General features: G+C 31.1%; 4 protein-coding genes across 5 annotated transcripts; 1 reads left to right on the top strand and 3 right to left on the bottom strand.

The window, feature by feature from the left end:
• Nucleotides 1-23,036: 23,036 nt before the first annotated feature.
• On the bottom strand, nt 23,037-35,510 carry LOC121127717 (uncharacterized). Of its 2 annotated transcripts, none has more exons than XM_071892960.1 (5): nt 34,706-35,510; nt 33,985-34,620; nt 25,413-25,735; nt 24,666-25,331; nt 23,037-24,287 (listed from the first exon to the last, which is right to left on the bottom strand). In XM_071892960.1, exons 3-5 carry the CDS (start codon nt 25,653-25,655, stop codon nt 23,082-23,084), a joined length of 2,115 nt encoding a protein of 704 aa, XP_071749061.1. In that variant the 5' UTR covers nt 25,656-25,735; nt 33,985-34,620; nt 34,706-35,510; the 3' UTR covers nt 23,037-23,081. The 2 variants fall into 2 exon arrangements, with proteins under 2 accessions (XP_071749061.1, XP_040579135.1); XM_040723201.2 differs by lacking the exons at nt 33,985-34,620; nt 34,706-35,510 and adding exons at nt 27,865-28,204; nt 28,284-28,391.
• A 4,112-nt stretch (nt 35,511-39,622) lies between these two features.
• On the bottom strand, nt 39,623-40,758 carry RpLP0 (ribosomal protein LP0). Its single transcript, XM_040723048.2, has one exon. The coding sequence runs from the start codon at nt 40,614-40,616 to the stop codon at nt 39,672-39,674; it is 945 nt and encodes a 314-aa protein (XP_040578982.1). The 5' UTR covers nt 40,617-40,758; the 3' UTR covers nt 39,623-39,671.
• Nucleotides 40,759-44,469: 3,711 nt separating this feature from the next.
• Nucleotides 44,470-46,191, bottom strand: RpLP2 (ribosomal protein LP2). Its single transcript, XM_071893196.1, is given in 3 exon segments — nt 44,470-44,657; nt 44,659-44,868; nt 46,051-46,191. Coding segments are annotated over 2 exon segments (333 nt in total). The 5' UTR covers nt 46,051-46,191; the 3' UTR covers nt 44,470-44,534.
• Nucleotides 46,192-49,135: 2,944 nt separating this feature from the next.
• Nucleotides 49,136-50,194, top strand: MED21 (mediator complex subunit 21). The gene is made up of 2 exons (XM_040723761.2): nt 49,136-49,291; nt 49,360-50,194. Exons 1-2 carry the CDS (start codon nt 49,250-49,252, stop codon nt 49,732-49,734), a joined length of 417 nt encoding a protein of 138 aa, XP_040579695.1. The 5' UTR covers nt 49,136-49,249; the 3' UTR covers nt 49,735-50,194.
• The last annotated feature ends 21,895 nt before the right edge of the window (nt 50,195-72,089 follow it).

Here is a 72,089-nt window from a genome sequence, read left to right as displayed (position 1 = left end):
TGATAATGAAAAAACACAAGTGTATCAAGGACTCCTGTAAGTCCTTGCCTTTTTATATAGTCACCTTCGAATGTCGTTATTCCTTTATTTCTCCTTCCCCCTGTTTCGCGCTTAGGTTTAATTTATTAATATACAAACAATAAACATACTCATAATAAATTAACAAAGTTGGAACATGATTATCTTTTGTGGGTTCTCTCGGAGTCTTCTTTTCTTGTGGGATTCGATATGATTTGACGATGTTTCATCTCTATTTGTGATTTTTAGGAACTTCCTATTCCTTACATAAATACAACCATTTTCTAGACGTATTTGGTAAGTGTGAGGATTTAGGCCTCTCAATAACCAAGGATAATGAAATTAATGGACTGTATTACGTACTCTATAATAAAACACTAGATCTGGGGCAGGTAACGCAGGGGCCACGGGTTGCACTTGCCCCTTTGCCTTTGAGATGTTTAATATTTTTATAATTTTTTATAACTTCCTTTAATTCATCTTTTTTTTCTCAATTCATGATAATGAGTATCAGCAACATCACTCTTTGATATCTCTTCTAAATTGTATGGAACTGGTTCTAAAGACATAGTAACTGTTTCCCCAGGAATGACTTTATCCTCTTTGACTTCCTCCTTGTGGCCGGGTTGATCCCCAATAGGAGATTAGTACTCCTGAGTTGATTGTTCACCCAAATCAGGTACTATCAACGTCTGTTCTAGATTTCCAGCACGTCTATATTGATTGTGATATCAAAAAAGGCTCCAATAGAGCAATTTGTCTTATTGAGTGTGAAAAAAAATTCTGCAAATTCTTAAGCTTAGTATTACTGAAGTGACAACATTGTCCAGGTTTTTATGGACTTCAGTAATCTTTGCTAACTTCCATGAATTTTTCTCTAATGATTCAGGTTTTAGGATTACTGTATCACCCTTTTTGATTGAGTTGGTGTAAATACTTAAACATTTAAATATTCTTGTCTCCATCTTGTCCAAAAACCTTCCATGATTTTTTTTCCTTGATAACCACATATTACCGTAGGTTAACGTCGACAAGATTGATTCATTTGGAGTGTTTATTACACCCTTTTGACGACCATGAATAAGAATGTTTGGAGTAATAGCTGAAGGTGATAGGGGATCCTGATCGGAAACTCCCAAATATTGTTTATGATCCTTTTTATTTCTATAATTAAAGTTTCTAAAAGAATTCTTAACATATCCATATCTGATTCCTATTTTATTTATTTATCTTTAATTTTTATTCGTATGGATCTAAATATATTTGTTATATCTATTGTATCAAGAAACTTGTGCACTTTTTTAATTTAAAATTAATTGAACGACTTGTGACAATATAGGTTGGGTGATAAGTTTTTTCTTGTAATTGCGTTGAAATTATTTCTACAATTTTGATTTTAATAGTCATTATAAGTATAATACACTAATGATTTAAAATTAGTCATAACATTTTTCCACATAGCTCTGTCATAATTATTACTCCTTTGATGACCTTTAGCATTAAAATCTCTCTATCGCTTTAAGTTATTTATCATCAGGTGTATCTCCACGTTTCCTTCTGACCAAAATTTGTTAAAGTCCAATTTCAACTAATCATTATTGATGGATGTTATTTCATAAGTTATAAGATCAACTTCTTAAGAAAATTTTATTATTACTTTTGTTATATTGTCATTTCCTATTCCACCTCTCAAAACCCAAGCTAAATTTCAAAGTTTGGCAAAGGGGTTAATATTTCTGAAGTCTTTGCTCTTCTTTCGTGAGTTCAGCATAATATGTTTTAGCAATCAGAAATTTGAAATAGTATTTTAACTTCAATACGATAAATTTCTCTAAAAGTAATATCTTTTAAATAATTATTATACTTAGGATTAATAAGTATTGGTTGAAGTGGTTCTCCAACTTCATTAATTGTAGTAGCAGGCATAAGTTCAGTTACATATTTATTGTCTAAACTCATTAAATGAAGGATAGCATACATTTCTGTAGTTGTAATAGTTAAATCATTTATCTGCAACGGTAATTCACAAAACGTTGGGAGGATCATTAAGACCTAACCTCTTAGTAGTCTCTTGTTTTATAAGAGAGGTATTAGAAACAGTCAAGTAGTATTCTTACCTTGACAACTTTTTTTGTCAAATAGGTTCACTAAATAACACATAATAGTGTTTGAAATACTTATATATTTAATAATATTGGTGTGATTAGGAATAAAAATAATTCTTTTTAAAATTAATTAAATTGTGAATTAGATTGAGCTATTTTTACATTCTTTATGGAGTTATTTTTTAACATTAAATATTTATTTTCGTTATACTGATTATACATAGAAGTATTCTTATTTAAATCATATTAATCTTTAACGTTTTTAGTAGTATGGTTTCTAGAACACATTAAAAATAGAATGATCTCTCGTGCCATGATGGCAATGACAAAGATCACAATTCCTTTTACAGTAATGCCCAATTCCGTATGTAATGAGACATTTAAAATAAATCCCTTTTTTACAACGAACATACTTAAATTGTTTTGTAGTTATGTATTTTAAGGTCTTTGGATATTTCATTCTTATGTGGAGATTTTGCGTTCTACAAATCACACAACTTTTTTTATAAATATTTAAATTAAATTTTGATCTCTTTATATATAGTTGCTTCTTCCTACTGAGTTGTATTTTTGGAAGTAGATTCTTAGAATAATTTCCAAGACTCGGAATCCTCAACCGATATCGGGGTAGAATGTTTATTTATTTCATTTTGGGGATTTGATGGTATTTGATATAAATCCAGACTTTTATATCTATATTCTCCCCATCCATTTGAGAATTATCTTTTTCTATCTCCTATGTCCATAATGGACGGAGAGTTTTAATCTCTTTTTCTACGGATGCTTCTTCTTCCAAAGTTAAATTGGTTATGTTATGTCCTTGAAATATATTTTATGGTTTAGAACTGTCAAGAGATCTCAGGATTGAATTATTTTCTTCAAACATTTTTGATTTCTAATATTTTTCAATAATATATAAAGAAAAATATAAGTTTGAATAATTATTTCAGCTTTTAAACAAAATGATTATAATAATTAATATTTATTATGCAATTGACGGTATTTGAATTGAATAGATAGATTAGTATCAAAATGTCGTTCAATAAATTATATTAATTCGTTTGTGTTTAACACAACACTCAATATAATAATTAAAAATATATATTGGTGTATTTAAGCTTCAAGGTCCCCACGTATGGTTTTATATTAAGCACTATAATCTTCAAATACCACACTACAGTCCCTTCTTCTTATAGACTCAAATCAGTCTGATCGATTGGGTGAGTTGTTACAATGAGGCACTTGTGTAGGCTTATTTTGTTATACTCAACAATATACTCAATATAACAATTATACTCAATATACTCAACAAATTCCAAATGGATGTGAGTGGTGTTACAATGAGTCCTTCAAGTTTGAAATACCACCGCGTCTAGTTTTATAATGAGCGCTTTAAGTTTCAAATACCACTGTTATGGTTTTTTAAGGATTCTTTCAAGCCTCAAGTTCCACATTTTTCAATCAAACCCGGAAAATATATCGAAATTGTATAATATCAAATGAATCTACTCAATACAAATAAAAGGAGGGCCGATTGAATGTTTGTGGTGTTACAATGAGTTTTTCAAGTTTCAAATACCAACACGTCTGGTTTTATAATGAGCCCTTTAAGCTTCAAATACCACCGGTATGGTTTTATAATGATCATTTCAAGCATCAACTCCACGTTTTTCAATCAATCCTCCGAAAATATATCGAAATCGTAAAATATCAAATGAATCCCTGAATATTTCGAGAAAACCCGATCCAACTTAGGTCCTAATTTGGCCAAAGAACCCTGTGAATATTTAAGCCTCTCTCAATAACCGAGGATAATGAAATTAATGGACTGTACTACTTAGTCTATAATAAAATACTATACAATAATTACAGGGGAATGGCAAGGTTAATAGAAATACAAGGTTATACCATAACCCATGTACGACTGATATTTGACTACCACCACGCTTTTAATAATGACGTCATAGTAGATGAGTGGTTGCGTGTTTTGTCAAAATCTGTTGTCTTGCCCAGTAATTGGTACAATCCATCAAATTGAAAATTCTTGCAAGCCCGATTACATGATGGTCTAACCTTGTATTTCTAATAACCTTGGGTGAATCGGTATAGAGTTATATATTTGGAATAGAAAATGGAAGAATAAAAAAAAGCCTTCCTTTCTGGAGGGCGAAAACAGTTGAATATAATCAGGGTTGCCAATAAGTGATTATATGGGTAGATATGCATAAGACTCAGATTTCACCAATAAGTTCGATTTTGTATTTTAACAATCCTTCCAACTTTATCCCATAATTTTGTTGCAGGAATCTGTATTCGAACTCTACAACAATATCCAATGTACATAAATCCTAGGTAATGATGTTGCAATAGAATTTGGAATGTCATAAACTGATTTCTTCAGTGCACTACTTTGTGTTGGAATTTTTTATCTTAGGTCTGTCCATGAACTACTTGATTGGGAGAGTATCCGCACTCGTGGTGTATATTTATATACTCTAATAGCCCATCTCTAAACTCTTCCGAATCAATTGTTTTTGTTCCACATTTATTAAGGAGGTTCTTCACATTTTTTACATATTGAAAATGTCTCAATAATTTTCTCCGTATTTGGGTCTTTTTTATATTCTTCAGCCACTGTGTATCCTGATAATATATCCACGCATACCAGGTAAGATTTTCCGTTTTACATAAACAAATCTGTAGAAATGGATTCAAATATTAGTTGTGGTATGTCACCAGGTTTAAAACTCTCTTGGCATTGTGAAGGTACTTATGTCAATTTTATTGTTCATTCCAGTCCAGAATATTGACTCTCTCGCTCTTATTTGGGTTTCGTCATTCCTTGATGCGACAAATGTAGTTTAGAAAGGATTTCTTTTTTGCACGCTTTAGGGACGACAATTCATGTTCCTTTCAATACTAAACCGTCCTGAATAGCTAAGTCTTAGATCATGTTCTTAAATAATCTTACGTAATGATTTTCGGTTCTTCCTTTTTTTTTTTTACCACATTCCACGAATTGTACGAGAGCTCGATAATCTTCCTTCGCTTTTGCTATATTTCGTATCTCTTCAATGGTTGGATCGACGAAACCAATATTTCGGATTTTAATCTGTATTATAGATATTCTAATTATTACTAATCTATAACACTTACTTCATAAAATGCCCAATTTCCTTAATGGAATTTTAGTTAGAAGAAAATAAAAGTTGATGTGATTATAATTACCCAAAAGAGTAAGTACATAGGTGCCCACAGACAAACTTTAATTTAGTTAAATAAATTAGATTAGAAAAAATGGGATTTTGACTCTTTCGGAGCTTTTGAGGGCGTTATAAAGTAGATGGAAGGTCTTTGTAGCGGCTGCTACACGAAATCCGCTTTTTCTGGAGAAATACCTCATACTATACCCCTTAATTCATCTTCATCCTTATTCTTCTTTGAAATATTGGTAACTAAACTTTAGATTTAAAAGTAGAAGGGATATGATATGACTTAGGTCCAGATAGAATATAACCAAAAACTGTCTCTAAAGCTAGAGGCGAAAAAATAATATCTGGATGTTTTATAATCTTCCCAGTGACAAAAAAAAAGATAATTATCTATTCCAATTAGAATGTCAGCCCCCAAATGGAAATTGTCTTCCTGAACAGGGGTATTTGTAGAATAAACATTAGGCGAAATCGGACTAGATAATTATAATGAAGAAATCGAAGTTTCAAAAGTTTCACAAACAGTAAGTTTTGAACGAAAGACTTCTAAATATCATATGTTTAATAGAATCCCATTGAAAATGGGGATTATATATTTATAAATTATGGATTCGGTGTTAATAATCTTTCAAACTGACGAATTAGATTGCCTTGGACATGGAAAGACTCTATACAATGTCTTGGCTAGGATTAGAATCTGCTGAATAGAACTAACCACAAATGATGAATCAGATATAGAAGTAATCTATGGGACTGATGGCACCACAAGAAAACGATGACTTTTTATTCATTCACGAGACGAGTCAGAGCACTGATGGGAATCTGTCAATGGGTTTTCTGGGGTCCCTCTGGGCTTGAGCCTTGAGGGATCTGTATCTTTTTATCTTCATTCTTTTAAAGTATTCCCGAAGATTGAAAATAATGATGCTATCATAATTTATAAAAGATATAGATAAGAGTTTTAATTTTTAACATAATCATATGTGATCTCTGGGCTTATCACTCAGTTCACTATGTCCTATTGATAGATTTTTCCAGAGCGTAAGAGTACTGTTTTATAAGTTACGAAATGTTACTATTTTTTTATGGGTTATGTCATTTTTTTTATCATGTGAACAGAGAAAAGGTTTATGCAAAATAGTATATTGATATCCCTAATTTTACATTAGATATTTTCTGTAATAATAAAAAATTATATGATAAAATTAATTTTGAATTAACGAACAATAAAACTCTATTTTTATTTTTTTTTTTGTTAAAAAAATATGTATAATATGTTATACAAGAATTAAAATATAACCTTTAATTTTACTAATTTAAAAACATTTACCCTTTCCCTCAAACTGGCAATAATTGGGTGACATCTCCTTTTATGAAAATTAAAATATGGACACCCCAGTTTTATCATAATTATAAAATCTCAAAAAGTGAGGTGGCCAAAGTTAGAAACCAAGAATTACTGATAGACGTCAAATATGGTTTCAACTTGAGTGGGTCCTTGATGCCTTAACATTAAAAAAATTTCATTACCTATTTTAACACAGTCTCTTTAGACACCTTGTAACCCTTTGCAGTCCGTCTAGCTGATACTTTTCTCATGGATTGGTATATTTTCCCAAGACTCACTGAGATGACTTGTTTTGCAATTGAGGGAGATTGAAGGGGGACGACCTGGAATTGGCTTGTCTTCTTGAATGTCTCCTCGCATGTGAGCTACCCACCATCTCTGAACAGACCTTAAACTGACCTCAAGTTCAGAATCAACAGCTTGCTGGATAGAACCATCAAGTAGCTTAGTTACAGCAATCACTCTGACCTCCGAACGTGGAGACTTGTATATAGAAGAAGGAAAATATGGGAGGAAATTATCACTTTTTTCAGCAGTAAGTAACAACAACTGACACAACTTTTTCAAATAATTTGTTGACGAGACTATAGTGTAAACAGAACTGCAACAACAATTTATTTTATTCTTTTTGGATTAACAAGAACAGATCAAGCATTAAATGAAAAAGATTGGGAAATTGGAACCTGGCAACCTTTAACTGTGACCCTTTTTGTGATGGATATTACCTCAAAAAATATCTTCCTTCGATGAGTTTTAATAAGAAGTACATCCTCCATACTGATTAATAAAAGCGATTTGCGATTAGAAGTTAGATCTGAAGGGATAGAAGGAAATCCTGTATATAAAAAATTAGCTCTTCTTAGACATAATTTATGTGAATCATACTTGATAATTGCTTTTGAAGCACTTCTTCAAGTTTCAACTACGAAAATGAAATTTTCTGACAGAATGATTTACCAGACGATCCACAACTCCATGATTGATTACTTAGATCACAAAAGAGGGGGTTTGCAATGGATGATGGGACAAATCTCTGACATCGTTGTAAACGGATTTTTTTTTTTTTTTTTTTTTTTTTTTTTTTGACGTTGGGTTAGGAGTGAACTCTCGATTCTTCTAAGAGACCTTTATCCTTAAGGATCACCTTTCCCACAGTAGACCGACGCTTGAGTTGACCCTTAAAGACATCCATGACGTCTCCCGGCTTCGCTTTGATGGGGTATCAACTCTTGGGTTTGTCTTTAAGGTTGTCCCCATCAACCAAACGATTTCTGACAGGACAGACTATTGCCTAACTGACGTTTAAGGCCTTCATGATATCGGAGGTTGTCCTCCTGGCGCTGATTACATTGCCTATTATGGATTTTCTTGCCTCAATCACGATATATACATAATTTTTGCTGGCAACATGTACATTAATCAAAGGCTTAGAATCTAAGTTATTCAAAATAATAGGAACTTTAAGATTTAATCAACAACATCTTTAAATTAATTTTTCTACGCCCGGTAGTTTTAACATATGGTTTGATTCAAGAAATTAATCAAGGATTTGATCATAAATAGATTGAAAGGTCTAATTATTTTTCTTAAAACGGAAATTTTTTACGACGGCTATACTAATACAATGAAATTGTTTAAGCTTAATTATTGCGGGAAATACTATATTTTCAATTATTTTGGTCAACTATCTTTTTTCGCCCCTCTGCTCTTGCGACATCATTGAATTTCCCTTGCTTTTGCTTTGTATCATCGCTCTATGTAATTTATCTCTATGACTTTAAACGTGCGCGCAAAACAGCCATCGGGAAAGGGGAAGGGAGAATAAATCGCTTTGAGCCTTAAAATATGGTTGAATACTCTCCGCCCTTGGATTGGCCAGTGTCCCGGGGTTAGTGTGGGTATGTTAAAAACTAACACCAATTCATCCAATATATGTAAAGAACCCCTTCAAAACCACAAACTAGTTCAAAGCCCTTAGGGTTGTCCGTGTCCCATGGGTTAATCGAGATAGTCAAAAAAACACCACCAAAGCATCACATACATCCAAGGAACCCCTCCAATACAAAAAAATTGTTTCAAGCCCTCGGTTGGTTGTGGAACTCTTGGTAGTGTTAAAAACCAAGTGTCATGGGCCGAATCAACAAAGTGCATGTCCCAAGTTCGCTAAAATAATTTTGAAATTTTATAGGCTAGGTTAGTCCAATGTACAATTACGTAATATTACTTCCCACACTAACCCCGGCCTCATCCAAGGGTGGGGGTTATTCAACCATATCTTAAGATGCCCTAAGCTATATATGCCCCCTCTCCCTTCTTACCAATCTTCTCGATCCATTTCTAATCAAATTGGATTGAATTTAAAATTTTGCAAGGAAATTGTATAGAAATAATATTACTCACACTTATTATTAGTCATATTGAAGCAGGTCTCTCAATGAAGATGTACACTGCGATTTTATCAGACAACGATATTACCCCAAAAAAAAAATCCGCGGCATTTTTACCACAATCATCTTACAGTGAGCCTTCTAATTGTATTATTGTGTTTTTAAATAAAATACTTTGAACTATTTGGATTGATGATGTGTGAAAAATATACTCTGAGAAATGAGATGGAAATAAGTGAGTTTCACGCCAATAGCGTGAGACTTGAGAGCCTATTTTGTATTGCTTGTATTTGTAAATAAAACAATTATTTAACATCTACATATGTATTGTATCTGTAGGGGTGTGTATAGGAACAGGAATATGAAAACTACCCTATCTCACATTTTCAAAAAAAAAAAAAACCTTTTTTTGTCATAAGTGATATTTAAAGAATGGATATTTTCATGTTGGAGAGATTTTTTTTTTTTTTTGATTTTACAAATATAATTATAATGTAAAGATATATCTTTATAATTAGAATATTATATTGTTAATTGCAACACACAAATAATAATAGGAAAAATGAATTATCTGCCTGAGAGGGTATTTAACCAGGACTAACCTCTAATTGATTGAAATAAAGTACTAATCACATGTTCTTTTCTTATGTATTGTTAGGGAATTGTGTACTATCTTGTGATTGGTTAACCTTTGGAAAGTTCACTTGTATTACATTTAGAAAGGAGAACAAGCCTACCAAAAAAATTAAGAATTATTAACGATTAATTGGGTACTATCCTGTAATTTATCTTACTTAATTTTGTATGCCAACAATGGATAGTTGTGCTTAATTAGAGAATATAAAAGAAAATATGGATAGAATTGAGCAGTCTTGTGTAAGTAAGTGTACCATTAAATGAAGTACATATAATATGTTGGGAAAAAGTAATTTCATATTTCCGTGACCATTTTTTAACTAAGTATTTCTATTTCATTATTGGTCACATCGGTTCATACGGAAAAAGGTTGTAAAGGTGTGATGGTATACTACAAACTCTTTTAGGATGGTATTGTACTTGGTCAATTCAGTCGTGAATTATCGAGCGTCGAGTATGGAGGTCTCAAAGGAAGAAATTCGCCAAATTTTAAGTTTTTACTATCTGAAAGGGAAAAACGCGTGGAAGGCTAACATGAAAATTTGTGATGTATGCCAGGCCGATACTCTTTCGGTTCGTGTTGCCCAAGAGTGGCTCGAGAGATATCGTTTTAGTTTAGTGGAGTTGAATGGTGCAACATGCACTGAAGCGCCTGTTCTCGAAAATATCTATAAAATCATGTAAAATATATAGATAAACCGTCATGTTAGCAGTCATAGCATCAATATCGATCATAAAACCATTTTGAATCATTTGCAAAAGGCTGGATACAAAAAGAAACTCGAATATGAGAGGAATCGAGTTTTTTCAAGACAACACACACATTTTTGATGACACGCCAGAAGCTCCGGGAGCTCGGATGGGAAGCTATTATGAATCCACTCTACAGTCAGGACCTGGCACCAAGTGACTACCACCTGTTCCTTTCTATGGCCAACGTGTTTGGGGGTACAAATTGGGCCTCAATATAGCTCTTTCAAAATTTATTGTCCCTGTTTCTTACCAATAGGGACAAGGTTGATATCCATTATCATAAAATTTTCATCTAAGATTATAAAAAACTTACCAACAGATATCTATGCTAAAATTAGAAGGATTGCAGTTGTAATTTGCGTTTACCTCAATGTTTCAGCTTTCCTAAAGCTTCAAATAGGGCAGTATTCTAATTTAGAGCAGTATAGCTGTAGGAAATTGCCTTTCTATGTGTTTGAATTATGAAACTATTGATAAAGTAACGTTTTTAATTCCAGCTACTAAAATTTAACTCCTATAAGTGAAATTCAATTTCCACAAAAAAATTCCACCTATTCTCCCAAATATTGTCAACCAGTTCTCCAAAAAGGTTAGACTAATAATAATTAGGGTAATTCTTTTGCCTTTTTCAAAATAATTTTCGGTATGGTTGCAGTTTTTGGCCGTTCTTCACATGGGTAATCTTCGAAAGATAAGGGACTACGTTTAGATTCAGCTGCCTACTTTTAACAGTTGACATGGAGGGGTCAGAGTCTCTGTAAAATTTTGTCAACCTCGGATAATTTTCCATTTGGGTATAATCCATCCAAAACAAAGATATTCAATTTTATCTATTTTGTCAAACACAACGAAATATGTTCAATGAAACAGTTGGTGTAAACTTGAGCAAAATAATGGTAAATAGACATAAAAAGTTGGATCCTTTCACCCAGCAGGAAACTTGACGGTGATCCTTGTATCACTTCCATTTAAACACATGAATTTTGGTGCAGCAAATTCAAAAGTTTCTGGAACAAGTCAAAATAGTCTCGCTCAAGCCTTAACTCCCTTGACTACTATTGTTAAGGTGTAATCTAAAGTAGCTTCAATACCTTAAGAAACCCAAATTCAAATTCCTTAAAACCACCCACTCCTAAGGATTGATCCAGCTTTCCAAAAGCATTAAATTCTCCTGGTTTGATACAGTTTCGACATCGTATTTAGGTCGTTATAAAGGTCAATGAAAATGATATAAATGAATAACTATGAATATACTCCTTAAATAATTTAAGTGTGGATTTACAATTTGTGCATTTTTTCACAAGGGTTTAAATGTGCTTTTGATAACATACACATATATAGATGTATTTATATAGTATACTCTGTTATACTATATATAATATTTACTTAAATGTAATTGTAAATTCCTTCAATACACGCAAAAATTTGTTGCAAAAAATAGAAATAAATAATAGATACGGTTATACAAAGATTATATATTTATTTTTTTTATAATTGAGTTATAATGAACTTTGAGTCTAATTTAATTTAAATTTACAATTATAATTTTTTTAAACAAATTGGTGTGTTCATCTGCGTGATTTATGTGGTTTCCGTTCCCTATCTTCGCCCTTAATAGGTACTAGGGTAAAGTGAAAAGTGACATAGAGATAGTGCTGAAATCGCAAAGAAATACATAGTTCCCATTGGTGGAATTGGCTCAAATCCAGGGTAAAACAACATCATTAAATACCCATATGCACTCCATGGCTCCAATTTTAGCTTCCAACTTAAAGAAGTATGGGAGCATCACTTTTCCATCAGACACTATTACTTCAAGGACCATTATTTTTGCAGTTGTTTGCTTGTAGTAACCATGTTAAAATATAGAAGGTGACAACCCTGATCGGAAGAAGGATCAGAGGGAGTGAAGTACTTAATAAAGGAAGATACATATTAACTAAGTATGCTTACTTTAATTTCCTATACTAAGTCTCGTAAAGGCCAGAGCACCACGAAGGTGATCAGAGCCTTTTTTTGTAACTCAAGTTGGGGCTGTATTCTGAAATTACAGAGAAATATCGAGTTTTGGACTTTTGTTCTCAATGCATCAACTATCGGCTTGGGATCTGTCTGTACGTCAACCTTGCTACCTTCAAACATGTGAATGTACTTTTTTTATTATTTGATAAATCAACAGTAGCTCACGATCAAAAGTTGATTTTTTTAGCTTTGTTTAATTTCCTGCTATAAAAGGTCTTGGTAAGAATATCATCATCAATTTCTATTTCCAGAACTCAATATAGTGCATCAGTTGATTCACTACAATGAAGTTGAAGTAAATTTTGGTGACAAGGCAGTATTGGTCAAACCGACTCAAACTCGCTGGAACAGTCTGTTAGATTCTGTGTTAATCAGCTAAGGGGGCAAGACCAATTTGGTGTTGCCAGCCAATTCTTTGATTTGTCGACCAATCCATTAATACTACAGTACTAGTTCTTCCTGGAAGAACTGGATTTTAACTCCAAACTCCTGTTCCAGGATCTAGGAACAAAAATCTAACGTTTTCATGTGACAACTTATTCTTACTATATCGTCCCTTCTCTATCATTTAACAAGAATCAGGGAACAGCAGACCAAATGCAGGTCATTAGCGAATTAGACTCATAATTTGAGCCCTGGGAGATGTCGGTAGAAACAAGTTATCTACCTAAATTCAAAATATGTATGTTCAACTCTAATCAGAAATATCTAGCAATGAAAGAAGCAACTTCATTGGAGGATAATTTGGAGAACCAAAAAATGAAAGCATACGCTTAAAGTGGATTCTTCTGTCTTTAATCAGATATGAAAGTTCAGCAAGACGATGAAGTAAATTGTTTTTTAGCTGACAAGTCCAGGAACTTGGTTTCCATCTTGGATTAAGGAAGAATCATGACGATTTTATTTAAAATAAACCATAACCCCAACCTCAGCGCCGGTGGAACGCCTCTTCAGCCAAGGAAAATTAATCCTTGGAGATTATATTATGATGATATCTAATCAACATTTTGAGGAGCAACTTTTAATATGTTTCAATAATAATATTACATTACAATTATTTCATCGGATACTTACTCTGTTTAAAAGTTTAATGGGACACTCATGTCCCTCTGGGTATGAACGGTAATTTTTTATTATGAATAAACAAAATACTAAAGTTACGATATGGATTTGAATTCTTTATTTTTATTAATTCTTTTTATTTCTAATTCAAACAAGTAATGATTTTAACTTGGACAATTGATTAATATTATTATAATAAATGCTTTACATGTGAAACATACCGAAGCAATTTCTTTCTTTTGCCAGGCATTAGGCGAGATTACAAGCGATACAAATGATCATCAAAGTTCGATTTTCTATATTTTTGCTTGCACATTAGCACATTTTTACTCTTTTATTCAAACTCTGGTAAAGGTCGCCTGTGATTGTCCATTATAAGAGATAAATATGTATTTTTTTTTAATTTTTGTTTCTCTAGACGATTGGATTGCCCTTTAACGCCCCTCTTGACAATTACAAATTTGTAGTCAAGAAGTAATAATTTCTTTGTATATTTAAAATTAAAACGATATAACTATTTACACAAGCAATAGCTTCCTTGATCCATGAGATCGACTCCCCCCCATGTCTTATGGAAGAGCTATACAATTGTTGGACAATAATTTTGTGAGCCTTTTGTTCTGATATACTATCAGTGGTTTTATTTAATATACTCTGTCAATCGTCAATCTTATCATCATCTTTGAGATTATCCCCCAAGTGAAGATTTCAATGTTAATTTATAAAGATGTGAATGTTGGCTTCAGGGATCGATGAAACATTTTATGGATTCGTTTCTGTGGTATCCTCTTCATCACCTCTATAGTATATCATGGGTATTTAATAAAGTATCAACGTCCTCTTCATCGACACTGTCTACTTCACGTAAAATGCTATAAATTTGGTCACTAATAGTGCTGCTAAAAAGGTTAAAGTACCTTTTTCTTTTTTGTTGTTGTTTTCATTACGTTTATGAACAACTCTAAATTCAATAAAAAAAGATTCATAAAAACTATATATGACGTATGATCATGTTTACTTGCTTATCTGTCCAATAACAATGTGCACTTTAATATAAATACTCTAAATTCTAAAAAAAAAAAAAAACAAAAGATACGTTTCTAACCCTGAACAAATTTTTAAATCTGATTAAGAAATAGAGAAACCCCCATAGGGACACCAGTATCCCAACGATTTTAAATTTACATAACTTTTACATTTCTTATAAAAACAAAGCGAAATTTACAACAATTATTAAGTATAGTATACAAATATTATCTATACATGAAAAGCATATGATGGGTGTTATGTCTACTACAATTTTGCATACTATAGAAAGGCAACTGTTTGTTCCTATGCACTAAAGAAAAAAAATCAGTTGTGCTTAAGTCATCTATGCATATGACTAGAGAAGTTGAGACAACAATATCAAGCAAGCCAGAAATTATCATGTATGTATTATAAAAAAACCAAAGGTGGTGTCTACACGATTGACAAAATGTTTGGCGAGTACACCGTAAAACGACAAACGATGAGCAGGCCTTTGTCATTTTTCTATAATATGATCGACGTCACTGCCTTAGAGTCGTTTATCCTCTACAGGACTAAGAAAAAAAGTCCAAAGGAGAAAGTTTCTAAAAGATCTTGTATAACAGCTATGCATGCCTGCAATGGAGTCTCGTTCTAGTAACCGGATGGTTATGTAAAAACGTGATCTTGAAGTTGCAGTGGAAGTGGTCTTAGGGTAGCACACTATCATACCGCCAGAAGGTGGACCAGCCAAGGCAAAAGTACTCCATGGAAGTTGTGGAGTTACTTTAAATGTTGGCAGATGTTATATTTGCTGAGATCAGAAATATAATCGCCTTAAGATCAGGAAAAGCTGCTTACCTTGTGTTCAGGCTGCTTTGAAAAACAATCAGAAACAAAATTTATGTGTATGAATTGTAAGACTGTCATAAATCGCCTTAAAAGATATTAAAAAATATTGGTACATTCAGACACTATTTTACTAAAAAAAATACAAGGTTACAATTGGTGCAAAAAAAAACTTGAACCCATGTCTTTGTAACTTACGAATATTTCCGCCCGAAAATTAGTGTGCATAAGTATATGAAAAGATATCAGAAAAATTACATCACCATAAACGATATAATGTTTACCTTTACTCTCGAACCGGTCAGCAGATGCAATTGCTAACGGTCTTATTGGATTCGGATCACACAAAAGATGGTAACCTTTCTATACATTTCTTAGATGACTGTACATTGTACAATTTCTTAAATTCCCATTTTCTCATACTCAGCCAGTATATTGTTCGTCTGGCTCTTCTCTTTGGCCGTTCTATTCTTTAATGTGAATAATTAAGTTTTTCCAAAATTTATTTCCCTTTACTTCTTAGAATTATCAATCAATTTATATATAAAACAAGGCCTCCCCAGTGTTCAATTCAGGCAAAATTTTCCTGTGAGTTTTTACTTAATCTCCGATTACATTATTTTCAATTGCATTTACTATGTAGATTTACTCTTGATCTCTAAAAGACTCCATAATAATGGTTCAATGATTTTCTCTTCTTCTTCCAATTGACTCATTCTAATCACTGCAATCCGTTTTACTTCATCTCTATGGTAGCCAACTTCTTCCTCAAGTTTTCCATTTCATCTCAAGTACTTTGCTTTCTTTTCCACCCACTCCTTAGAAAAAGTATAGTCATGTTGAACAGAATAAAAAAAAGCTATGGCTTACAATACCCAGAATTAAAATTTCAGTAATGAAGTTAAAGTTACGATATAAATTGAGTAGGTTTTCAGATATGCATCAATATAATACATTACTAATTACATATCTTATTTCAAACTTTTAAAGTTCTTAATGAACATAAATGGCTAAATTAACAGTGTTTTTAACGTATCTTACTTTTTTCCATATACTCATTATAGTTAATATAAATATAATTTAATTCAAATTAATACCACTTAAAATTAAATTAAGCAAAATAAATTATGTAGAAAACTTTGTATAGTAGTTTTAGAATTCTACAAAATATTTGATTTCAAACTAATATCTAGAAACGAAACTAAATTCATTGTTTAATTATTTACTTGACTGAGAAAAAAATGGCTGAGTAAAAAAAGGCAAGGGAAAAATTGTCAAGGAAAAAATGGGAGTGGAAAATATGACGAGAAAAAAAGGAAAAGTGATTAAGTAGAAAAATGGCAAGATTCTTTTAAACTGATATAATTAATAACTAAATAATTTAAGGGAGAGAGCGGACAGACAAAAATATTACAACAATAACGAAAATATAAGGGAATGAAATAAGTAGCTATTGCAACGAATAATATATAGTTGTTATTCTCTCATGAACATGATTTAAAACGATATTATTTTATAAAAAGTGGTTAATATTTATTTTATTAAAAATTTCAATAAAAAAAAATTTAAATAAATATAAAGTTAAAAAAGAAACAAATTTACTTTTTAAATATTAACTACTTAAGAGAATTTTACACGATAAACTTATATAATATTATAAGGAAACAATACATTTAAATAACTAATTACAATTAAATTTGGCCAATATTCAAGACATGTGGTGTACTGTTTATTGCAGTCTTGCACTTTTACTAGCCAGAACATTGTTCTTCGTTCCTCCTTTTTTTGTTCGTCTCTTTCGAGAAAGTTTTGCGTGCATCTTAATACGAACTTGGCAATATTTTCGAATAATTTTTATCTTAATATTATGACAATTGGTTATATATTTGTTGTTTCTTTTTCAATTAGATCTTGCAGGATATCGGCTATATTTCTGTGAAATCGCTTCTCGGCCGTAATAAATTTATTTTTGAAGACTTCCTTGGTACAGCGACATAAAGATTGATCGGTATGATCTTCTAGATAAAGGAGCTTAAAATATGGGACAATATCACTAGTGTCCAAAATAACAAAAATAAGACAGTCTTATTTTTTTCTTCCTTATTTAAAATCATCTAAGAAAGCAATTGAATATTCGCCATCATCATATTTATAATTTGAAGATCCCTTTTCTTTCATAACTGACCTTCATTATCTTAAAAATAGTTCTTACGACAGTTGATAATTTTAAGCCAATCAAAAAAGAGAAGGAAAAAACATGATCTTATTCTACTTAGTGTCAACTATTGATGGGAATTTTGGTATTTTTAGATCTTTCCACTTAGATTTTTTTGTCTTCTTAAAAAAAAATTCAAACCCGCCTATTTTTACTTCTAATTTCATCCTGACAAAAAAAAATTATAATCAAAAGGCAAGAAATCCATCATTTCAGTGAGCTGGTTCACGTGATTCACTTCAAAGAGCCGGCTCATAGAGCCATTACGTTCGCAATTGACACATCACCAGTGTCCTCTCTTTCCCTTGAGTCCTTTAATAATACATGTCAGAAATCTAATATGTATTAAAATGAAAGAAAAATAAACAAATACGACAGCGCTTCCAATAGAAGAAGTGATAATCACTTAATTCTTGGTTATCATTTTTCTAGCAAAGGGTTACGAAGCGTTGCTCAGGCCAAGGCGGCAGCGGGAAATCACATTGACAATGGTCAATGAAATTTCTTCTTAAAGCTAAGACCTTCAGTACGGACGAGCCTAATAATGGAGCACCTGTATATTATATATATTCATGAAATCTATTGTTATGAATTTAAAACAAAATTGTGTTATATACTTCAAAGAACATTTTTCACGATTTTCAAAATTTGTCTTGATGAAAACTCCTCTTTTTTTTGCACCTGAAAAAAAGAACTATAATTTCTTCGATTTCTTTTTTTAGCCATCACTTTTTTTATTTTGATTAAATTTATATAACATCTTTTTTTTTAAGACCCCATTGAATTTTTGATTTAAAACTCAACCCCTTATCTAGCCTCCTTCAGCTTCAAACCCCCCCCCCATACACCCATTGTGTTTTAGGTTATAAAATTAATATCCTTATATACCCCCCCCATACAAAAAAGGCACCCACGCTAAATTCCAGCCTCCTAGGTTCAACAGTATGGGTAACAATAAAGGGCACACATACAAACTTTATTTTCTCATAAATTGACGAACAAGCATTAGTATAATATGTGTCAAAAGAAGAGGCGGTTGGCTGCAACGAGATAAACCAGAGAATATTTGGGGAGTCAGTTATAGGTCGGGTCGTTGGAGAGCGCAAAGGAAACTGAAAAGCTCAGTAGAGTTGGAGCAAACTGAAATTATAATTGAACGAAGGGCTTCGTCTCTCTATAAACCTTCTTACTTGTCCAAAGAGAAAGAAAAAGGCTTGAGTAGTTACTCCAATTATTCGAATCCTCGAAGTTGTATATGTTAATGGATATGTAACTTATGTACAACTGGGAGAATAATCTTTCTTAGTGCCCAATCCTGTAAGCCTTACCAGATCTAGCAATCAGCATTCCTATGTTATAGGAAGTACGCAAACCGTTATTAGATTTTTGTGAAGTGATAAAAACCATATATCTAATAGTTTTTAAAATTGGTTTAAATAGTTAAAAAAATAAAAGATTTAATACAGTTTTATATTTACTGAACGTCCTTTTTAAGTACTTATTTAAAGTTTTAGGTTACAGAATTTTGATTTTTAGTAGGTCAATTTGTTTGTTATATAATCACCATTGTTTTTTGTTTTTTTTTCTCTAGCGCCTCCCCCCCCCCCATCGCCCTTTCAACATTACCGCTCCTAGATCAAAGCAACGTCCCCAGGGTGGTAGTATTGCCCACTTTGGAAAACGCAGTAATATAGATGAATATAGACAATAGAAAATAAGACAAAATCTAGATTATAAGTAGCGTCGTTGACAAAAAAAATATAGAAATAATGCCCATGGAGATTTTTAATGTTCAAACTACTGGATGGTCTATTGATAGCTGAACTCATTCTATAATTAATTAAGGTTGAGTGATTGAAATTCATTTATATTTCGATATATTAAAGCATAAACAATTAGTTTTAAAAAAATGAGCTCTCTGGCTTACATACAATTCGAGAAAATGACACTTGAACTTGATCGACAAATTTCCATTCCATTCAAAATAAATTGACAAATTGTTGAAATTTAATGAACCGCAATGTGAATGAAAAGATGAGAACGATAATTTTCGTCCCTTCAAGATCTTTATTTATTGTTCAAAGAGTACGAAACTTCAAGTATTACGTAGTTATTCAAAGGTCACGAATCCTGGGAGATGTATATCTAAGACTGTGAATTTATCTTTCAATTATTGAGAAATAGTATTTCCTATAATTTGTTCAAACGCCCTTAAAATGTAATTTCACCAATTAAATAAATATGATCAAATTAGTAATTTTGATCCTTATTTTCTGTATGTGGATGTTTAAAAAATCCGTTACATTAATTTCTAAATGACAAATTTAAATGATTAATTTAACCTACTGTATGTACATCATTTATAAGAAAGCAATTTAAGCTTTCAGAAACTTAAGTCGTTGTTTTTGTTTTTTGTGTTGTTTTTTGTATATCAAGGAAACATCAAAAAATAAAACAATTCTAAAAAAAATTTTAAAGGACTCATCAATTCGCCAAATAAAATAACTTTAAAAGACCATAATTAAATAAAATTAATACCAACTGTAATTTTTAACGAATTAAGTTTATATTTTATAAAGACAAACGTGGAGAATACCCTTTGTATAATGGAGGCTACTAATAATTTCTTGTGGGAGTGTCCTCTTTTAAATATATATAGGAGACGTTCTTTCGGTTTTAGATAACTCTTTCGGGGAGTGCAAGCTCCAAAGTGATTACTTTTTGACATTTTTTAGTGGGACAGACAGTCAAAAAGCTCATACTATCCTTACAAAGGTATATCCTATTTCAAACAACCTAAGGTTAAGGAAAGTGAAAGATACTAGAGGATTTTTTAACATTACAGAGCTGTACACGAATGTTTTGAAATATTTATAATACTTCATTAAAAATAAATATCGAAAATTGGGCGAACTATACAGAGTACCAAAAACGTTCCTATAATGTTTTATAAAAATTTTGTCAGTGAATATATATATTTTTTTAAATATCGTTTCGTTTCGTCTTGTGGAGATTTAAAAGGGAGTATGGCATTTTAGACAAAAATTAGAAAAAATGAAAACTTTATTAGCTCAAAATATTTCTTCATAGTCCTTTAATTTTGCATTACCTATTTTTTAATCAAAGGCACATTTTGATACTTTTTAATCTCAACATTTCGGGGAATACATAATCATAAATATTTAATAAATAATATATAAATACTTTTATTGGCTGTCTGTTTTTAAATTAATTGCAGGTTATATTCATTCATAATTTGTAATTATATTTTGCAGTAGACAAATTTGAATAAAAAACAAAAATATATAATAATTTTACTAAAAGTGATTTACATTTTAAATAGGAGTTGTATATGTATTAGTGATGTTATATTTAAATAGGATTGTTCAGATAACTCTGAGGAAATTGTCTCTGTTACTCTGTTAACTTATTCTAGAGAACTATATAGAAAAACAGGACAGTTAAAACTTAGCAACTTAGTATGTATATTGTAATCATTAAATGTTATACAAAAATTTAAAGGCAAAAAGTAAGTACAAGATCATAATTAGTGTATCCATTTATGTAAGGAGATCACATGGCATATAAGTTGTAATATTATTTCTTTAATATCATGAGTAGTTATCAGGATATCTATTTTTTGTAAGTATGGTATGTATGTCAATACATGAAAAAAATAATATATGTATTAACTTGTGCGGAAAGTCATCATGAAAAAAAGTAGACGTCAAAACTGTTATAGTTAGTTAGCAGTCTTAGAGTCTACTAAATCATTAAATATTTTATACTATAATTTTAAATTAACACAAATACTTTTTACTTTTCTAACACAAAATATTTTACGAATGATATTAAACATAATAGTTTATAAATTTCTGAAATACAGTTAAATGTACTCTCTACAGTTAGTGAGCAAGATGAGTTAATTGATTAAAAATTTTATCGTCAGAAAAGGAGGAATTTTCTATTAAAAATGCAAGAACAAAGAAATACTTCATAAGACATTCATCTAATCTTTATTCAATATTTAATAATCTCAATTATATATACGTAAGTACAAAACATACAGATAGAACATTTTTGATCAAATAGTTGGATATTCCATCTCTTTTATGCATATAATGAGTTGACTCCTCTATACAACTTGGCTTAGTTATGCAGCTGAACAAAGGAGAAAAATTTCCAACTAAAAATAAAGATTTGCTAATTATATAATGCCTAGTAATCATAATAAAAAATCAGAATGATATAATTTTGTTAATAAATAATCTACTAGAAAGTGTGTTCTGATCTGATAAGATTATTATATCAGTTAAGATACTCATACAAAAAATAAACAATCTATGAAAATAATATATTGTTTCATTATTAAAAGTGCTTTGGAGGTATATAAACATGCAGTTTATTAATTCAATTTATAGACATTTTTTTCAAATATTTAATCATTTTTTGTAACAAATTAGGTTATGACAACATTTCTCAATATTTTGCAAATATTCTTTTAATCTAATTTATCAAAAATGTAACAAACAATAAGAATGTACTGATCTCATTAATTATTTTAATATATATGATATCAATGACAATGCTATTGTAAAAATAAATGTCTGCAGGAAATAAATTACGTTCCTTTCATCTCTGGATGACTCCCTTCTTAATCTCAATAACTTTTTTCCATTCGTTGTTCTTTTAAAAGGTTGGTAAAAACTAGGCCTTATTAGTATTATTGTTCTAAAAAATTGATCTACTGGAACCCAATGATTTTATACAATCCATTAAATAATTGTTTTGCTGCCGTACAAAAGCCATTGAAACCTATGCAGCCGCACTTATCTAGAGTCCTGCAATGGGTAGAAATATCCTCGCATTTTTTTTTTTAAATCTTCTCTAAAATTAGAGGATTCTCAAAAGGGAAAGAAAGAAAAAAGGTCAATACATAAATCTTTGTCCAAGTCCCCACAAACACTAAAACCAACCCAACTCTCACATATTATCTTGATCCAAACCTAGTTTGGAATGCAATCCGTTTAGCATAGTTTCCTGCTATTATCTGATTTTGTAACTTTTTTCCCCCAATTAAATGAAGATGTGATGTAATAGTATGGGGAACTTATTAATAATAACCCCTATATTTGGGGAACCCTATACTTTGAAAGGGTGTACACATTTTAGCGCTTCATTAATAAAAGCATGATTTTAGAAATGAGAGACTTGCTGCTCCTTGAGATCAGACACAGAGCTACAGTGGACTAGTATTAACATATTCATGTGAAATCTTTACCATAACTTCAAAATTTTACATCTTATTGCAACAGAAGGAGGGGGGGGGGCTAATTTTTTTATTGATAATTCAAGAATAGCATTTTGCCATCTGTGTAATGATGAAAACTCTCCTTAATTAATTTATTAAATAGACATAAATAATATTCAATTAAATTTGAGTTTATTATATAACGAAGAAGTATTTTAATCAGTATAGTATACACATAAATTAACATACCAATAAACAATGTCAAAGAAAGCAGTTAAAACTACGATCCCAAATTTACCATAGAATATGAGCTTATTTTTGTGATTTATGTAAGACTTTTCATTCTTTGGATTATTCCTTGCCAGATAAGAAAAACGCTCAATCCACATGACCACAAAAAAGGTAACAAAAGGCATGAGAAGAGAGAAAAGAAGCCAATTATCAATCATTTTGATATAATGTGTGCTAGGGAGAGAATTCGAGATACTTTGATAGAGAGTATAAGTAGCCAGAGCTGCTGTAAGTGTCACCATGACCACAGTGTTAAATCTTTCTTCAGTAATATGTAGCGTGAGCAAAACGATGATTTGAAGGCATAGGGTAGGAACAAAAACCGTGGTAAGGACGTTCCTGTATATCCTTTTGAATCGAAAATAGGATATTATTTTGGATTTATTCGTGGATTCATCCATGGATGTATATAGATCTAGAAGATTGAACTGAAGCCCATTTAAGTTACTATCCATTAGTTTAGTGGTCCATTTTCCATCTGCCAGCTCAAATTCAAAAGCTTCTGTCAAGGCATAGGGGAGAACTGTTTCGATTTTACAAATCTGAGAATCAAATGGATAGTGCTCAAATTTAAAATGACAATAAAAGACAATGTCATATCGGCGTTTATAATATAAGTACGCACTTTCACCGGGGAAATATATTGATTCCTGAGTATGACTTAAGTCAGTCAAATGTCCATCATTATTCGAGTTTGTAAGACTAGATATTTCGGACTGTCGATCTACAACGATTGATAACGAGCTATCAACGGAATTTTCAAAATATATCATCGGAACCCAAATGAGATTTTTCTCTTCTTCAGTCAAAATGGACGGAATATCTTTGCTTAACCGAAAAAATATTACTCTTACATCCTGCCAACGAAGCTTAACTTCTACCTTCAAGGAAAATTTATTGTTTTTTTCATCAATGGAGAGGATTTTAAGAACAAATAATTCCACTTGAATGCTGAACTTCTTTCCTTGACTCATTTTTGCTGGAGGAAATTCCTTTCTATAGTTTGATACCCAAATTGTTTTGCAGCTTTCTTCATCACTTCCATCAGTACAGTCACTGACCTCGTTACATCTCTTGTTCAGCGTTATGCAATCCCCGTTGTTACAAGTAAAATCTACTGCATCGTTACACTGAAAATATGAATATATTTAAATATAATGAAATAATACAATAAGTGCCGATTTTATGGGAGAGGAGGAACGACATTGCTGGCATTTGCCTAAAGCTGAAGGTTTGATTGCTAAAAATAGGAGCGTTGCACATCGTAGATATTTTAATAAAATGGCCAAAACATAAGTTAATAAATGAAAAAGGACTGCCTTATATATTTCCCTTCAATCTTGTTCACTGTAAAACTGCCTCTTCCTGGATTCCAAGGACCGGAATGAAATAATTCAAAAAAACAAAAAAACCGATACAATATTCCAATTTCAAAAAGAAAAGAAAAAGGCCCGCCCATTTATCATTGTTCATTGTAAAACCTTCCCCGAATACAATAAATCAATTACCTTTGATAAAATAAGACGTGTTTTCCTGATAACATGATATTCTCCAGAGCAAAAGCCCGTAATGTACCAATCATTTCTGCCCACAGGATATTCTTTACTTCCATTATAAAAGCCAAGAATTTTATCCTTTTGTAAGTCTGACGTTATTACCCAGGAATTTTTATACTTGAATATGTTATTTTTTTCAAATCCTGTAAATGCCAGCGTATGACCATCATCACTTCCAATATCCTCAATGTAATACTCTGACTCAATTTCGTCTTGATCTTTACAGAGACCCCTCATTTGAAAGTACTTACTGAACCTGGGTTCACATTGTGAATATAATAGATAATCACATCCCAAATCGAGATAACGATTAGTTCCAGTCGAGTATGCTAGACATTCTTCCTCATTTCCACCATTGGGTTGTCCCTCCTCCCAATGTATACGATCTGGTAATACTATATGTTTACCATCAAGGCCAAAGTATTTATAAACTATTTCCCATTCCTTCTTCATATCTGTCCAAAGCAAGATGTCTTTTCTCTTCTCATAATTATACGATACTACGCCACTTATGAGATTACAAACTTCCCTTGTTTCTTTCCAGGTCATTCGATTAGAATTGGGGAAATTCACTCGATCATAGTAATACAAACTTTTGCAAATGGATGTACGTCTTATCTGGAGAACATAATAAAAGGGATTAAATTACTTAATTATTCATGCATCTATCATGTTTATTGCTTATAAGCAGAGTTATACTTGTTGCACAGATATGCTTGCATCTGGAGTTGAAATATTGAAAGGTGTCAGATTGAGAAGATCTAAGTCTGGCAAATCATTCCGACAATACATGAGATAGTTGCTTAGTTCTTCTTTCAACATTTCTCTGGACATTCCGATAATTCCACTCATTTTTCCCCGAAAAACCATACTTCTTTCATGTGCAAAAAGTATTTCTACCTTTGATCCACCAAAATTCATGTCTTGAATGTCATGGCTCATTATTTTAAATGTACTGTTAGATATGTTTATTATTGAGGGAAGTAGCGAATTGTGATAAACTTGAACTTGTGTTCCATTTACTTGAAAAAGAAATAAGAACATGGTAACAACTATAGTTATTCCAGTCAGTGATTGATGGAAATTTTAAAACTTTGTAGCTTGTTTAAACTAAAGGCAAAATCGTTTGCAGGATTATTTTTTTTTTAGGGGTGACTTAGTTTATGATTTTTTTTTTAATTCAACGCAACATATCCATAAGTTTGCAGTATTTGGGGAGGAAGACTGGGACAACCCTTAAGAGCTCAATCTTACAGTCTATTTTGTACTTATATAAGTAGATATCAATTATCATATATAGGGTGCACGATGATCAAAAATGGGGGTTGTAATAAATGTGTTTGCGATTCTATTTTTAACAGTACGAATGTTCAGTTACCAAAATGAAATAAAGTCTTATTATAGACTCTTTTTTTTTCTTATTACAAATATGATTAAAAAATGGTATTACAAAAAGAATAAATCCCCCCCAAAAAAATTAAAGAGGTTGTCGGAGTTGGAACTCAACCCTTTCAGCGTACAAACAAAAGATCTAACAAGGACACTAAGCAGAAGCACAGGAGTGGTAGAATATGTTTTGTGGCAACGGAGGCTTAGAATGAAAATGTATTGATCATAATCAGCCAACACTCCCGTGAGATGAACGCGCCACAAGACAGAATTCGAAGATTTTTGAAGTACATTAGCTATAAGCCTTACATTAGAAAGAAGCATCAAATTATTACTGATACTCTGAGCCTGAAAAGAATAGAAAGAACAAAGAAGTTGAGGTATTACTTTGAAAAGAATCATGTACCCACAGTCAAAATTTGAATCTGTTGTACTATTTTACTGTGTGGCATCCTTAAAAATAAGGTCAATCCTATTCCCCAACCCAACCTCGACTTTCTTAAGGCATCTAGCACAAAGGGTGAGGAACTCATATCTGACTGAAAAAATAGTCAAGCCTTGCCATAGTTTCCCACCCGTGTTAAATCTGTGATTTATGCATGGAGCTCTTTTATTGAATTTTTAAAGTACCTAAATATATGTATATACAATTTTGCAATTGTTTAATTCAAATAAATTGATTAATCAAGAAGATATTAACGGTTCAATATTTCATTGCTTGGCCTACCATTTTTTGTCTTGCATCCTGTATATGAGGGGGAGAACAGGTAAGACATGTCCTTCGACTTTTTTCATTAAACCCAATTATATATACATACATAGACAAAACACGAAGTATTATAGAAATGGAAGGCTCACTTATTTTGTTTATATTTCTTCAGAAACATCCAAAATACAGCAATTTAAAAATAAGGTAGGTCAGGGCAAAACTTTAGAAGCCTCTAAATCTTTAACCGGACAACAAAACTGGCTAGAATTTTGAATTTTTAACTAATATTAAAATTTTGTCCAAATTCGAAAAAAAAATCGAATATGGAAAATGTACTTTTTTTATTGATTTCAATTTGAATGATCTTATAGAAAAGGTTCAATGTTTGATTTAAAAAATGCATTTAAACAAAATTCGTGTTCCCTTCTGTTATCCATGTTATATTTGTATTCTTATGTATGAACTAATTATTTAGTTTTGAATACTATTTTTGTCAGTTGGCTGTTTCCTAAGTTGATAAAGATACAATGATTCGATGAAAGCATTTTGAAAAAACATAATTGATTACCTGTCAATTTTAAAAAATTTATATACATAGCAATCAACGTATATTTCAGTCTTGTTGCTTATAATTGGTTACAAATGAAATCCTCTAGTGTACTATGAGGCAAATTTGAATTAATTTTCAAAAAAATACTAGAGAGTCTCGCTAGGACTATATTTGTAGAAAAAAATTCTTTAAAAAAAGAGTGAGTTTTCAATATCTCTAGAACTCTCTGGACACAGTATCTGTAGAGGATGAGGAGGAGATTTTAGGATCTTAATCAACAATGCCAATAAGATATGCAACTTATTTCATACAAAAAAGAAGGGTCAATAACGCAATTTCTTTTTAATTATAAAAAAACCTAAATTACGTTTAAAAAACTCTGAAATTACTTTTCTAAAAAAAGTAAAAATGTCCTACGTTAAAAAATCATTTCTGCACCCATGGTTCTGACTTATAGTAGTTAAAAATATAAAAATGAAAAAGTTAATAGAATATCATCTCACTTGGATCAAATGTTCTTTTGATGATGCACATCATATTCCAAGTAGCAGGTGTCACTTTGGTTGTAAAATTAAATAAATGCCTATTACCTTTCGTAAAGGCAATAATTCCATATCCTTTAAGAGGATTTCGAAGTTGAAAAGCAAAATGAGGATTGTGGAATATCAAATTAGGAGTGAGGGAGTCGAGCTTGTAACGAAAACATATGGAGAAATTAGTCAATTCTTTGGGAGGGTCATTTTCGAATCGTGGTAGTTGCACAGTATTTGATATTAACACTTTTTTTGAGTCAGATTCATCGAGTCGTGGATGAAAGGACAGGATTGTCATCAGCTCGTGTTCCTATATGTAGGTACAAATTTACATAAATGATGAAGAACAAGTGTATCTTTTTTTTTTTTTTCATTATACACAAACTTACTGTACTTATCTTTGCTTTATACATTGAGCTTAGTGAAGTTAAGATATACATGAGGCATATTAAGGAAATGACCTTCATGCTCAGGCTCTCAAATACTAATTGAATGTAGAGTAGAATAAGTACAATCATATTATACAATACTTATATTAATTATGTTTTAGTCAATATTAAAAAAAGCAATATGTCCAGATTCTGACATACAATTATTATGTTATAACTACATTAAACTGTTTCAAAATACAGCCACAATGACATTTTAAATGGAAGACATACCTTTCTCTTTATTAGGGTCAGTCTAGGATGCTGTAGATAAATAAAGTTTATGAGATGTTGATATTGACAGAGCACATTGAGATTAAAGATTTGAACATTTTGAGATATAAAGATGTTTAAGAACCATTCATATTTGTGGTATTAAAATTTAAAATTAAGTAAAGGTAGAGACTCAAATATAATAATAGTTATTAACTAACCAAATATAACCAGTCAAATAATTCTAAAACTAAAATCCCATAAAGCTCAGTTGTAAGTAAATCCATATTTGTCCACCGATTATTGAAATTTAAAATCAAGTAAATGTGTTCTCTAAAACTGAAGGACTGTTATTTTATCCACTACATTATTTCGAAACCGGTTGCTAATTGTTGTGATACTGACAACTGACTTTTAGTTCTAGAAGTACTTGTCGGACTAATTAAAAAAATATTAAAATAACAATTATCTAGTTTCAGTTAACTCATTTTGAATTTCAACAATCAGTTGACAAAACAATGAAATATCTTCTATATTAATAGAGCAATGTTTATTCGTATGTATGTTTGAATGAAGAAAAAAAATTGATCTAAAAAATAACAATTTATTCATATTAATCAAATTTGAATCCCTGTAGCATCGAGTATGTATACATGGTCCATTATATAGTTATCCCTAATGTATATCATATAACTATACAGGATGAAGACAAAAATGGAGTATAATAAACAAGGAGTACTCCATAAATTGCTCTCTGATTTATATCATAATTCATTTACATTTAAACTCTATGTTAAGAGTTGTATAAAATATGAAAAATGAAGGAAATCTCGGAGTTCAATTTATATTTTTTTTAAATTGAAAGGACTTTTTATAAAACTGTGAATTTATAAGAGGTTCAGCAACGAGCAAAACTGCTCCCCGGCTTATGAAATCATACTTTTAAGAAGATCTCATTCTTATTATTTTTTATTTTTCAAAAGAGAATATCTATGTATTGAGTAACTATGTATGAGTGTGCTCATAAAAACGGAGAGTAACATGTAGGATTTATTGGGGAGTGGGGATATATATTATTCAAGCAAAGTGTGTCTGTTCGTCTACACCTAATAAGTCCAGGCAATGCTGGGTACTAACACCCGTATGATAGTAATACTAAATACATTCCTATTTTCTTTTAATAACCGTAATTCGTAATAATGAATGGGATTTACTAAAAGTGGCAACTATACTTTATGGGGATTTTACTAGTAGAACCAATTGTCTGATTATGATTATATCTATTAAATAATAACAAATTTTCGATTTGAGTCTGTGTTTTTACTCGATTTTAAATTTTAGTAACCCTTCAACAATTAAAGCAAATATGAATGGTTCTGAAACGCTTAAGTATTGTCTTAATTATTCGAAATGCCTCAACCTTTAACTCCAATATGATTTATCGTTTATCAACGTCTGATCAATTTTATTCATCTAAATTATCCTAAACTGACTTAAATAAAGAGAAAATGTTGTCTTCCATTCAAAATTATATTTTGACTCCATTTTGAAATCGTCTAAGTTACATATACACATAATAAACAAATTAATTAAAACAACGAAATATACATATGTACATATATTGACTACGGTGCCCCGTAATTTTGCCTTACACTATTTTACCTCTGGACATTTTGCCTAAAAGCCATTTTGCCTCAAGGATATTTCACCTTAATATATAAAAATGAGGTTTATACGCCGTTATTGTTTATTTTTGGTTGAAATTGATGTTTCTTTTTAATTTTCTAAATCAAAATATAGAAGTATTTTATAGTATGAATAATACATCATGTCTATTGATAATTATAAACGGAGAAGTGATTACCAATTCTTCTACTCGAATGGTAGCTGTTTTTATTTATTTTTGTTTTCTTTATTGTACTAATTCCATTACCTACTTTGTTTCTGGTCCGAATCCTTTACATAGTGAGATTTTGTAGGTGTATGCATTGTAATTTTGGGGTATGATTCAAACATTTTTCCAATTGAAAACAACCATTTAATGCGTTTTATAGTAATACACATTACATATTTCGATTAAAAAATTCCAAAGGAATATCAATTTTAACCAAAATTAAAAAAATACTTATAAATCTCATTTATTTATATATTAAGTCAAAATTACCTAGCGCTATTGACTACAACTTACGATTTATGTAAAATCTATAACATGAAGAGACAGGTTGTACAATTTAGAATTTTTACGTCACATTACATTTTATTAAGCTACATTGTTGGCAGAATTGGTTTCATTGTGAGTAAAGCTTGAGGCAAAGACAAATCTGAAGGTCCTTTTCTTTCGCTTTTTTAAAATTTAAATTTAATTTCGATTCCCCTAATGTCAGCCATGATCAGTTTTAATGGTATTATTTCCATATGTTGTATTAAAATTACGCATTTATTAATAATATATATTATATATATATATACAGAATTCTTATCAATTATAAATTTTGATGAAAAAAGACAAAAATCACATAATTAATCAATCGACCATCCACGGAATATTCAATTATAGAATTACCCTCTATTCCCAAGCAATGTAAATTCTTAATGAAAAAATTATTTCAAAATTATCCACAGTCCAACGGTCACGCCGAAGTCACTGTTAAAGCAAGGAAGACTCAAATTTTAAAGGCTGTCAAGTACGAGGAGTTTCGAATTAGAATGGCGTAACATGTCCCAATATGATATGAGGGTTATTATTAACCCATACACAGTGTTGTTGGACTCCGACCATCCGGAGTAATTACATTAGAATTACCATCACCATTTATCTCAAGCTGAATATTTAAGGAAGGAGAGATGGAGAACACAAAGAAAAATCCATACATACTCAGATTGGGAAGGCAAGTTATAGTTCGCAACCCTAAAACAAAAAGGTAGCCTGAAAAAGCCTAAGTTCATGAACAGAGACACACTAACCAATGTTATACTGGGTCTCTGAGTGGACGTACATTGTACAACCATACAAAGTCAGTAGTTACTGAAACAAATCTCCTAGCACTTTCAAAACATAATTATTTATTAATTACACGATTTGCAGCAACGTATAATTGCCTTCCCTTGTGTTTATTGCAATATATACACAGTGTAGGGCAGCAAAACATGGACTCGAGATATGGATTTAGAATCTACATCAATAATTATATATTTTCAATAATAGACAAAAAAAAATGTTAACAAAAGAATTAGGCAAGGTTTATGAAAAACTTTTTTCACTCAATAAAGGGCACCTTCATTCACAGCTTTTAAACGTCGACTGAAGGTTAAGCAAGAGTTGATGACAAACTCCTCTGACAAGTTTTCTCATGCAACCATATGGAGGACTTCAGCGAGTCAACATTTGGGTGTGAGGTCCTGTGGGTTTCTTTGTCCAAAGTGCCCATATAGAAAAGTTCATTGGGTTCAAATCTGGTGAGGATGGGGCCATATCTCTTTGTACCAGAATCGAACCATACGATCTGTGCAAAACTTAGTGGAAGTGAAAGAGAAGACGCCATCTTGACTATAAACGTTTTTAACCTCCGGCAAGATGATGTACCTAAGCACCTTATAGTAGCCCTCCTGGCTGATTATCTGTCCAGCCTTGAAAAAGAACGGAGCCATATTCTTCCATAAGAGGCAAAAACGGCGATAATCTCTTTTTTTAAATTTCTTATTATCACATTGCCACATCTTGCATGTTTCCATTTGCTGTCTCATATGATTCCAGGATTGTGAGTGATGGGGATTTCCATGCACAAGCTCACGGTCACAACCCATGGGCCGAGGTCTATTATATACTATTAGACGGGGTCGTTAATGCTCATTGAATCGGTGTCTGTGGCTAATGACCCACTTTAATGACCAGCGGTTCACTTGCACACCCCATGGGCTGGGGTGATTATAGGATATTGAAAGGGGTCCTTGATGCTCAAGGAAGAGGTGGGTAATAATCTAACCAGTGGTTTACTTGCACAGCCTTTGGGCTGTGGTGTACCATAGGTTATTAGAAAAGGATTGATACTCAGGATAGTGGCAGCAATAGATTTTGATCGCCCTTGTGAACAAGCACTTCACTAGCGTAACCTGTGGGCCGGGCGAATTATAATATATAAGAAGGAGTCTTTGATACTCAGGATAGTGGTGGCGATAGGTTTTGATCCATCTTAGGGACCAACTGACCACCTGTATAACCTGTTAGCCGAGTTTTATTTTTGAAAAATGAAATAAAGTCTCTTGTGACAATTTCTTATCATACTATAGTTTGATCGTCTGAATACAACATAAATTTCATCAGTGAAGTAGGAATTATCAACAAAATGCAGAAATAGACCTTATATTAAAATTCATTTACTTATATAATAAAAATATTGAGTAAAATAGATTTCAAATAAGTACTCACAGTACTCTTGGTCTACTACGATCACGCGTAATTTCCAAATATGATGTTACAATTTGCACAAACACTACTAAACTGAGTATAATAAGTAATTTATATATTCTAAAACATACAAAAACTAATGTACTTTATAGTTAAACGGATTATATTTCCGGAAAATACGAAACCAGATTTCCCTAAGGATTGCTCAAGGAGAATGATTTGTGAAAGACCCTGTCATCAAATGGGTCGACTTGGAATGACACAAAGAATTTGTACAAATATTGGACATCGACATAACTCGATGTAAAAAGAAGATATGTCCGTCTAAATGGGGATTGTTGGTTACCTAATATATAGCAGTAAACAAAATAATTTTCTTTAATTACAGTTATTGGCCTCTCCACAAATTTTGAAGCAAAGCAAAAAATTTAATAGCTGAAAAATTAATTTTTTGTGAATAGCTGTTGATTTTTGCAAAAAAAAAATAATTTTTGTGAATAGTTGGACCATGGACTAGTCGGGAAACTTCAAGAACGACCGCTACTTTGAAATTTAATTTTTTGTGAATAGTTATGTATTTTTTGATTTTTTTCAACAAAATTTCAAATTAATTGACAACAGTTTTAGATTGATTATAGAAAAATCCAGGCTTGTGAACGGAACAGATTTTTTTTTTTTTTCATTGAATGCTAAAAATGAGATTTTAGCTTCCATTCCAATGGTATGTACAAACAAAAAATTCAAAAAAAACTTAATATTGTTTTTTTACTTTTTTAAATATGATTTAAAGGGCACATAAAGCAAAGAAGAACGCTAGGGACACTTATTTTGTGGCATTGTCATGGGGGGGGGGGCTCAGAGGCACTTTTAGAAAGCTCTTATCGAACATGAAAGTTTATAGTCCTCTACCTTAACTAGAACATATGAATTGATCAGTTCAATAATTCTTAATCTTGGGGTCGAGGCTTATCATTTGTACGTAAATGTAAGCAAATGGGCCACTAAAAATATGGGAGCGGAGTCCTTCTGGAACATATAGTTTACCTCTTAGTAGTTTGACTTCACCTAATGCAAGACCATTTCCTTGAGGACGTCCTGATTCCCCTTGGCCCCAATTTTCAGGCCTTTCGGGAACCAATACGGGGCATCCTATTCCTGTCTGATGTCACGATTACCAGCATCGTCGCAGAGGCTGAGAGCTTAGTCTAGTTGACCGGCTGTACCTCATCAAACGCATAGGCGAAGTAGCGGTCGTTCTTGAAGTTTCCCGACTAGTCCATGGTCCACTTTTTCTTGTCTTGTTGCTCTTCTGGACGTGAATCAAATCTGCTATACTTTGCCAATTGGCCTCTATCTCCACAATGAATGAACCGATTTTATTCATGTGTAGCTCATTTGAACGGTAATTTTCACCAAATTATTATGTTAAAAAATATGGAAACCTAGTTCTCAAATAAGGTCTTCTTGACACTATCAATGTGGAATGTATGAGCTGATAAATAAAATGGCCGTCGAACAGTACAAGTTAGCTTTTCGGAGTTTGTCTAGCAGTTCCAAGGCCTGCATTGCCGATATGTCTTCGATTGTTTTTTCTTAGTACGTCGGATCTTAGAAAATCCAGTCTAACTCCGACATGGGGTCCTTTTCTTAAATAACTGACGAGAAGGGCAATAAATTACCCTGTAAAGAAAAGCATAAGCGTTATAAAAAGATACTTACTATCACCATCAGAAAAGTGGCTTAAGTATAGTATACTATCAGGTACCCTAGAAGTCAGAGCAAAGTTTTTTTACGGAGATAAAAGAATATGTTGCTTTTGTCAGACCAAGGACGAGCCGATTGATCATTTTCTATTTGAATGCGAGACGCTTCTTCCAATTTACAACGCCATCGGAAAACTTATAAAGGAACATTTTGATTTTTATAAGATGAAGAAGGATGATTTTTTAGCCTCTCACTGTGGAAAAAAGGAAAAGATTATTAATGGAACAATTACAAAGGCTCAACATATCTTGTATGCGAAGCGTGCTTCCTCGGACTATGAAATCTTCGGTGTTTTATCTGTTGTGAAACTTCACCTTCGTGTTTTAAAAGGGATAGTCATTTTGTAAACAAACTCTACAGTTCAGTGTTTTAATTCAAGTTTTTGTCTTGATCTTTGTGCTAATTATTGTTTTATTCTATGTTTTTAGTGTCTTTTTGCTTTAGTAGACGTGTATATGTATTATTGATTTCCATAATTTTCGGGGTTTTTTTTTTTATAGTCATTCTTTTAAAGTGAATTATAGATAAGCCTTGCTGGCCAAGAGAAAAAAAATGTTGAAATCGCGATTTTCAGTCGTACAGTGTGTACGACTGAAAAAAAAAAGTCAAAATATCTAATTGAAAAAGCACTCCTACGTTGTGTATCTTCCCATAGATTCTCAATAATTAAAATACATTGGCTATTCACTAAGAAATCCGGAGATTCGTGTTCGAAAATTATATTTGTCTTCTTCTTGAATCGTAAGTACTAAGAAATGGTTTCTTAATACTGATATATTAAATATGACGGACGGAGTTTGTTGATCATCGCACTCAAATTATGTCTCCCCCTTTCCTTGATGTGAATTGTATGTTGTCATACGAAATTCAGTGACCAGAAAGGAATGAGCATAACACTCCTCTCATTATTTAAAAGCGACTCCAAACTGTTCCATCTCATAAAAACTGATTATGTCTATCAATTTATATATTTTTTTCACTAATGAATAAAAAAATATTAAAGCTTCTTTAAGTTTTAATAAGAATAATCTATTAATACTAGGGTCATTTTTAGCTGAAAACAACGTCAAAGTCAATTCGGAGGTCATTTTACATTATTAAATGAAGCTGTATATTGCGACTGTTTCTTGAATTTTTGCAATGTCAGATTTTTTTAAACCCTCTAGAATATTATTAGGGTAAAAAAAATGTAATGTCTTCATGAAAAGGTCATCAATTTTTTTTTTATTCGGTCCCTTCATATTAATATATATATATAAACAAAAAAGATAATATAAATATAATAATAATAAAGTTTAGGGCAATTACGTACAGATACATAAAAAACATTTTACTTTAAATTTATTGACTCGGAGTTGAACCATATCTACTATAAATATACATGCAGAACAAATTTACTAAAACCAACTAAAATATCCAAATTATGTGCAATACATAAAATTGAAACAATAAAATATGATACAATGACAAGCTTTCCTAAAATTCTTGATTACTCTGTTCTATGTAAAGAATTTTCAGCGATGAGGCCACATATCTTGCAGATACGGCTAAAATTATACGCCTCACTTCTTCCACAACAATCGGTTCACATAATGTCAGCATGCTCGTAATAAGAGCTTTTGAGTTAAGCAGAGCAAAGGCCATTGCTTTGGTTTCGGGTTAAGCTCCTTTTTTCCTTCGTGTAAGTCCAAACAGCACAATCGCTTTCTGAAACTTTATGATTTAAAAGATATATATTTTTTTGGCGTTTTATACGTCATGAAACTTCTTATCGATCAGCTGTTCGAGCAACTTAATACGTGAGGTAGAAAAAAGGTTAGAGCTCTCCTTCTTTCGTAAAATACCTAATTTTAATCATTATGATTGGAACACGGAACGGAACGGAAATAATGGATGAACGCTGAACGGATTTTTTTAACAGAATGCCAAAATAGCGGAACGCTTACAAGCCTGGAAAATCCCTATGTATGTTAAATTAGGGAGACCTAAAACTTTAAAATAAGTTGTGAAATGCGACCGTTAGCCTGTACTACCTGTTAGTACGTTCAGTATTTTTCATATTTTTTCGCAAGATGTCGCTTTTCCTATGAAGTCATTCATTTATTTATGACGATAACGCGTGTTTTATGTTTATCTATATTTAAAATTGATAATCTAGTCTTTATAAAGTTGTATTGATTGAATTATTTTACTTTTTAATAATACATTAATTATATCAGATGATAGGAATAATAAGAACTCAATTTATTTGCAAATTTGCCAGTACCATCTTTGAAGATTACAATTGTATACCTACAGAGATGAAATGAGGAGAGCGGAAGGCACTGTTTCAGTATCACTATTGCTGGGTGAGTAGTTTCAACGCAGTTCAAAATATCATTTATATTATTAAAGCCCCAATTCCTTCGTATCTCCTCAGATAGGTGAGTTTTGACCTCCGTGTTTCCTTGAAGTGATACACTAGCTCCCACTGTCTGCCAATATATCTTTAGGATCTTCACTTTTTCGTAATAAGTTTTTTCATGGAATTTGGAAGGGGTTGTACTCCTACAGATAATATATAAAGAAAATTCCATGGGAAAATTGACCTCAAATGTGCTCATATACCATGGCCTTGCGATACATGTAACATTATTCAATATAATGTTTTAATATCAATTCAAATTACTAATAGATACATTTAATAGTCATGAACAAGATATTTAACTTAATAAAGACTAAAAGAACACGCCATTAATAGCGAACCACTTCAGAAATAAATTAAAATGATCAATTGTCGAAACATTGTTTCAATTATTTTATATTATTATCGGAGACTAATTAGTTTTACATCTAGTGGGCGGATTCTTCATGGGAAGATCCTCTCCGATCACGATACATATATAAAGGGAGTATCTTCCCATAAATTAATCTTAAAGTAAAGAGCAAATAAAAGCTTTACCATTGATATGTTCAAAAAGCTCATCTGCTTCCCTGAAGGAAAAGATGCAGAGCTGTCAAAGTCGAGCATTCTCGGACGACTCCCATACATTATTTTATCATCCCACACAATTTATCATTAAAATAACTAAATTATAGTCAATAGTTATTTTATTTATTAATACTAAAATTAGAATATATTCTACATTCTACAATTATGCCTCAAATCTAGCTATTTTTTATAAATACACGAATATATTCTAATTTATCGTTAGTGTTTTTATTTTCTTGAAGGAAGAAATAATAGCAAAATACTGGCCCTGGTGGACAAAAAAAAGTACATTCTGACCAAGACATTTTTCACCTGTTTATCGTTTTCGTGCTCGTTTCGCTACTTGGTTCATAAGCTTTGGCTTAGGGAGACCAAACGTCCTCTTTTTCCATTATGAATCAGACTCGTGTCTGAATCAGTGGCAGAGACGTACGACATATATTTACTAATCTTTTCTTTTTTTGTAGTTAGTACTTTGTTGGGGGAATTTAATTTGACCTTTTTTAAGAGAATATGTATATTTGATTTTCTCAAACTACTTTTTCAATCAATATTTCCTTTAATAACGTGGTCTTTGTAAAAAAATATATTTTATTTACTTTCTTTTTTATAGTAAATCCTTTTTTATTATTTTTATTACTTTAAAAAATAATAATAGATTCACTTTTTTTCGAATGTAGCACCCTGTAAGATATCCCCCTGGGGGAATATGTGCCCCCAGGGGGGATATTCCATTACACTTTAAAAATTCATAATATTAATCTGAAAGGGAACATTATTAAGGAAATAAATGAATAACATTTCCATGCATGTTGTCATCCACATTTAGTTATTAATATAATACATTCAAACGATAATTTGATTGTTTCATCCTCTAAGGAATGTAGCACGGTGATTTTTTTCAAAATAAGAAATTTGTATAAGCAAATATCCACTCTGACATTTAACTAATCTTTTTCTTACTATGATTAAACAAGCTGTGATAAAGTGGATGAAATAAAGTCGAAAAGAAATTTCGTAATATTCGTCTTTGAAAATTTGGAATTGATTAAGTACACAATTTAGAATAATACATTGTGATTTAATTGATGAAGAAAATGTAATGAAAAAATGATTTTCTGTTGTCAAATATATTTGTTCAAAGCAAGATGAGTTGGTATATATAATTTAGCATTTTATATAATGTGCATTATGAAGTGATGAAGCATATGATGTTTCTATCAATTACTGTATAGTTTAGTATATTATAAATATTTTGAATTTACTCAAAGCTAGACTGCTCGTAATTGCATTGACAAGCCACTTATTCCATAATCATCCGAGATCAAACTTTTAAGTACACCCATTATTGAAAATCTATGACGGATTATTACTCAAGAAATCAAAGGTTCCTTAATAAGTTATTCGAAAAATGACATGTTTAAGTAAGAGATATCTCCTTAAGAATAAAGAATTTGAATGATAAAATGATTAGCAATCGTGAGTAGATATTAGTATGATCTTGCATAACCTAACACGCAATGTAATTTATTATTTATCACAAAATAAGAATATAATAATTCTTTTTTTCACTTCATAAAATTATTTTAGAAGGAAAAATGACATGAGGAGTGAAGTTTATTGTAAGTCTTTAGAACTACTAACAGTGTAGATCACATTAAGATATTACATTTTAGCTCGCACCATTCACTAATAACCTTGTCAATCTCATAAGTAATTATTTAAATGGTCCTGAAGACGATAATTTAACCCTATTGAAGCACCTAGATCCCAGACCATCTAAAATCACATCCCTTATCCATGAAGATCATAAATAAGAAGAAATAAGTAACATTATCAAATCTGGCACATCTATAACAACCCCCAAGCTCAACACGAACAGAAAAAAAGTAACTCAGTATTATTACAATCCAAAAAGGGTTAGACTGGATAAGAAGGTACCATAGGTTGTATAACAATTAAGGTATATTTAACTCTAAGAGAATAATAACAACACTTAATCAAAAAGACCGAATCCCATGTCATCATCGGATTCTTCCTCAGGTTCATCCGCCTTAGCAGGAGCAGCAGCTGCAGCTTTAGTAGCTCCAGCAGCGGGTGCAGCGGCGACAGATGCAAATTTACTGGGATCAGCCAGATATTCCTTTAAGGTTTGAGCCTCCTTGAATGTAATATCTGTGACAGCAGCGACGGCCATGAGGTTCTTCATTCCATTAGCAATGGAGTGAGGAACAGATGCAATGGAGGGATATCCCACCTGGAGACAGACAGAGGCTACAACAGCAACTCCTTCCATGAAGCGTGCTTTGACGTCATCATCCGTGATGTCAAGGATGGAGGGGTGGAAGATGGTTCCAGAGTCATAGACTTGTTGCACCACCAATCCGTATGAGAAGGGAGAGATCTTCAACATGTTGAGGAGTGTGGCATCGGACATGCCCACTCGGTCCCCGGCTTTGATGAGGTGCACATCATGCACAATTTCAATGGTTCCCTTCGTAATCTTGGTGGGGATGTTCAAGGCCTGGAAGAAGGAAGTCTTCTCGGGACCCAAGCCTGTGTTTTGAGCAGGGACCCTCACATCCAGAGGAGCCAGAGCACCGGCCTTGGCTGGAGCCTTCACCTTGTTGGCGATAAGAGAATCTCTCACTGCAACCAAATCCTCGCTCGTGAACACGAATCCCACGTTTCCGCGAATGTGGGGCAACAACTTTTCCAAGTTGGGGTTCTTGTCAATGTGTCCACGGATGGCCTTACGCATCATCGTGTTCTTGCCCATGAGGACCACGCCCTTTCCGCGGAGGGAAGCACGGATCTGTTGCATCTGCTTGGATCCCACATTGTCGGCTCCCACGAGGAAACACTTGGGGTACTCGTCGAAGAGTTGCACCAACTTGAGGAAATAGTTGGATTTCCATGTTGCCTTGTCCTCCCTAACCATACTTTCAGTCAATCAAGGATTTCACTAGAGAAATTTAAGGAATAATCAAGACTATTATCAATGTGGATCTACACGCTGCGGCGTCGTAGCAAAAGAGAAAGAATCAACAAGGGAGGAAACAGAATTACTTCACAAAAAAATGGCTACCAACTGAAATTAAAAATAGAATCGAAAAATTATCCGGCCAAAAAATAGTCTGAAACTTATTTCACCCACCTAAAAATTTTACTATAGAGGATAGGCAGACCATAATATATTTCTTTAAATTAAGGATATACGAGTACATCCTTGTTTGAATATTTGGTATATTTTTATCAAAAAACCCTCAATACAGCAGAGAAATCAAAAATATATGAAGAATAAGTGGATATTATTATTTATTGAACATGAAATGATCATGCTAAAAATATAAACCAACAATAAGATCTTAATTTGTCACATAGCTTCAATAAAATACCACTTGGAGAAGAAAAAGCTCCAATTTCGCACCCCTTTCTTGTGAATAACATTATTTGTCATAAAAAATTCCACTTGGTTAACACTATGACCTTTGTATAATTAAAAGGCTATAATATTTGTCGTAGTTGTAATTTTAGAACAAAATCATATGGTATTTTAAGCAACTCTTCCATTTTCGGATAATATTTGAAATCATAAAGAAATTATTATTGAGCAAAAAATTATAGCTTGATTGGATGTATACAATTCAAAATCAGAGTCGATATATGTTAAAGAGTTCTCTACATTAATTTTTTTTAAATATGATACTAATTATTTAAACTGATTAATTTTCCCTTCAAAAATTAAGTGTCGACTTTAGATTGTGTTTGTACAAGATTATGTAGTAAGTTTTACTCAAATAATATGTAATATTATATATATATATATATCCTCCACTGATCTTTGAATAATGATGTAATTAATTCATAACGATGATCATGTATTTATATGTTAGTTGCTGAAAAGAAAGAGATAGAATAATTCATAGAGAATATATCCCCAATTCATGATTAGAAGAATCAAAATAATGTAATTCTAAGTAATTACATTTAATTAAGTCGGGAGTTAGTAAAGACTCTATCCTAAAGCTTTACAAAAGTAATATTCCAATTTTATGACAAACAATTTAGCTGATTAGAAGAGGATTCCCCACTCAAGTTGGGGAATTGCAATTACATTAAGATATTTCAACAGAAGTTAAATTAAATCTATTATGTATATTATAAAACACATAATCACTTAAATGTTCGAAATAACTGTATTATCTCTAATTAATTTATTTGTATGGAGATCCTAGTGTTTCGCTAGAGTAATATTCAAATATGGTGACAAACAATTTAGTTGATTAGAAGAGGATGCCCGACTTAATACGTTAGGGAATTGCAATGAATGATATTCAGATATTATAATAGAAGTTAAAAAAGGTCTCTTATATATTTTTTTAAAACACATAATCAATCTCTTAACAGTTCCAAATAACTATTTATATGTAATAGCAGAATAGAATATACTTTGCAGACCAAAATATCAAAAAAAAAAAAAAAAAAAAAAAGCACTTAATCTTTATGAGTCTAAAATCATCATTCACTTGTTTTTCAATGAAAAAAAAAGACTCACTAGTCCCAAATAATAAAAGGATCAGGCGTGAGCTTGAAAGTAGTCAGGTTATAAAATTATCCATATAAACCGTATATAACGCAGGACAACTTATAAATGGAATTGATATAAATGTGACTGAAATGAGTGATTAAAGCGTTCTATACATTAAAGTCACTGAAGGACTCGTATTAATGAAATAGTTTTCTCAAAGTAAGAGACAAAGCAAAGTTGACTTTCAAGAGTTTCAATGAAGGAGCTGTAGATGGAAGATGAAAACTCTGTTCCTCACTGGACCGTTCAGTCGATTATTCTGTCGTTTTATGGAACTCATTAGTTTTAGAGAAATATATATATATATATATATGGCATTGTTTCAGATTCGACCCCGGGTTCACTGTCAAAATTGGGAAAATATCAAATTTAGAATTCTTTTCTACACCAAAATTTTATGTAGACTTCAAATCTAAAATCAAAAATACAAAATATGTCATAGTTTTTTAGATGTACTCATTTTTGTAAACGTATGTCTAATCTGACGGAAATAAAAATATCTCTTCAGCATTTTCAAGCTCTACAAATGAATCAATTAGTCAAATATCTGTGGTTTTGAGAACCTGTTGTTTGTTTTGGACCTTGATTTAGTCAATATCAAGTAGCTGCCGGTAACGTAACGACACAATATCCTGCATTCCGATATATGATTGTTTTATTCAAAAATTGAGTTTCAGTTGCTTCGTATTTTTTTTTTTTTTTTTCAGAAGTATTAAGTAGTTTGACTCACATTGGACATCATTTTCATAGAGGAGAATATCTTGGGCCCCCATAATAGATTAACTTTTCGAGAATATCGCTCATTCCGTATTTTTGTAGCAGCCTCTTATAATGCGAAATTTAGCATAAAATTTTAAAGGCGTAAATCCTAAAAAAAAACACCTGAAATATTACAGCTGGTAGGAGAAAATTAAACGCATTAGCCTAAAATAAATTATTTCAGGTACAAACGATCATATTTCCAAGTATATAGGTCCAAACGTTTTTATGTACCATCATCCATTTTAATGACGAACGGTATTTTTTTCATACGTCGATAAAATTAGGGAGTAGGCGTAATATTTTTATTTTTGTAATGTTTCGTTACAAGAAATGGTATAAATTAGTTATCAATTGAAAGCTTATTAAGTTTCAAATAAAATTCCATGTAAATCAACCCTGTAGTCCTTTCCTATCAGTAGACCTAAAGGCAGGAATTTATCAAAAAGTGTGAATTTTCGTTTCAGTTTGTCACTTAATAGATATTTTTTTAACGGCCATTGCACAAAAGTTATTGAAGAAACAACTGAACAAACAGTTTTATTTTAAAGTCCTGGCCACTATATATCATTTGAACATAAATAATGGTTATTTTTATATACATTGTAGATTCTATAGGTCTACTAAATTGGGATTTCAAAATTTTTGTCATGCAAAAACTGTCATTTTCGGGGAAAATTGGTCACAAATTCAAATTTTGTCGCTGAACGACAAAAAATACAGGATTAAAACTTAAAAAAAATCATGAATCTTTATTTTCTTCACACTTTTGGCAGTGAAACCGGGGTCGAATCTGAAACCATGTCAAATATATATATTATGACAATGGTTAACGAGATCAGAAGGCAATATCATAAACATTGATATAAAGAGGCACCTGCGCAATGAACGATCTTTCCATTCAAGGAGATGAGATCCTTCGAGTGAAGCACAAAGAGTGCTTAATCAGAGTGACAGAAGGCGTGTGGATGAATATCCAAATAGAAAAATAATTATTAAGAACGAGAACGATGGATATGGTTCCTTGACCGATTGCCCCGTAGGAAAGATTCATTCACATGACAATGAAGCAAAATATCTTTGAACGCAGTTCCTATTTTTATTACCTCTCACTTAACCGTCACACGTCCAGTTTTGAACATCAAGAAGTTGATAGTAACCGTATTTAGTCCCCTGTCCCAGGCTAACATGTTCAACATTGTTAACTCAGTTTAACAGTCCAAAATTATCAGAATTTTAAAAACCTACTATAACATCACTAAAAGGTCGGCTGATTCATTGAGTTCGAACAATAGAACTAAGCAAGATACCATGTGAGAAACAACAGAACTAATTTTAATCCAAATAAATACTTCCTTAGTACATGTATTTTCACCTCGCATGTCTTGGATATGAATAAGTTTCATAATGTGTATTAAAAATAAAAAGTTCATGGAAAGATTAATTGAAGTGAATCTTATTTTATATATTTTCATATAAATTCATAACAATGAGAGAATACTAGTCTGTTTAATCAAAAAGTCCGAATCCCATGTCGTCATCAGATTCCTCTTCAGGTTCTTCTTTCTTAGCCTCAGCCTTAGCTGCGGCAGGTGCGCCAGCAGGAGCAGCAGCACCGCCAGCTGCAGCAGGGGGCAGCACCGCCACTGGGTACAGAGGCGAGCTTCTTCTTACCCTCTTCGATGATTTCTTCAATGCTCTTTCCAGCTAGAGACTTGAGAACTAGATCTACCTTCTCGTTCTCGCACTCGATACCGACTGAATCGAGGATGGACTTAATGGAGGCCTTGGAAGGGTCCGATCCGGACATAGCTGACAAAAGAGCGGCGGCCACGTAACGCATCTTCAAAGAAAAACAATGATATGTTAATGAGACATGTTTATATAGTTTAAAGATATAACAGAATCGATAGGAAAATCATAGTCAGTTTTCTTCCGAAGATATCCGCCCCAAATTAAAGCTGAGTCAGACTCTGAAAACGAGATATAAAAGAAACAAATTAGTATAAAAATATATATAAGAAAAGGAAATATCTTGTTTCAAGTTGTATATCAGAAGTAGCTGGTATTATCAAACACGTTATATTTACGGATATGCGGTTAGCATTCCTTCAGTTATCTAAAGTTACATCATTAACATGAATAAGTATATCCAAGAATAGTTTGAATTACCTGATGCAGACTAGTCCTGAGAAAGTGTAAAAGGGAACGCAAGCATCACCTGAAACTGAGGATTCAACTCATTAGTCAAGTCGTTAATGCATAGGAATATAATGGTTAAGAGTCATAGTAGTTTCAGTTAAAGTCTAATCAAACACGAAAGTTCAGAACTGCAGGACACCATTTATCATCACCTAACAACTCTTAAACCATTAAAGAAAGTGAATGGACAACTTACCAGTCAATTGTGACTCATTCAAGTGCACATGGAATCCATGTAGCCATGTTCCAGTTGCCTAAAAGAAAAGGGAAAAATAAATAGGGAGTCAATATTTGAGGGGAGACTAAGACGATTCTTAAATCTAGAGTTCATTGTCAGTTAAGATATAAATTTATTTCATTAGATTCATGCGAAAGATGGTGATATTTAAAATTCATCAGTGAATCAATTACAAAGCTCATGTATAGACAATCAAGCCACACTTACATTTTTCACTTCACATCCAGAAAGCATTCCACTTCTTCTATCACGGATTATCAAGTCCTAGAATAAATAAAATATCTAAATTAGAATAAAATTCCTTAGACTTGAACATGCAATCAAGTTAATCAAAATCTCAGTTGGCCGTTCTTTATTTCTTTCAAGACATAATTCAGTCGAAAGATGGTGATGTAAGAAAATCATCATAGGAAATGCTCAACTCAAGACCAAAGTAGAACTCACCTTTTAGCTCATCAAGAGGATGTTTCAAGAGATGGGAACAGATCCAGAAATCGGAAAATATCGGAAGCATCGTTGAAGGGATAGGACTGACTATGTTCACCTAACGATCCTCTGGAGAGGAATGATTCGAAATGTACTTACGATTTAAGTCGTTAACAAATTAAGTTTCTTCGACACGAAACGTGATGTGCGCGTTCCAAGTATTTAGAAGCAAGAGAAAGAAAAGAGGGAGGAAGTAGCTAGTCTATAACTCAGGACCGGAAACTTAGTGATGAAACGGTTCAATATTTTTATAGCTAGCCAGATATTTATAGCTAGCTACAAAATTGAATAGCATGAGGGATGCAATTTTTGAATTTTTACTCTTTAGTTTTCATTTTAATGGAATAATATGTTCTTCTTATATCTTTATGAATATTATCATTTAATTTAGAAACTAATAATTTTGTTTTGCACTTGAAAATTTGAACAAATTATAAAACGATCAAAAAGATCCTGTTCATCACATTCAACGTCAAGAATTTACAGGAAATATAGATCTTTAGCTAGTAATTTTAAAATATTCTAATTAATAAAAATATTCTTGTAGATTTTTTTTTCTTGAATTTAGACCTGTTGTTTTTAATTTCTGAAAATACTGAATTACAAAACGTGCACATTAATCCATTATCAATTATATTTAAAGTTTTGAAATATGTTACATGAAATTCACATTATCTTATATAAGTCTACTAAATTTATAAGATCACTGATAATTTATTAACAGACGTAAGAGTTTTCATGAACTTATATATTTAGGTAATAAGGGAGTTGAATATTGTTTTACGGCTTTGCTGTCAAAGGTATTTAGAAAAGAGGACAACGTTAAACTTCATAATCCAGGATCGTTTTCTACTTTTTTTCCAATGACAGGAGAGACTCTAAAGTAATAATGGAATCGGAAGCGATGATGAAATTTCTAGAATTACAGAAATAATGCTGCCTTATAACAATTCAGTGTTATAAATATGAGGAATTTTTATATGTACATCAATGACAATTAAGGACTCAAATCAATGAAAGTGTTTTCTAAAAGTAGGATACGAAATAGAATAGACTTTGGAAGGAGTTTCAATGGAAGAGCTACAGATGAAGGATGATAAGTCTCTTTATTCCTCACATTACGTTTCATTCCAGTATTATTCATCTTTATTAAACATATCTTCAATTCTTATAGAATATTACAATGATTCCATGCAAGATTTAGAGCGACAGATATGTATTTGAACCAATGGATGATGAAGCAACCGATTTGGATGTTGAAGGAAATCTGCACAATGAATGATGCTAACATTAAATGAGATACCATCCACTGATTAGGGTACAAAAACCTTTTCTAAAAGGTTTCTAAAAACTTGGTTTTCAAATTTTTTTCCATGTTTTTTCACGTAATTAAAATATACTCCCATTACCCCCAAAAATTTTAAATTAGCCCAAATTGTATAATTTACTCTTAATCCCCGAAAACTGCTCTGAATATACTTTGTAAAATTTAATATTCTGTTCAAACATTTCAATAATTATTCCATAAAAAATTATAACTATATTAGAAGAATAGAAGAAAAAATAAATAATGTAAGAACTAAGCTGACTGAAAGTATCACATTCAATTCGGTGAGTAGCAAGATGAGCGAATGTGAAACCAGTGCATTAGCTACATGTCTGCGATAAATTTAAAAGGTTTCCCTGCACACAACTAACTATCCTATTATTATATCGGAAAAATTAATTCATAATATTCAGTAAACAATGAAAATATCACGGACACAATACTGTCTAATATAATATTAATAATACTTTCTCTTGTAAAATCCGTTAAAGGTTTAATTAATCATCATTCATCTCTTTATTTTATATTCAAGATTTACCTTTATATATATTATATATCCTTAACCAAAAAGACTATTCTAACTTTTACAGATAAAATTTTTAAATTAAACTTCAATTTTGGTAATTTTTTTGTAATTGACTTGAAGGAAAATGTAAAATTTAAAATATAGCAATCCCAAGCTTTTTGATAAAAAAAACATTTTATTTTAGTTCAGATTTGCTGTGTTTATGGAAAATATATTAATTTTACCACGTGACTTCACATAAATTCTCTGATGCTGATGAAATAAAAAGAAAGGAATATTGTACAAATTCACTTTGCTTTTGCCATTTAGATTTTTAAAAGTTGAGGTTGAGTGACATATCTTTATTCCCCTCCAGATATTACCAGAACATATAAAACTACAGAAGGTATTTTTTGTGCTAGCTAGTAACGTCTTGTCGATGACTTATACAGATACCTTTAACATTTTTCTAGAAGTCAATTACAAAAAAATACAACAAATGAATTTTAATTAATAAAATTCATTGAAGAAATGAAAATGTCGCGCAACACAATACTACTATAATGTTAATATTATTAATCATCATCCTTTGCCAAAAATATTATAGCTATTCTCCGTTTCTAAAAGGACTTGAACACATTTCTTGATGATCCTTTATATATATCATATTATACTATGAATAGCTACGCAATAAAATACAATATTATCAATAAATATAATATAGTATCAAAATAAATACTATGTAAAATTTTGATATTATGAAATATATTATAATATTTATGGTGTTTTCAAGTTATAACTAGCATAAGAATGTTGTATAAGCTGCAACCAAACAATGAGATGAATAATTTTAGATGAAGGATTGGTAGTATTTGGAATGAGAATAGTGCAATAATTGAATATTACATGGATGATCTATATATTGATGGTGTAATTTTTCGAGTATTGTAATATAAATTACTAAAATGGAAGTATTCATTGCCACATTATTATGTTCAAATGGCCATCGTTATATTACTTATAAATACATAACAACCATGTAATTTTAATAGATCGAATCAAATGATTAATTAATGGTTGGTAATTAGAAAAATTCATCTTAAATTGCGACTTATACAATGTAGCACCTGGTACACTACATAAATATGTAATTCATTTTAAAAATATGGAGAAATAATATGACAATGACAATCTGGAGATAGAAAGTACTTAAGGAGATGAATAGGAGTTGGTACCATTCAAAATATTTGCCTAACTACCAACGAATTTCAGGCCTTTTCCCCCCAGTTTCAATTTCTACAATAGGTTGCGTGGTACAATAAAGGTAATGCCGTTTTCTATAGAAAAGAAGCTCCAGGAGAAGAAGAAATTCAGAAAACACAAAATTAAGTGTTTGTTGTTTACGTTAGGTTTGAAGTTCGTTGTGCGTTGGATCAGGGCTTTCTCATCCTTGAACATTCACAGATATGGCTGATCGTTTGACACAACTTCAAGACGCAGTGAATCAGGTAAAAAAGTTATTGCCTCAAAATCTGATACCTATGAAATGAATGACTCCTTCCTTGATCCTTGATAGCAAGCCGACAACTTCACCAACAGCTTGGGAATACTTCAACAGTGTGCTAATCCTTCATCCTTTCCAAGCTTGAGTCATACAAAGACAACCTCAACGACTAATTCCACGAATGAGGATCACACTCACCTATTTGCTCAACTTGTTGCACGGACTGCCAAAGACATTGAAGTTCTCATCGACTCTCTCCCTAATGAAGAATCCTCACCTGAGCTTCAAAATGCTTCACTTTCCAAATTAGATACTGAGAACAAGGATGCTGCAAGAAAATTAGAAGAAGTTGTCATTAAAGGAGAATCCCTTTTGGGTGAAATACAGGCGGCACTCCACGATATTGCTCAACAACAACTTGAAATCCAAAAATTAGAACAACGATAATGTTGAGAAAACTCCCAAAGACGCAAAGTGTTTTTCGAAATCACAATAATTTCAATTCCGAAAGTGAGGAGTATGACAATAAAAAAGAAGGACGAACTATTTATCCACCTAATAGAGGTCCTCCCATTATAGATTTCTTCTTTGTCTTATCAGCTTTCATCATGGCAGTGATTGTTGCATATCATGTTATGGGAAAATAATTATTTCTATTTTGATTTCAACATTATATGGGGAAGTCCATCCGTTTAATGTTATGTGATGTTATTTTTGGCGGATATTTTTAATAGATAGAATATACATCTTAATTATGTTCATCTAACACTATGATATTACTCTTACTAAACAACTTTTATGCATTTATCATGTGTACCATTTTGATTAGCCTTGATGACATTATTAAACCAAAATTATCAAATTACTTAACCTATTTATTCATTAATATATTACTATTTACTTAAAATCCAGTTATTTTATTGTTAGCTCAATTTCTTTAATTTGAATACTAGCATTGCAAGATTACCATTGACATTCCAAAGAAACTAAATCACAAGAAATTGATGAAAAATAGACTGCTCTTAACCAATTACTATTTCATCCCAATTTTTAAAATGTACGTTTTTTCAGTATAACTATTGGTTAAGAGCAGTCCATTTTCCCTCAATTTCTTAAGCTTCAAATTGAAGAAGCATTTACAATTACAACATCTTATTAAATTAGTTATTTAAATGCTTTTGGATGTACAATATTATTTGGCTTTTCATTCGAAGTATAAACGAACAAACGAGATATTTTTTCAAATTTTTAAATTGACCAAATGAAGTTGTCCAGGTGAGAAGATGTGGATTTTCTATGTTTAACCCACAAATTTGTAAATATTTAACGTGAACATTATTGATCGTCATAGTAAATCCGAGCAGAACATTTTTATTTTCGTCACTTCTGATTCGACCCAAGGTTTTGCAGTCTATAAAGAATTTTCACTTACGTCATAAATTGCATCATAATTGAAGGAACCCCCCTCTTGGGGGATCATTGTTGATATTTTTAATATGTAAAATGAGCAAATGTCCAATAAATATTAAGTTTTATCAAATGGCTTTAAATAGGTTTTAAAAAAAGACTTAAGACTTGTATTGAATACTACTTTATACAAATAACAAACACTGATCTTTCAATTAAATCAAAGTAATATGTACTAAAAATTGCTAGATTTGAACAATTATTATTATTATCTTAAAATTAATCAAAAAAGAGTATTTATTGTTATAAAACTTGATTGTTTAGAGCCCCAAAATAGCCGGCATCAACAATGTTGACGTCAAGTGAAAATGTTCTTAAGGGGACAAAGATACATTGATTTTTATAAACTTATAGAAGATAATTATAAGAATATAGATAAATGCTTTAGCTTAGATTTTATTCCAATGATATTCAACATATTTTATTTTGTACAAACCCAAATAATCGTGGCCAAATAATTTTTTTACTCCTTTTTAAATTATTGAATAGTTATTCAGAGTTTCTATGGGTAATAAATTAGTGGTTAAAAGATACATTGGAAATTATGTATGATTTGTTTGGACGGGTTTTTTTCTATTAGAAAAGCCCTAAATAAATATGGGAAAAAATCGAAACAATTTCTAAATTATTAGACTTATCCTTGTAAAAAATTGGAAACATAATATTATGAGCATCAATCTTTTATGACAGGATTAAATACACTCACGATTAAATTCATTTGCAAATCCGACTAAAATATTTATCAAATTAAGTTAATTTTAACACTGCCTTCAATCAAATAAGATAGCTTTTAATAGACCTATTTTGATGAATTAATTATGAATAAACAATGATCTATTCTGATGAATTTTATAAGTTCCGTAATTCCACATATATATACCGTTCTTTAAGTTTTGTTATATTCCCTTTCTCCTCTTCATTGTTTGAAACTTCTCTACTATGACTCTAAAGAAGCTCAAATGGGTTTTTTAAGTCCTAATTTTATTATTAAGTTTGAGCTTCTTTCAAAAATATGATAAATAATTGGAAGATAAGGTATTAATTGTTGAATAAGTATTTATTCCTATTAAAAATTTGAGAGTATATGGCGTATGAATCGAGATTCTATATCTTTCCCCTCATTTTTGATTGTATTAATTATCGAGGGGATTATTATAATTCATTAATGAATAATTAATCTAAACAATTTTATTATTGACATAGTCACATACAGAGATACCTCAGTAATACTTATATTGGCATTTAACATATAATTAGTAGGGATGAAAATCGTCTGCATAACGGGCAATATGTTAAAAAAAGAAAAAAAACCAAAGATCAATATGGTAACCCTTACAATTAGAATACTGTTTTGGAGGAGATCAGCTAAAATCAGCTGTGACACGGGAGGAGGGGAATAAGGAAATAAACAGGGGCATTGGCAAAATTACTCGAAAGTTGATCCTCATTAAAAGGAAACACATTCTTAAGAATAAAATATTCCGAAAAAATGGGCAAGCCAAAAAATACTCACGATTCACATCACTAACTATTTGTGATGTAAATCGTGTGAACTTTTTTTCAACTCCTGAGTAGTGAACTTCCTTTTTTACTAAATTCAACTATATTCAAAACCTGATTGAACATTCGAGTGTGCTCTTAAAAGACGGAGAGTAACCTAGAGGATTTGTTAGGGATTTATAATTGTAGGTCCTTGTTGAACTCAGAGTAGAATTTGAAAATCGATATATAATTCTTGTCAATGTCCTTGTTTATTTCCTTCCCATCCTCCCTTGTCACAGCTGATTGTAGCTGATCTAATGAAGTGTCATGATAGCTAAGCCGCTCTCTTTCAAAACATTCTTCAAATTGTCAGGGTTACCATGTGGATTATTGGTTTTCTTTATTTAACATGCACAGAGTATATACAGTCTTCATGACTACATATAATACCTATTATTTGGGAATGGAAATATTCTGTAAATTGTGGTGAGCTTAAAAATAACGCCTGAGAAAATGTCGTCAAAACTATACTAACATTAAAGACGGTATATTTAGTGTTCCTTGCTAGCTGATAACTCAGACAACTTATCTGAGCTATCACTTATCACTAGAGATAGTTTTATTGTAAGAGCGCGAGGAGAAGGCGGGAAAAAGACATGATCAGACATGAAAAAAATGCCCCAAAAAGTGTGCGCGGCTTTTTGAAATTGGTTTGATTCAACAGCACCCCATAGTTTTCTCAAGCATATCTTGGCTTACTGGCCCCTGGGAGGGTTCGGCTTCAATCTTTCCTCTCTATTTCTTTGGTTCGGTTTATTCTTTAGGAACCACTTTATACCCTTCAATGTTTGTGGAGCATCAAGTAACTTTCCAATTACATCCAAAGAATATCTTTTGGAGGTGAGGGCGGACCTTCTCTAGATTGTTTGTCAGGGCTCCTCTCCTGCTACTTGTTCCTAACCACGGACTGCTTCCTTCTCATTGATTAAACAACACCCCCATGGTTCTCTCAAGTATATTTTGGCCTTTGCTTTTATGTGATAGCTATGATCAGGTTCCGGTTTAAACTAAGAGGATATGGTTGGAACAGCGTCGGACTTAAGAGACTTTTTGGTCTTTGGTTATCAGTTATCACGGCGTTACCTCTTTTCTTGTTGATCCATCGTCGTTTGGGGCCATTTCATTATTTCTATCAAGAAATTTTGGCTATCATACAAAAATACAAAGATGATTTCGGGACATTTTTCCTGTTTCTTTGGAGGAAAGGTTGCATGATACAATAAAGATAAAGACGTGTTATGTTCTCAGGAAAAACATTTCTTATTTTGAATGTCGAAAACGTAAGATAAATAACAGAGTGACGTCATAGAAAAAGCGACATCTTGCGAAAAAAATGAATATTGACGATACTATTTCCTTAAGCCAATGGTGGCGTTGCGCTACTACTTTAATCTTTATTTTAGACTGTAAGCGTAACAACATAATTGGAAAATGTTGCTTAAGGTTTTTGGCTGCTTTAATGCAATACCCCCCTGCATTTATAATGAAAACCTTAACTCTTTAACTCGGAAATCGGAGGAATGTTGCTTATACTTATTGCAGCAACAATTGTAACCATTGTGCACCTTCGAAAGTAATAAGGACAACACAAAAACGACTATAAAAAGGACCGACCACCACTGCAGTCATGGATTGCCGTCGAGTATGTAGTTTCCTCTAATGCAATAATTATATCATCATTTCATATGCTTAATGTGTCTTGGATAACACTGCTTTACTTCGAAACTCAATTTACTTGGTAATGGAGAAGCGAGAGTAAATAACTTTTTTTCAGTATAAAGTTCTATGAACTTAACAAAATTTGGATGATTCTCGAAATAGAATGGAACATTGCAGGAGACAAGCATTTTGGTTATATAAGTATTAAAATTAGAAATTGTATACAGTTCCAAATTTATCTGGTGAATTCGGTTTCTAATATTTTGTTCTTCTTTAAACTTATTCGAAACTTTAAAAAAACAGCACGTTAAACTCCTAGAGGAATCTTCTTAACTCAATATATTTTTATCTAATTCAAAAGTGCTTATAGAATATATAATTAATTTATTTACTCTTTAAAAGTCATTATATAAATATAAAATATTAATGAATTTTGAAATAGAATAATATTAATTCTTTTTACATGTATTTTTATTTAATACAAATTATACATTCTTCAATGGAAGAATGACTAATATTGGACTTTTAAGTACAATTAGAAGTGTCTATGGATAAACAAAATTAAAAAATTTGTTTGTAAATATATGGCAACAATTTTTTTATTTTAATATACGTAAAAGAAGATTATAAACTATCAAATTAAAATACGATATAATATTTTTTCCTTGTACAGTGAGCAATTTCATTTATGTATTTATCCAACTCTGGTAAATATGTCACATGAATTTAAATTTAAATAACGTTTTAAAATTTTATTTGATTCGACAATGACGATGGAAGGGATTTTTTAGTGTTTTTCATAATATGGAATACGATTCTATGCAATAAAAATTCTACAATTAAGAAGCAATAATTTATTATAGTATTTAACAATTTAAGCATATTACAATTAACACTTGGATTATTAATGATACCAACGAATATTCTTTAATAAAAACGTGTCGATGACTTGGAATCTGATAATAAACAATAGTTTTTTGATCCATAGGATCAACTCTCTCCATGCTTTTGTTGATAGCACTACCAATATAGGACAAAATACCAACAATCCACAACGTAGATAGTTTTAATCTAATTTGATCATTACACAAGCTGATAGTCCTTGATAAGGACAAAGAAGAATAATGGGTGAAAACTTAATACCATAGTCTAACCATTCCTACCTATACACCATTGGTAGACACGGAGTCAGATTGAACATTGGCGTATGCTTATGAGGATTTGTTGGGGAGTTTTATGTGTAAGTCATCGTTGGACTCAGGTTTGAATTAAGGATATACATCAGAGTCATTCTTGTTTATGGTATTTACGGAGTAGGACTTGGGTTTACTTGCTTTCCAACAGTCTCAGAGCTACTCACAGCTAATTCATATCCATTTTCAGTATATGTTAAGATTTGAATTATATATAAGTGTTGGTATATTATTATTATTTTTTTTTTTTTTTTTTTTTTTTTTTTTGTAAGCACTCTAAAGATGAAAAGTAGTCATCAGTCATCCCACTTAGCAACATTTAAGTTTCTCTTCTAAACTCTTATTATTATTCCTTCATTCTTGAGGAGAGAAGACGTCATATAAATTGTTAGTGTTATAAATCATGTGAACTTTTTAGCTGGCCCGTTAATTTGTAATTAGTAGTATGAAGAATGAATTTTCTTTTCCTTAGCTTTTGTCATCATTATTTAATTCCAGAGTCATGAACATCTTTCCTAATTAGATTCAATACCAAACTAAACATTCGTGTGTCCTCATAAAAGACGGAGCGTAACCCTGAGGATTTGTTGCAGAGGTATAATTGTAAGTCCCTGTTTGACTCAGAGTAGAATTGGGGATCGATATTGGAGTAATTCTTGCCTATGTTCTTATTTATTAGCTGATCTCCATCAAAACAATTCCTCAAATTGTCAGGGTTCACATGTTGATTTTCGTTTTTTTATGTTTAACTTGCACATTATGTACAAGATTTTTATCACAAATTATTGTATCGAGTAGATCGTGTAAGTGTGCTCATGAAAAACGGAGAGTAGCACTGAGAATTTCTTGAGGAGTTATCTTCAATATCATTAAAGATTTTTTTTTCCCAGCCGACGCCTACTTACTCAAAGCAATACCGAGTACTACAACTAGTAATTACTAAATGAATCAATTAAATAATAAACTCTTAATTTTTAACTTTTCTATCAAAGTATTTAAGGGGGTTTCTGTACAGTGTACAATAGTACCACAGTTCTACTACGAGCAATCAATGGCTAATATAGAATTATCTTGGTTACTTTAGTGTCTCATTTATTTGAGTTGACTCTCTGACTTCCTCTTTCATGATTATAAAATGAATGAAATTGAAGATATTTCACCCCAGGAAATTAATACTCATAGAAAATCATTTCCAGGCAAAAAAAAAAAAAAATCAATTTTTTGTGATGTGAATCTGATAGAAAAATGCTTTAGAAAGTATTTTAGTGGCAAATTCTGTACACGGTTAAATTTTGATTTAGGAATAATAACACCTTGTGTGCACATTTTTGTGTGCAGGCTGAAACCCAAGTTCATTATTGTTATTAAAGCCGATCAATTTTTTTTATTTACCCTTTTGAAGAAAGGAACATCTGGTGACGATGTGGTACCCATACACTCATGGAAAACAGTTCCAAAAACTAATTCCATTATTAAGTGTATACAAACAAATGGTAGAAATTTTTAGGCTAGTAATTTTTCAAATAGAAGACAAGTTCCATTATTCTTGCATTCAAAACACATTGCTTTGATTTTGTGTTTAATTTTTCTCATTTTTCACAAATTGTTTCTCTTTTAAGTGAAAGTTCTTCCACATCTTGTCCCAGACATTTGGCTGCTTCTAATACTATAAAAACTGATTTTCGATGGGAAACTTTTGATCGGTCAAGGTCAGCTGAAAGATCTAAAGTTTTAGTAGTTTTTTTTCTTCTTTTATCTTTTGGAGCATACACTGGTATTTCATCTTCACTTTTGTTATCTATAATTTCATTAGTTTGCTCATCAAAAGTATATGCTTCAGAGATTAATGAAGAAGATTACTTGATTAAGTTCCGTCTTGCTTCCTCTCTTGCCTTTTTTTAAAACTCGCTTTTCTTTTGCTGCAAGGGTTTCATTAGCTCCAACCATTGACCTTTTTCATCCTTTTTCTCACTGGGCTAAGCGGAAGTCTTCTTAGAATACTGAGGTAGGAGTCACATAATTCATTGGATACATCATCAAGGAAATATGATAAAAATGTATCCAAATGATATATTTTTTTGTAGGTATTTTTATTGAGGGTTTTATCTGTTGAAATGAATTAAATAGGTCACTTTCCGTGAAAAGATCATAAAAAGGTCGAGGTAATTAATTTTTTTCGTTGAATTTAATGTGAATTAAATACAATTGCACATTTTCATCATTATTCCAATTGTTGGATCGCAATATGCTAAAGATATTTTAAAAAAATGTCATGAGCTAAATTTCAATCAACTTTAATTGACGTTATTTTGAAGATATATTTTTTTCGGAAATAATTATAAAATGTATTTTATTGTAAATTTAGTAACTTCAATTTATTGTTTTACAAAAACACTTTAGTTTTAGGTGTTTGGACAGTATTCTAGCTAATACTCTGCTTTTCTTTAAAAATGTAAATTTTCAAAACTTGAGGCCTGCTGAGTTACCTCTAAATATTTTTCAAAACTGTTCAAAAATGTTTTATATGATTTTTTGTATAATTAAGAACCCTTTTTAAACCTAAGCCAAAATAAATGATTTTTGGGGTAATGCGAGTACTACTTCCTAGTGTGTGTAATATTTTTTGGTCAGGACGATTAAATTTTACGCGAAATTAGGTGTAAAAATTTATTTTGTCTAAATAGCTATGGATTTTTGAAATTTTCTCGAGATAATTTAACATTTGAAATTTTCTCCCGAAAATTTAAATATTTGTGAATAGCTGAGAATTTCTAAAAAATTTTTCAAAAAATTTGAAAAATGAAATTCAATTTACATTTACAAAAATATTTTTTTTGTAAATAGCTAGGGATTTTTGTAGCTAATTTTTCTTATCAAAAAATTTTATATTTGAAGTTCTTTTAAAAAAATTTAAAATATGAAATTTAATTTTTTAAATTTTTTTCAAAAAATTTTTTTTTTTTTGTAAATAGCTCTGGATTTTAGAATTAAAAAGAATGTTCATGTTTGGATTTTATTTTAAAAAAATATCTCCTCAAAATATATTCCTGCAGACGCCCCTGCATATTTGGAAGAAATAAATTTGAGTACAAGTTCCTTTGTGGTTAGTCGACCTCTCATTTCAGTAAATAAAAATAAGGTCGTACATATATCATATTTACGTAGAATATAAATTAGTTTAGATTGTAAGAAGAAAGTAAGTGAATAAATCAAATTGAAATTCCTATGCCTATGTAGACATATTGAATTTTTTTAAATTGCGCTTTTGATATGAAAACCATGAATATGTACATACAATATATACAGTCATACTTGTGGTTCGATACACTATACCTACTTACCAGACATGTTTTTGATTTTAGTGGATGAGCAGCATATGGTAAATACTCATGTATAAAGGGACACTAAATTCAATATGGAAAATGAATCACCGCCGACTCCGGAAGTTTCAAATTAAGTATCTACAAACGTATCAAGATCGACTCACTAATTATCTACATATGCCTATTCGTTATATAAATGTATTTTAAATAATAATATTCTTCAGGGGCGTCCGCAGGATTATATATTTTTTTGGGGTTGGGGCTCGGTTTTAAGAATTTGTTGGAAAACAATTGAAAAAATTAAAAAAAATCATTGCTATTCATTAAAATTTATATTTTTTGAAAAAAAAATTCAAAAATCCTTAGCTATTTACAAAAAAATTTCAAATATCATTTTATTTTGTAAAAAAAATTGAAAAATTAATTTTTTTGTGGAAAAAATTCCAGAATTCGTAGTTATTAAAAGAAAATTATTTTTTTTGGAAAAAAGTTGCAAAAGTTAAACTTTTTTGGTCAAAAAAATGAAATTTTAATTATTAAATTTTTGGAAAAATAATTCAAAAATCCACAGCCATTAACAAAAAAATTATTTTTTTGGGAAAAAAATTTAAAAAATGAAATCTTAATTATTAAATTCACAGCTATACACAAAAAAAAATTCAAATATTAATTTTTTTGGAATTTTTTTGTAGTAAAAAGCAATCAATCATTTCTTAATTGTGGGGTGGGGGGGGCTACAGCACCTCCAGCCCACCCCCTGCGGACCCACATGTTTTTATTTTATTGTCTTGAATATTACTTAGTCGAAAAGCAACACGTGACAATTCAAATTGGAGGGAGAAATAGTATTTTCCTCTCTCTTCTTTCCCTACTATTGCAGATTAAATATTAGCTGTACAATATATCGTCTCTTTTATTCATATATTCTGTGGCTACTTATATTTGTATTTCAACCTCTTCTGATATTTCATCATTGCATCATAAGAAGATCCCTTTAGGAAAATTTGACCACTTTTTTTTCCGCACATATTAGTTACATCTCACTATTGTATGTACTATCATCCACAAATCCCTTAGGAAATTTGATGTTTCCAACCTGTCTAAGCTCTACATAGTTATTTATCCTTCTCTTTCTTTCTACAAATTTACTTTGTAGGTCTTACATAAATCCCAAGACAAAATTAAGAAAAAGGGAGAAATATAATTCATACTTAGCTGTTCTTGTGGGATCATCCATGTCCAGAGTTGTCGGGTAATATAAAACGGATGAAAATAAGAATATTTTAAGTCATTTAAAGGATTCAAAAGATTCTAAATAAGATTTTTGTATCCCTTTGATATGTTCATCAACTTAGCGATATTTGACAAATCAAATCAAAGAAGATGATTTTGAACACATTTCCAGATAATACTAGTTTTATGGTTGTGGGTATTGGAAAAACTTGACTTAATTGTAAACAATAGAATCCTGCACATAGTAGATATTGTGAATAAAAAAACGTCATTGTCACCCACTCACGGTAAAATTGATCCTGATTGGGCATCTAAGATTTTTATAAAATCTACACTTTATGTACTTTTCTATATTCTAAAAGAGGATTGATCATTGAATATTTGATTCATATTTATAAATTTTGATACACAACAAGCTGTCTAAAATTGTTCAATTTCTAACATAAAAAATCTATTTTTTAAATATCTTTAAATGATCTTAGAGGCCAGAAATTTTACAAATGTCTATTTTATTGCCTTTTGCAGAAAACATGTTGATGTTATCTAAAAAAATATTCTTAAGATGAGACACTTTTATAATATTCATTTATAAAATTCACCAATTTTAATACAATTACACTATTTTTTGATCCAATTAAAAAAAATATTTCACTGATGTCAGAAAGGTACTTATATTTCCAGATAATTTAGTAACAGTAGATATTAAGACAGATATTCAAACTGGTGTCTGTCACTCGCCAGGGGGAGTGTGGAGTAAAAATAGTCACGAATATTATTATCCAAAGTCCCCCATGGTGATTTGTCTTACAAAGGACCATGACAGCTGATCTATTCTTGAATCAGACAACACTATCCAGGAGGAAGGGTGTGGCACGCAGCAACATCCAAAAGGCATTGAGGGAGCTTAGTATGACCTCCTACAAGTTGTCCGTGCGTCATCTATTGACTAAGAAATAGGAGGTCAGGTTAGCCAACTGCAAGACTCTGCTCTATAGGCTCAAGGCGTCCAATGTAGGTCACACCATCACTTTCTCAGATGAGAAAATATTCACTATTGAACGCAAAAGGAATTTTCAAATGATGGCTCTCCACGTCCAAGTACAATGTCCCCTATGTTTACAAGTCCAAGAACTCCCGCTCCATCATTGTCTTGGGCGTCATCACCAGCACAGGGAAGGTCATGCCACCATTCTTCTTCAAGGAGGGAGAAAAGGTCAATTATACTGTGTATGTGAAGTGCTTGAGGTCCACTGAGCTTCCGTGCGTGCAGGAAAACGTCTCTGAGCTCTACATGGGCAACATGACTTTGCCCCCTGCCACACGTCCACGATCACCCAAGAGTTCATCAGGACCGAATTTTACGATTTCTGGCCCCCCAAGATCCCCAACTTTCCCTTGGAGATATACTCAAAGCACCACAACAGCGTGGACAGCCGGAAGGCAACCATGAAGGAGTGGGCAAGGATCTCGGCTGCAGACCTGGATAATGCCTGCAAGAGATTGAGGGCCAGGATCGAGAAAGTGATTGCCGCTGAGGGACGTCACATTGAATAAAATAATACATAAATATTCAACAAATAATTGTTGTTTTATTGCTTACATCTTTATCTAGTCTACATTCTTAGAAATACACTTTTAAATTTTGTCCGGATTTATCTGGGCAACCTTGTACTTAGCAGTTTTATCCATTTTATCGAAAATGATCCTATTTAACTCAATCTTAAAGCTGTTTCATTGTCATGTTTATATGTATTACTATAAAATTTAGTCGGTACATTAGCTATTTTCAGTCTTAACTGATAATAAATGAACAAAAAGTCTTAAGGATCTTGGAGGTTTATATTATATTTGGCTTTAGAAATAAGCACCCCAGGGCCCGCTCTTGATTGGCTTTTACGCTGTGTAGAATTTAAAAAAATATATACATCGATTTTTTTTAATAATAAGAAGGCCATAAGTAATAAAAAAGGAACGAATTGTTATATTAAATTCATTTTCAGAAAGTAAAAACAATTTTTTTTTCTAAAAAAATTAAATGAAATATGAATAAAATTAATTAATTATGGCTACATAGAAAAATACGTAAGACCGATAAATAGAAAGAGGGATTCATTCAGAGGACGGCTCCAATTAAGAAAATTTTTAGGGCTTGGTCTTATAATTATTAATTTATTTAAATTTTCAACATATCAGTTTCGATACAGAGGAACTACAAATATTCTCACTATTGGAAGTCCCACTGAAGGTAGAGCTTGCTTCTTTTGTAAAACCTCAATAGAAATTATTAATCATTTTTTTTCAAAATTCTATGCCACGAAAATATATAATAGATTGGGGAAAAGGTAATTTCGTATTTTAAGCATAATTTCAATGCTTTATAAGAAGTTTTACAATAATCCAATTTAAGCCAAGTATGCCCGTTTTATTTGATAAATTGTTGCCATGCAAATCCAAACTTCATAATGCCCTTCTCATAGAAGCCATTGCCTCTATTGGTATAAAACTCAGACCAAATTTGTAAACCCAATCACATTGGCAATAGAGAGAAACAGGTAGGCCTAGTCCAGACTTTAGGTTAGATACATAAGAACTTCCCATGCCAACTCCTGGAGATTTTGCATGCCATCAAATATGTGTGCAGCCTAGCGTTGTTTTGATGATGTTTTTTTTTTTTTTGTCTCTTATTCAACAATTCTGGCCGTTCCTGTTCGATAGCCAGCTTCAAACGGTCAAGTTATTCAACATTAGAGGGCAAATTTAAGGGGAGGGGAACTTCTCGACCCAATGTTATCCAACACGAACCAAAAGAGTATCAACCCCGTATACATCGCAACTTTTTCTTGGTCCTTTTCAAAGATACTGTTAATTATCTTCTTTTGACACCTCCATACTTGACGCACGATAATTCATGACTGAACTGACCAAGCGCAACACTGTGCAAAAAGCGTTTGTAGTATATATTCACCCCTTCCAAACGCTTTATCGTATGATCCAATATGACCAATAATGAAAAAGAAATATATTTCTTTTTAAAAAATATAACATAAATTATATTCCAAAAAGATAAAATAATTCTTAGAGCGAGACATTTTACTTTCCATTACATTGGCTCCTACCTAGAAGAAATAAACTATTTTAATTTTATAATGCTTCATATATTTAAATTAACAAAAACCTCCCTACCATTAGACGTGCTAAAATATGTAGAGAACATCCCAGACTCATGACATTGGAGATAATTTTTTATTCATGTTGTTAGTTTCGTTAAATTTATTTACATTTTTATTAAGTTTAAACATATTTAGTCTATTACAATAAAGTTGTTGTACTTCGTTAGGCTATATAAAAAGCCTTTTCTAGAAAAGATCCAATAGAAAAAAAAGGTCCCACATCTATTTTCTAACAATGTGAAATTATATTCTTTTTGAATCCAATTTAAAATATGAAAAGATCCCCGCCGATACTAAAACTGTCCCTGGTCTATATTGCAATGACCATATAACTATTATCATTAAAAAATAATGCAAAGTAAAAAGTTGGAATAACCATTATCTTAGCATATACAGTATACACGTATAAATAATTAATTATAAGTACGTGTATAACATCTACTCATATTACAAAATACATGAATAATACCAATGTGTATGTCTGTATTGCATACATTTTTTAAGGTAATTCTGAAATAATTACCTTTTTAAAGTTGTATGATTATACATATAAAACAAAAGTTTAAAAAATAATTTTTCTTCTTTTTAACTTTGTCCAAGATAAATTGTATAAAAATACCAGCCACATACATTTAAAAAAAAATAGTTTAATTAATTCAATTCTAAAACTTATACCACTTGACAAATATATTTTGTATTTTTTTTTTTTACTTTAAACTAAAATTCTTACTTGAAGAATATCAACTTTTTTGGTACTTTTTGAAATGTTTTATTATTTTTATTTTTTTCCTTTTTTTAGCAAAAATAAAAGGAATAGTAAAAATGACACATTTGAAACATCTTTATTCTTTATTTTTAATAACAAGATAAATAACATTTAATAAATTAATAGCAAAAGCGAGTGAGTAGAGGGAAAAATAATTGTGTTTAAAATCTCGGATTACAAGGTACTTGGTTAGCGGGTATTTTCGACCCAGTATAACCGTTTTCCATTTGGATGATTAGGGATTATTTGAGTGATACATAGCAAGATTCTTTGCTTTGGTCTCCTTTTCAAAGGAATCAACCAAACTCACATCATAGGCTAGTAATACAAAACAATTCAGCCTCATAACAACTGAAATGACGATGTTACTAACAATGCCATTTTATTTGTTGATCGAATTTTTATCATTAATTCTTTCAAAGAGACAAGCAGGGGCGTCCACAAGGGGTAGGCTGAAGGGGATGTAGCCCTTCCAAATTATGGAATTTTTACTTGAAACTTTTTTGCTCAGGATGAAAAAATTTTACGCCAAAATCGGGATAATTTTTTTTTTTTTTTAAATTTAATATTGAAATTTTATAAAATTTAATATTGAAATTTTATAAAATTTAATATTGGAAATATTTGGGGAATTCCTAGTAATATTTGAAATTTGTCTCAAAAAATTTAATTTTTGAATTTTTTTCAAAAAAATTTAATTATTGTATTTCTACATTGTTCCTAAAACCAAGACCTCCCCCCCAAAAAAAAAAAAAAAAAAAAAATATATATATATATTGTTGATGCTCCTAACAATATACCTGAAGTTTAAAGTAGAAAGTGTTTAGAGAACTTAATATCATACGTTCTAGCTATCATTATTTATTTTTTTCGTTTTTATATTATTCAATCCTACCTAGGAGATTGAAGAAAATAAAAAGATAGCTATGACTGATTGATAGACTAATTGATCTTTAGGACTGATGAATCGCAAAAAAACCTGGACCGATATAAAAAAGACTGAATTCTTGCTGTTGGATGCCCGGTAATTAACTATGTTTTTTTTTTTTTTAATTTTGGTTTTGTCAAACACTTATTTGAAAAACAGGAATGATGCTCGTTATCCAAGATTATCCTTCATAATCAAGAATGACAAGTTGTATTATCTTTATTATTATTGTTTTTTTCTTTAAATTAATTAATGTCATAATAATCAACTCCTAGATTAAGGAGCGAAATTTGATATTATGTGCATATTACATTCGTAATAAACTATTTTTAAAAACTTACATATGTATAATCTATAATATAAAGAGATAATTGATTACTTTCTTTTTCAACATTACAACATAAAAATTCAAATCTTCTCATTTTTCTTTTTCTTATGAACATGAGGTTTCTCTCCGTTGTATACTGAGAGTTGATGTAGTTTGAAATGGAATTGGATTTGTATCCTCCCAATAATGGGAAATTTATGTTATTTAAAATGCACCCAAATACATAAACCTAATCTTTAAGTATGTTCATTAGTCGTTTTATTAAGCAAAATTATTGATTTTATATGGAAGAAAATTTTCCATAAAATGAATTTAAATACACACGAATAATTTTTGATACACATTTGATATTTATTGGATATTTTAATGCACATAGTATAGTATGTAAATTGTATGGCACTATATCTTGGATTACGACTAATGTTTCAACAGGTCTAAAATCTGGTACTCTGTCACACTCCCCACTCTTAAAAATCTTGTGGGGGCTCCTCAAACCAAAGTTGATTACTATTTTATTGTAATTATAGTAAACTATTAATTATATCAGTGAATCTTTGTCAAATGAAAAGGTCTTCAGAAGCTGGCCAATTTTATGAAAATGGATTAAATCACTTGCTAGTATTTACTCAAGATATGCTGTCCTATCACGCAAATGTAAAATGTGCATAAATCGAATCCAATAAACTCATACTATAAGGTATTATAATTATTTTTTGATTATTTTTATATTGGTAATAAGCTATTCTATTAAAAATTGATTGATTTAAAAAATTCATAAATGACCATATTTTTATTGTAGCTTTCAGTTAATTAATTAATTATCGAATAGAAACAAAGAGGTTTTTTTTTATAAGTCACGTTCTATGTCGATATTTATATATCCTAAGGCAACCTTTGTAGAAGGTAAGTATTGTCTTCTACCATTCTCTCTTCTCCAATCTTTCTTTAACTCCAGAAAGAAGTGCCAAAGACCCAGTATCAAAAATGATATTTATCGTAAATCTTTGTGTAAATATACTTTGTGTGAACTTCAAAGTCTGAAGAGATACCTCCTAACATTTTGATATGTTAATAGTGTTTTCAAAGGGTGAATTTTGTTGATATTTTACTGTTTATGTGTTTTGAAACACATAGTGATCAGAAGTATCCGCAAGATTTTATTTTGAAGGGGGATGCACTTTTTAGAAGAAAAAAAGTACACTTTTTTGAATTTTTTTTGGTTGAGCTTGAGTTTTAACTAGTTACTTTTTTTTATAAAAGAAAATTGGAACAAAAAATTTTTGTAACTGTTTTGCCATACCAATTTTTCCTACAAGGCTATAATTTTTTGATGGTAACAACAAAGCTCCTCCAATCATCCGACTCTGGACGCGCTAGAGATAGAGTTTTCATGATTAGTATTGGTCTAAAGACCAATTTTTGAAGATATTGTTTCGGTCTCGCACTTGAATTTCTTGGTCTCGTAGTCAAGACTAAGGTAATTAAATCCTTATTTCCCCTAAATAAAACATGATTATTGTCGTATTTATTGGTTCTGACTTAGTCTTGATACCTCAAAGCCTTTGTCTCAAGTTTTTTTTTTCTTCTAACAACACTACAATCAAATTATATTTATAAACTCATAAATAATCTTATACCAATTTGGATATAGATACAAGTTCGCTATTTTTTTTTTTTTTTTTTTGTAAATGTCATTCATAATTTCTTAAATTGCATCATAATGGAAGGAAACGCCATCGGGGAGGGGGGACTCAAAGTTGATATTTTATATACATAAAATGGCAAAGTTCCAATAAATCTTGATTAAACTCCATCTAATGGCTCTATGAATAAATGCAAACTTCACACATGTATTGAATAGAACTTGATGCCAATGATAAACAGTGATATTTGAATTAAATCAAAGTAATACGTACTGAAAATTCATTTGAAATGTCTAAATTTGTACAATTTATTTTTTGATTGATTCAGGACAAGAAAAGTAGGATAATTAAAGAAAAATACATTTATTCTCTCAATTGAAATGCTTAACTTTTATGTGCAATATGGAGATAAGATTATATAACGATGTAATAACATATTTTTAACACATTTTAATGTCAGATATATATTATAGTAAAACTAGGGAATTGACTTTTGATAGACAGTAAATTTTTTGGCTTTTATTTTTTATAAAACTTTGTTTTTAGGCCATCAAAATGTCCCACATCAACAATGTTGACGAAAGGCTCTTTATTGCCTTAGGTAAGTATGAATAATATTTCTTATATATCCTATTTATAAAAGAAGTCAAACGCCTAAAAATGAGAGAATCAAATCACATCTAGAAACAATCCTGAATTATTTTTCATTCTTCAGCATGAGTTCTATTTATTTAAGGAAAAAAATAAAACGGAAATTATTAGATACAAAGCAAAAATTTTGGCACATGTAAATAATTTGTGCCCTTTTGGAGACGTAAGTGTATAAGAACATCTAAGAAGTGTCTCCGCCTATGGATTGAGAAGGAATAAACATTCTTAGATTATGTCAAAGTATAAAAATAATATTTGTATACTGTAGTTATAATGTATAACAACTAAGTGTCATTAATGGAAAAAAATATCGAATACTATTTTGAATATTTAATGTGTTCATTTTATTTATACCTACAAAAAAACAAAAAAAAAAAACCCAATTAGGAACACTTATATTCTTGAAAAGGTATTCTATATATTTCTGATGGACTCTAATGTTATGATAATTATCATTTAGGGCATAAAATATATATAAATGATAGTGATGGGACGATAAACAATCCCAATGCCGATTTCAATGCGATTCTAGCAAAAATTCCCGATGCCGATTTTTTAATATTTTAAATAATAGCTTAAAAATATCATTTTGCTATAAGGGGCATCCACAGAATTTTTTTTTTTTTTTTTTTTGGGGAGGGGGAGCATTTGGGTTTTTTTTTCATAATTTAGAAAAGTTATAAATAGTTAAATACCAATAATAAATAAGAATGGCAAATTAAATATTATTTTAAGATCCTTATTTCAGAAATAAACACCCGATTAATCGTCCCATCACTAATAAATAACATATATTTTTTGCTCTTGTTTTTTCTTTGGAAATGCTATAAGTGAGGAATTTAACACTTGACTCGCTACCTGAAATCCAACAAAGTAACCCATTAATGTGCTCTATAAAATAATAGATATTCTGAGAAGTCTTAAATACTACTTTTCACATCAATTAAAGAACTCGAGTTAGAAATGATACGCGGGTTAGATCTACGTCAACAAATTACATTTTGTAAAACAATAATGTCGGTACATGCTATGTACTCTCTGAGAAAAAAAATTTGTTTTCTCAGGTCAAAAAAAAAAAAAAAGAAGGAAGTTCCTTATACACAACATGTACCCACATAAAATTAGGGACAGGTCTTAAAAACAGGTTTGAACAATGGGTATCATAAACTAGTTGACAAAGTATCGCTGTTCAGATTATATTCGTCTGTTTATATTTTTTATTCCGGGTGTTTCATTAAAATCTGAACAATTACTAATTCAATAATAAATAAAGGTTAGGTTATTGTAATTAATTCATATTTCGATATATTAAAGCATAAACAATTAGTTACAAAACAAAATAAACTTGAACTCTCTAGCTTACGTACAAGTCCAGAAAATTGCCTTGAACGTGATTGACGAATTTCTATTCGCACACTCCAAGTAGTTGAGCGTCTCCAGGACCAACGTCTACGCCGTCAGCAAGTCCGAAATGTATTGTTCCTAGAAAGCTACATAAATATGGAAGTAACGGACCGAAGGTACAATCATACATTAACTTATATTTTAGAGGAATTACTAATATGAATGATGTATATAAACTATGACTATGATACATTCATTGACTATGGGTAAAACTAATTCCTACGTCACATTAATAAAATTAAATAAAAGATTCACACACATCATAACTCGAAATTTTGGAAAGGACGAGGGGGTTCTGTTAATAAGACAAACTAGACTCGGAAGACCCATAGATAACAGCCCATGCCAACCCCCTCAAGTCCATGAGGGTCCATGCAAGAGATCTCGGGGTTTCTCACTAAGCTGTTTACCGAGCTATTAAAAAAAAGTGGGGGTTGAAAGAGCCTTCTGAGGGTGAAGATATCACTGTTGACACCAGCAATGAAATAATTCATCTCCTCCTTTGCAAGACTCTTTTCAATGAACCTTTTGAACTCTTTTATTTACACTTTTGGCCCCCCTACAGCCCTAATGCTAACCCCCTCGACTAAACCTTTAGGGTAAATGTAGACGAAAAGGCCTGTAGTGACCATAATCCAAACACAGAAGCCCTCAAAGCCACTTTCAGCCATTAGGGGGTCAGGACAGAACAATACATTTGCAGTGGGTGCCAGGCCTTCTGCTGCCGCCTGGATGCCATTGTTGCCGCTAAGAGCTACTATATTAATGATTTAGAGAGCTCAGACTATTCAGATCTATTTATTGTATTAATTTTGTTGAAATTCTATCGTTAATTAATAAATTAAGTATTGTTGAAGTTTAAAATTCAAAGTGTTCAGATTTTAATGGACCTGTCGGTACACTAAAGGGATAATTCTATAGAGCGGAGCTAGAGACTAATAGGGCATAAGAAAACTATTAAAACAATGTTATCCGCCAGGTGGTGTGCCAGTCTGAGACTTGAGAGCGACATATAAACTTTATACAGCTCTATGTGAGTAACATGTATATATTTGTATTAAATAATACTATCATGTAGGGAGTTGTATTGTTTTGCTGCAAGACTCTCTGATGCTTTGTTCATAACTAGGTAAACAATGATAATTCCCCATGGAATAAATAAATATGAAATACTACATACATACATTCATCAACCGATCGAAAATAAATAAATTGTGGTTAATTATATTTATACTTACTATCTAATGTGCATACAATTAATCTGTGAGTAGACCATTGGTCAAAAACAGTTTTGCCGTAGGATAAGTTCCCAAACATCATTTTACCAAAGGATTATTTGAGACATTTTGCCGAAAAATGATATTTAATATATTGATGTATATCAATTGTATATTTTAATTCAATTTAAAATGATATATAGGTATTGTTCTTATACTGTAAATGCCTTGCAAAAAATGAGTACCCTAACATCAAAATTAAACAATTTGTATTTAAAGAAAAATACAGTTTTATAAGAATAATTTAAAGTAATTATTGTTATTTTATATTTTAATTAATAAATTTTGCTCTATTTTATCGACAAGTCCAGATTTTAGAAAGATTTTTTCCGTTAAATTTTGTTTTCGATCAGTGTTGGTAATTTTAAACATACTAAAAGACGTTCTCATTAGTACTTGATGAAAATTCGAAGTTGGTGAGATCTTCAGGAGTCTTGTTAGATAGAGGTATCTCATCATCCCCACCACTGGTATTACGTCCAACCTTTTGCATAAATGTAATATCAGGATTCAGCAATTCGGCGCAAAAGTATTTCTCATTTGAGTATTGTTCAGGAGTCAATTTTGCGTCAAATGTATCCTTCCTCTAATTGGCTGTTGCCAGCTTCCTCACATATCCGATCATGTAATCATGACCCAGGTTTCGTCATATGCATATTTTAGCTCCAAAAAGAGAGCCCAATGAAGAAGGTTTTGGCAGGTAGATTTTCCCTCAATAAATGTCTTCAAATAATCATCAAAAGCTGATGTGCAATAGAACTAACACCTAAACTTTCTATATTTATTTAAAAAAATGCGTCATCTAACATAGAAAAGGGCAAAATGAGCAGTTTTTCCAAAATAAAAGTCAAAGTGAGCAATATTTGAGAGATTGAGTGATCACCCACAGATCCTATGTCTACTGGTAAGGGTTAATTGGCAGAAAAATATTTTTTTACCTCATATTCATTAATTATTATTATATAAACACAGTTCAGGAGTATGTGGTTCGATTTTGGTTCGAATCTTTACCGTTGTCTTACTTTCAATAAATTAAAAAATAGACAAACACAACAGCCATTCTAATGGGGGAAGTACTAAACATTTCTCCGTTATCAATTAATTATCATTCGAACCACATTCTACTGTCTTGTGTTTATATAATGATCATTTATAATAAATATTTTTCTGCAAAATAACACTAATTTAGTTAGCTTATATGACATATATATGTAGGATGTAATCAATACCTATTTATTACTCTATCATTTTAGATTGAATTTTATATTTATAATCGCATACCTATATCAATATATTAAATATCATTTTTGGGCCAAATGTCCCGAATAGTCTTTCAGCGAATGTCTTTTCTGCAAATTGTTCACCAATAAAAAAAAAATCGGTCAATTGTCCTAAAACTTAATAAATTATAATTTTGATTACGAATAAATACTTAATTGACTTGGCAAGGAGGAATTTTAGTTATATAACTATTTCAACACACATTAATAATCACAATCATAGTTCCTCAAAGGGATTTTCACATGATCTTACAAGTTGGTCATTATCAATTGTCAAAGTGTGAATATGTAATATATAAATTGATAAAACGAAGTCATTTTTTAGAACATCAAACCGCTTTAAATTTATAATTGATTCTTTATGATGTCCCGTTTCCACTTTCATTATGTTCATTCCAGTGACGTCATGTGTTCATATTTCAACATATGCTGGGTGTGTTTTCTTACTTCCTCCTTATAAATGATATCATAAGTAATGATTTATCAATGAAAAAAAGACGTAATGTATGACCGGAGCTAATTTTAGCTTGAGCGGGCCTGGGTAAGAGATAAATATGAGGGACATTTTCTGTTTTTAATTTTGATTCTTTTAAATAAGTACTTACACTTTTTTGGAAACTAAAATGGAAAAATATCTTGTTCTAGTATGAACTTTTTTAAGAAAAGGTCTGGCTTTTTTAAGACAATTTTTAATAAAATTATGTACATATTTCATTAATAACGTATTTTAAAGAAATATATTTCTTTCCCATTTTAAAATAAGTAAAAAAAGTAATTAATCCTTGTTGTATTTTTTTATATTTATTAAAAAAAAATCCAGTATATGTACATTTATATGAAATTATATCTAGCCGGGGGAAGTTGGACAAATCCCCCCCTCCTAAATAAAATCGACCTTATTTTTAACATCACTGGCATAAGTATAACGAAAATGGAAA

Source organism: Lepeophtheirus salmonis, chromosome 13 (assembly GCF_016086655.4).
Source record: "Lepeophtheirus salmonis chromosome 13, UVic_Lsal_1.4, whole genome shotgun sequence".
Taxonomy (NCBI): domain Eukaryota; kingdom Metazoa; phylum Arthropoda; class Copepoda; order Siphonostomatoida; family Caligidae; genus Lepeophtheirus; species Lepeophtheirus salmonis.
This window is presented reverse-complemented; position numbering and strand designations above follow the sequence as displayed.

What these genes read in the sequence shown, in the direction of transcription:
- LOC121127717 (XM_040723201.2), bottom strand. Translation starts at nt 28,361, where the DNA reads ATGAAGGTCATTTCCTTAATATGCCTCATGTATATCTTAACTTCACTA. An exon ending in CAAGCATATCTGTGCAACAA is followed by an intron (nt 25,332 to 25,412) that starts GTATAACTCTGC and finishes TATGTTCTCCAG; the next exon opens with ATAAGACGTACATCCATTTG. An exon ending in CACGTCTTATTTTATCAAAG is followed by an intron (nt 24,288 to 24,665) that starts GTAATTGATTTA and finishes TCATATTTTCAG; the next exon opens with TGTAACGATGCAGTAGATTT.
- RpLP0 (XM_040723048.2), bottom strand. Translation starts at nt 40,616, where the DNA reads ATGGTTAGGGAGGACAAGGCAACATGGAAATCCAACTATTTCCTCAAG.
- MED21 (XM_040723761.2), top strand. Translation starts at nt 49,250, where the DNA reads ATGGCTGATCGTTTGACACAACTTCAAGACGCAGTGAATCAG. An exon ending in TTCAAGACGCAGTGAATCAG is followed by an intron (nt 49,292 to 49,359) that starts GTAAAAAAGTTA and finishes GATCCTTGATAG; the next exon opens with CAAGCCGACAACTTCACCAA.